At 39.7% G+C, this 72,089-nt stretch overlaps 3 protein-coding genes across 4 annotated transcripts; all 3 read left to right on the top strand.

The window, feature by feature from the left end:
* The first annotated feature begins 11,400 nt into the window (after positions 1 to 11,400).
* Positions 11,401 to 19,562, top strand: muc3a (mucin 3A, cell surface associated). Its single transcript, XM_037759344.1, has 12 exons — positions 11,401 to 12,114; positions 12,227 to 12,342; positions 12,894 to 12,958; positions 13,101 to 13,146; positions 13,250 to 13,305; positions 14,184 to 14,305; positions 14,428 to 14,490; positions 14,936 to 15,107; positions 16,149 to 16,310; positions 17,365 to 17,453; positions 18,651 to 18,889; positions 19,147 to 19,562. Exons 1-12 carry the CDS (start codon positions 11,607 to 11,609, stop codon positions 19,195 to 19,197), a joined length of 1,689 nt encoding a protein of 562 aa, XP_037615272.1. The 5' UTR covers positions 11,401 to 11,606; the 3' UTR covers positions 19,198 to 19,562.
* Positions 19,563 to 29,268: 9,706 nt separating this feature from the next.
* ache (acetylcholinesterase) lies at positions 29,269 to 56,064 on the top strand. Its single transcript, XM_037759374.1, has 9 exons — positions 29,269 to 29,489; positions 48,751 to 49,277; positions 51,180 to 51,403; positions 51,492 to 51,752; positions 52,421 to 52,643; positions 52,804 to 53,037; positions 54,234 to 54,426; positions 54,574 to 54,752; positions 55,609 to 56,064. Exons 2-9 carry the CDS (start codon positions 48,845 to 48,847, stop codon positions 55,728 to 55,730), a joined length of 1,869 nt encoding a protein of 622 aa, XP_037615302.1. The 5' UTR covers positions 29,269 to 29,489; positions 48,751 to 48,844; the 3' UTR covers positions 55,731 to 56,064.
* Positions 56,065 to 67,930: 11,866 nt separating this feature from the next.
* On the top strand, positions 67,931 to 71,708 carry zgc:92664 (uncharacterized protein LOC436695 homolog). 2 transcript variants are annotated; one of them, XM_037759674.1, is made up of 5 exons: positions 67,931 to 68,067; positions 69,334 to 69,428; positions 69,557 to 69,786; positions 69,892 to 69,999; positions 71,012 to 71,708. In XM_037759674.1, exons 1-5 carry the CDS (start codon positions 68,047 to 68,049, stop codon positions 71,074 to 71,076), a joined length of 519 nt encoding a protein of 172 aa, XP_037615602.1. In that variant the 5' UTR covers positions 67,931 to 68,046; the 3' UTR covers positions 71,077 to 71,708. The 2 variants fall into 2 exon arrangements, with proteins under 2 accessions (XP_037615602.1, XP_037615601.1); XM_037759673.1 differs by having other exon boundaries at positions 69,539 to 69,786.
* Positions 71,709 to 72,089: the final 381 nt, after the last annotated feature.

The raw sequence follows: 72,089 nt of genomic DNA, 5'->3' as shown, positions 1-72,089 counted from the left end.
ATAACAACTGATCAAACTAGTGGCACACCCACAACTGATCAATCTGGAACAACTGAGGTCACAACTGAGTTCACAACTGGGCCAACTGAAAGCACCTCAACGACTGATCAGACTGGTATAACTGCAGTTACAACTGGGCAAACTGGTGGCACGTCCACAACTGATCAATCTGAAACAACTGACGTCTCAACTGGGCCAACTGAAGGCACCCCCACAACTGATCAATCTGGAACAACTGACGTCACAACTGGGCCAACTGAAGGCACTCCCACAACTGATCAATCAGATAAAACTGATGTAACAACTGAGCAAACTAGTGGCACGTCAACCACTGATCAATCTGGAACAACTGAGGCCACAACTGAGTTCACAACTGGGCCAACCGGAAGCACCTCAACGACTGATCAGACTGGTATAACTGCAGTTACAACTGGGCAAACTGGTGGCACGTCCACAACTGATCAATCTGGAACCACTGACGTCTCAACTGGGCCAACTGAAGGCACCCCCACAACTGATCAATCAGATAAAACTGATATAACAACTGAGCAAACTAGTGGCACACCCACAACTGATCAATCTGGAACAACTGAGGTCACAACTGAGTTCACAACTGGGACAATTGAAAGCACATCCACGACTGATCAGACTGGTATAACTGAAGTAACAACTGGGCAAACTGGTGGCACGTCCACAACTGATCAATCTGGAACAACTGACGTCACAACTGGACCAACTGAAGGCACCCCCACAACTGATCAATCAGATAAAACTGATGTAACAACTGATCAATCTGGAACAACTGAGGTCACAACTGAGTTCACAACTGGGCCAACTGAAGGCACTCCCACAACTGATCAATCTGGAACAACTGAGGTCACAACGGAGTTCACAACCGGGCCAACCGAAAGCACATCAACGACTGATCAGACTGGTATAACTGCAGTTACAACTGGGCAAACTGGTGGCACGTCCACAATTGATCAATCTGGAACAACTGACGTCACAACTGGGCCGACTGAAGGCACCCCCACAACTGATCAATCAGATAAAACTGATATAACAACTGAGCAAACTAGTAGCACATCCACAACTGATCAATCTGGAACAACTGAGGTCACAACTGAGTTCACAACTGGGACAATTGAAAGCACATCCACGACTGATCAGACTGGTATAACTGAAGTAACAACTGGGCAAACTGGTGGCACATCTACAACTGATCAATCTGGAACAACTGAAGTCACAACTGGGCCAACTGAAAGCACCTCAACAGCTGATCAGACTGGTATAACAGACGTAACAACTGGGCAAACTGGTGGCCCATCCACAACTGATCAATCTGGAACAACTGACGTCACCACTGGGCCAACTGAAGGCACTCCCACAACTGATCAATCAGATAAAACTGATGTAACAACTGAGCAAACTAGTGGCACACCCACAACTGATCAATCTGGAACAACTGAGGTCACAACTGAGTTCACAACCGGGCCAACCGAAAGCACATCAATGACTGATCAGACTGGTATAACTGCAGTTACAACTGGGCAAACTGGTGGCACATCCACAACTGATCAATCTGGAACAACTGACGTCTCAACTGGGCCAACTGAAGACACCCCCACAACTGATCAATCAGATAAAACTGATAAAACAACTGAGCAAACTAGTGGCACACCCACAACTGATCAATCTGAACAACTGAGGTCACAACTGAGTACACAACTGGGACAATTGAAAGCACATCCACGACTGATCAGACTGGTATAACTGAAGTAACAACTGGGCAAACTGGTGGCACGTCCACAACTGATCAATCTGGAACAACTGACGTCACAACTGGACCAACTGAAGGCACTCCCACAACTGATCAATCAGATAAAACTGATGTAACAACTGAGCAAACTAGTGGCACATCCACAACTGATCAATCTGGAACAACTGAGGTCACAACTGAGTTCACAACTGGGCCAACTGAAGGCACCCCCACAACTGATCAATCTGGAACAACTGAGGTCACAACTGAGTTCACAACCGGGCCAACCGAAAGCACATCAACGACTGATCAGACTGGTATAACTGCAGTTACAACTGGGCAAACTGGTGGCACGTCCACAACTGATCAATCTGGAACAACTGACGTCACAACTGGGCCGACTGAAGGCACCCCCACAACTGATCAATCAGATAAAACTGATATAACAACTGAGCAAACTAGTGGCACACCCACAACTGATCAATCTGGAACAACTGAGGTCACAACTGAGTTCACAACTGGGCCAACTGAAAGCACCTCAACGACTGATCAGACTGGTATAACTGCAGTTACAACTGGGCAAACTGGTGGCACGTCCACAACTGATCAATCTGAAACAACTGACTTCTCAACTGGGCCAACTGAAGGCACCCCCACAACTGATCAATCTGGAACAACTGAGGTCACAACGGAGTTCACAACCGGGCCAACCGAAAGCACATCAACGACTGATCAGACTGGTATAACTGCAGTTACAACTGGGCAAACTGGTGGCACGTCCACAATTGATCAATCTGGAACAACTGACGTCACAACTGGGCCGACTGAAGGCACCCCCACAACTGATCAATCAGATAAAACTGATATAACAACTGAGCAAACTAGTAGCACATCCACAACTGATCAATCTGGAACAACTGAGGTCACAACTGAGTTCACAACTGGGACAATTGAAAGCACATCCACGACTGATCAGACTGGTATAACTGAAGTAACAACTGGGCAAACTAGTGGCACATCTACAACTGATCAATCTGGAACAACTGAAGTCACAACTGGGCCAACTGAAAGCACCTCAACAGCTGATCAGACTGGTATAACTGACGTAACAACTGGGCAAACTGGTGGCCCATCCACAACTGATCAATCTGGAACAACTGACGTCACCACTGGGCCAACTGAAGGCACTCCCACAACTGATCAATCAGATAAAACTGATGTAACAACTGAGCAAACTAGTGGCACGTCCACAACTGATCAATCAGGAACAACTGAGGTCACAACTGAGTTCACAACTGGGACAATTGAAAGCACATCCACGACTGATCAGACTGGTATAACTGAAGTAACAACTGGGCAAACTGGTGGCACGTCCACAACTGATCAATCTGGAACAACTGACGTTACAACTGGACCAACTGAAGGCACTCCCACAACTGATCAATCAGATAAAACTGATGTAACAACTGAGCAAACTAGTGGCACATCCACAACTGATCAATCTGGAACAACTGAGGTCACAACTGAGTTCACAACTGGGCCAACTGAAGGCACCCCCACAACTGATCAATCTGGAACAACTGAGGTCACAACTGAGTTCACAACTGGGACAATTGAAACCACATCCACGACTGATCAGACTGGTATAACTGAAGTAACAACTGGGCAAACTGGTGGTACGTCCACAACTGATCAATCTGGAACAACTGACGTCACAACAAGGCCAACTGAAGGCACCTACACAACTGACCAATCTTATACAACACATGAATCATTCACAACTGAGTCAACTGATGCCTCTTTAACAACCGACCAAACTTATGCAACCGCTGCAATATTGACGACTGAGTCCACTGATCCCACAGCAACTTCTGACCAAACTGGCACGACCGAAATCGTATCAACTGAGTACACTGATGCATCTTCTTCCACTGACTACATCACCGCCACTGAATCAACTGTAACAAGTGAACCCACTGTTGGCACGTCCACAACTGATCAATCTGGAACAACTGACGTCACAACTGGGCCAACTGAAGGCACCCCCACAACTGATCAATCAGATAAAACTGATGTAACAACTGAGCAAACTAGTGGCACATCCACAACTGATCAATCTGGAACAACTGAGGTCACAACTGAGTTCACAACTGGGCCAACTGAAGGCACCCCCACAACTGATCAATCTGGAACAACTGAGGTCACAACTGAGTTCACAACCGGGCCAATCGAAAGCACATCAACGACTGATCAGACTGGTATAACTGCAGTTACAACTGGGCAAACTGGTGGCACGTCCACAACTGATCAATCTGGAACAACTGACGTCACAACTGGGCCGACTGAAGGCACCCCCACAACTGATCAATCAGATAAAACTGATGTAACAACTGAGCAAACTAGTAGCACACCCACAACTGATCAATCTGGAACAACTGAGGTCACAACTGAGTTCACAACTGGGACAATTGAAAGCACATCCACGCCTGATCAGACTGGTATAACTGAAGTAACAACTGGGCAAACTGGTGGCACGTCTACAACTGATCAATCTGGAACAACTGAAGTCACAACTGGGCCAACTGAAAGCACCTCAACAGCTAATCAGACTGGTATAACTGACGTAACAACTGGGCAAACTGGTGGCCCATCCACAACTGATCAATCTGGAACAACTGACGTCACCACTGGGCCAACTGAAGGCACTCCCACAACTGATCAATCAGATAAAACTGATGTAACAACTGAGCAAACTAGTGGCACGTCCACAACTGATCAATCAGGAACAACTGAGGTCACAACTGAGTTCACAACTGGGACAATTGAAAGCACATCCACGACTGATCAGACTGGTATAACTGAAGTAACAACTGGGCAAACTGGTGGCACGTCCACAACTGATCAATCTGGAACAACTGACGTTACAACTGGACCAACTGAAGGCACTCCCACAACTGATCAATCAGATAAAACTGATGTAACAACTGAGCAAACTAGTGGCACATCCACAACTGATCAATCTGGAACAACTGAGGTCACAACTGAGTTCACAACTGGGCCAACTGAAGGCACCCCCACAACTGATCAATCTGGAACAACTGACGTCACAACTGGACCAACTGAAGGCACCCCCACAACTGATCAATCAGATAAAACTGATGTAACAACTGATCAATCTGGAACAACTGAGGTCACAACTGAGTTCACAACTGGGCCAACTGAAGGCACTCCCACAACTGATCAATCTGGAACAACTGAGGTCACAACGGAGTTCACAACCGGGCCAACCGAAAGCACATCAACGACTGATCAGACTGGTATAACTGCAGTTACAACTGGGCAAACTGGTGGCACGTCCACAATTGATCAATCTGGAACAACTGACGTCACAACTGGGCCGACTGAAGGCACCCCCACAACTGATCAATCAGATAAAACTGATATAACAACTGAGCAAACTAGTAGCACATCCACAACTGATCAATCTGGAACAACTGAGGTCACAACTGAGTTCACAACTGGGACAATTGAAAGCACATCCACGACTGATCAGACTGGTATAACTGAAGTAACAACTGGGCAAACTAGTGGCACATCTACAACTGATCAATCTGGAACAACTGAAGTCACAACTGGGCCAACTGAAAGCACCTCAACAGCTGATCAGACTGGTATAACTGACGTAACAACTGGGCAAACTGGTGGCCCATCCACAACTGATCAATCTGGAACAACTGACGTCACCACTGGGCCAACTGAAGGCACTCCCACAACTGATCAATCAGATAAAACTGATGTAACAACTGAGCAAACTAGTGGCACACCCACAACTGATCAATCTGGAACAACTGAGGTCACAACTGAGTTCACAACCGGGCCAACCGAAAGCACATCAACGACTGATCAGACTGGTATAACTGCAGTTACAACTGGGCAAACTGGTGGCACATCCACAACTGATCAATCTGGAACAACTGACGTCTCAACTGGGCCAACTGAAGGCACCCCCACAACTGATAAATCAGATAAAACTGATAAAACAACTGAGCAAACTAGTGGCACACCCACAACTGATCAATCTGAAACAACTGAGGTCACAACTGAGTACACAACTGGGACAATTGAAAGCACATCCACGACTGATCAGACTGGTATAACTGAAGTAACAACTGGGCAAACTGGTGGCACGTCCACAACTGATCAATCTGGAACAACTGACGTCACAACTGGACCAACTGAAGGCACTCCCACAACTGATCAATCAGATAAAACTGATGTAACAACTGAGCAAACTAGTGGCACATCCACAACTGATCAATCTGGAACAACTGAGGTCACAACTGAGTTCACAACTGGGCCAACTGAAGGCACCCCCACAACTGATCAATCTGGAACAACTGAGGTCACAACTGAGTTCACAACCGGGCCAACCGAAAGCACATCAACGACTGATCAGACTGGTATAACTGCAGTTACAACTGGGCAAACTGGTGGCACGTCCACAACTGATCAATCTGGAACAACTGACGTCACAACTGGGCCGACTGAAGGCACCCCCACAACTGATCAATCAGATAAAACTGATATAACAACTGAGCAAACTAGTGGCACACCCACAACTGATCAATCTGGAACAACTGAGGTCACAACTGAGTTCACAACTGGGCCAACTGAAAGCACCTCAACGACTGATCAGACTGGTATAACTGCAGTTACAACTGGGCAAACTGGTGGCACGTCCACAACTGATCAATCTGAAACAACTGACGTCTCAACTGGGCCAACTGAAGGCACCCCCACAACTGATCAATCTGGAACAACTGAGGTCACAACGGAGTTCACAACCGGGCCAACCGAAAGCACATCAACGACTGATCAGACTGGTATAACTGCAGTTACAACTGGGCAAACTGGTGGCACGTCCACAATTGATCAATCTGGAACAACTGACGTCACAACTGGGCCGACTGAAGGCACCCCCACAACTGATCAATCAGATAAAACTGATATAACAACTGAGCAAACTAGTAGCACATCCACAACTGATCAATCTGGAACAACTGAGGTCACAACTGAGTTCACAACTGGGACAATTGAAAGCACATCCACGACTGATCAGACTGGTATAACTGAAGTAACAACTGGGCAAACTAGTGGCACATCTACAACTGATCAATCTGGAACAACTGAAGTCACAACTGGGCCAACTGAAAGCACCTCAACAGCTGATCAGACTGGTATAACTGACGTAACAACTGGGCAAACTGGTGGCCCATCCACAACTGATCAATCTGGAACAACTGACGTCACCACTGGGCCAACTGAAGGCACTCCCACAACTGATCAATCAGATAAAACTGATGTAACAACTGAGCAAACTAGTGGCACGTCCACAACTGATCAATCTGGAACAACTGAGGTCACAACTGAGTTCACAACTGGGACAATTGAAAGCACATCCACGACTGATCAGACTGGTATAACTGAAGTAACAACACGGCAAACTGGTGGCACGTCCACAACTGATCAATCTGGAACAACTGACGTTACAACTGGACCAACTGAAGGCACTCCCACAACTGATCAATCAGATAAAACTGATGTAACAACTGAGCAAACTAGTGGCACATCCACAACTGATCAATCTGGAACAACTGAGGTCACAACTGAGTTCACAACTGGGCCAACTGAAGGCACCCCCACAACTGATCAATCTGGAACAACTGAGGTCACAACTGAGTTCACAACTGGGACAATTGAAACCACATCCACGACTGATCAGACTGGTATAACTGAAGTAACAACTGGGCAAACTGGTGGTACGTCCACAACTGATCAATCTGGAACAACTGACGTCACAACAAGGCCAACTGAAGGCACCTACACAACTGACCAATCTTATACAACACATGAATCATTCACAACTGAGTCAACTGCTGCCTCTTTAACAACCGACCAAACTTATCCAACCGCTGCAATATTGACGACTGAGTCCACTGATCCCACAGCAACTTCTGACCAAACTGGCACGACCGAAATCGTATCAACTGAGTACACTGATGCATCTTCTTCCACTGACTACATCACCGCCACTGAATCAACTGTAACAAGTGAACCCACTGTTGGCACGTCCACAACTGATCAATCTGGAACAACTGACGTCACAACTGGGCCAACTGAAGGCACCCCCACAACTGATCAATCAGATAAAACTGATGTAACAACTGAGCAAACTAGTGGCACATCCACAACTGATCAATCTGGAACAACTGAGGTCACAACTGAGTTCACAACTGGGCCAACTGAAGGCACCCCCACAACTGATCAATCTGGAACAACTGAGGTCACAACTGAGTTCACAACCGGGCCAATCGAAAGCACATCAACGACTGATCAGACTGGTATAACTGCAGTTACAACTGGGCAAACTGGTGGCACGTCCACAACTGATCAATCTGGAACAACTGACGTCACAACTGGGCCGACTGAAGGCACCCCCACAACTGATCAATCAGATAAAACTGATGTAACAACTGAGCAAACTAGTAGCACACCCACAACTGATCAATCTGGAACAACTGAGGTCACAACTGAGTTCACAACTGGGACAATTGAAAGCACATCCACGCCTGATCAGACTGGTATAACTGAAGTAACAACTGGGCAAACTGGTGGCACGTCTACAACTGATCAATCTGGAACAACTGAAGTCACAACTGGGCCAACTGAAAGCACCTCAACAGCTAATCAGACTGGTATAACTGACGTAACAACTGGGCAAACTGGTGGCCCATCCACAACTGATCAATCTGGAACAACTGACGTCACCACTGGGCCAACTGAAGGCACTCCCACAACTGATCAATCAGATAAAACTGATGTAACAACTGAGCAAACTAGTGGCACGTCCACAACTGATCAATCAGGAACAACTGAGGTCACAACTGAGTTCACAACTGGGACAATTGAAAGCACATCCACGACTGATCAGACTGGTATAACTGAAGTAACAACTGGGCAAACTGGTGGCACGTCCACAACTGATCAATCTGGAACAACTGACGTTACAACTGGACCAACTGAAGGCACTCCCACAACTGATCAATCAGATAAAACTGATGTAACAACTGAGCAAACTAGTGGCACATCCACAACTGATCAATCTGGAACAACTGAGGTCACAACTGAGTTCACAACTGGGCCAACTGAAGGCACCCCCACAACTGATCAATCTGGAACAACTGAGGTCACAACTGAGTTCACAACTGGGACAATTGAAACCACATCCACGACTGATCAGACTGGTATAACTGAAGTAACAACTGGGCAAACTGGTGGTACGTCCACAACTGATCAATCTGGAACAACTGACGTCACAACAGGGCCAACTGAAGGCACCTACACAACTGACCAATCTTATACAACACATGAATCATTCACAACTGAGTCAACTGCTGCCTCTTTAACAACCGACCAAACTTATCCAACCGCTGCAATATTGACGACTGAGTCCACTGATCCCACAGCAACTTCTGACCAAACTGGCACGACCGAAATCGTATCAACTGAGTACACTGATGCATCTTCTTCCACTGACTACATCACCGCCACTGAATCAACTGTAACAAGTGAACCCACTGTTGGCACGTCCACAACTGATCAATCTGGAACAACTGACGTCACAACTGGGCCAACTGAAGGCACCCCCACAACTGATCAATCAGATAAAACTGATGTAACAACTGAGCAAACTAGTGGCACATCCACAACTGATCAATCTGGAACAACTGAGGTCACAACTGAGTTCACAACTGGGCCAACTGAAGGCACCCCCACAACTGATCAATCTGGAACAACTGAGGTCACAACTGAGTTCACAACCGGGCCAATCGAAAGCACATCAACGACTGATCAGACTGGTATAACTGCAGTTACAACTGGGCAAACTGGTGGCACGTCCACAACTGATCAATCTGGAACAACTGACGTCACAACTGGGCCGACTGAAGGCACCCCCACAACTGATCAATCAGATAAAACTGATGTAACAACTGAGCAAACTAGTAGCACACCCACAACTGATCAATCTGGAACAACTGAGGTCACAACTGAGTTCACAACTGGGACAATTGAAAGCACATCCACGCCTGATCAGACTGGTATAACTGAAGTAACAACTGGGCAAACTGGTGGCACGTCTACAACTGATCAATCTGGAACAACTGAAGTCACAACTGGGCCAACTGAAAGCACCTCAACAGCTAATCAGACTGGTATAACTGACGTAACAACTGGGCAAACTGGTGGCCCATCCACAACTGATCAATCTGGAACAACTGACGTCACCATTGGGCCAACTGAAGGCACTTCCACAACTGATCAATCAGATAAAACTGATGTAACAACTGAGCAAACTAGTGGCACATCCACAACTGATCAATCTGGAACAACTGAGGTCACAACTGATTTCACAACCGGGCCAACCGAAAGCACATCAACGACTGATCAGACTGGTATAACTGCAGTTACAACTGGGCAAACTGGTGGCACATCCACAACTGATCAATCTGGAACAACTGACGTCACAACTGGGCCAACTGAAGGCACCCCCACAACTGATCAATCAGATAAAACTGATGTAACAACTGAGCAAACTAGTGGCACGTCCACAACTGATCAATCAGATAAAACTGAAGTAACAACTGAGCAAACTAGTGGCACGTCCACAACTGATCAATCAGATAAAACTGATGTAACAACTGAGCAAACTAGTGGCACATCCACAACTGATCAATCTGGAACAACTGAGGTCACAACTGAGTTCACAACCGGGCCAACCGAAAGCACATCAACGACTGATCAGACTGGTATAACTGCAGTTACAACTGGGCAAACTGGTGGCACATCCACAACTGATCAATCTGGAACAACTGACGTCACAACTGGGCCAACTGAAGGCACCCCCACAACTGATCAATCAGATAAAACTGATGTAACAACTGAGCAAACTAGTGGCACGTCCACAACTGATCAATCAGATAAAACTGAAGTAACAACTGAGCAAACTAGTGGCACGTCCACAACTGATCAATCAGATAAAACTGATGTAACAACTGAGCAAACTAGTGGCACGTCCACAACTGATCAATCAGATAAAACTGAAGTAACAACTAGGCAAACTGGTGGCACGTCCACAACTGATCAATCTGGAACAACTGACGTCACAACAGGGCCAACTGAAGGCCCCTACACAACTGACCAATCTTATACAACACATGAATCGTCTCCAACTGAGTCCACTGATGCCTCTTTAACAACCGTCCAAACTTATCCAACCGCTGCAATATTGACGACTGAGTCCACTGATCCCACAGCACCTTCTGACCAAACTGGCACGACCGAAATCGTATCAACTGAGTACACTGATGCATCTTCTTCCACTGACTACATCACAGCCACTGAATCAACTGTAACAAGTGAGCCCACTGATGGCACGTACACAACTGATCTATCTGATACAACTGAGGTCACAACTGGGCCAACTGAAAGGACCTCAACAGCTGATCAGACTGGTATAACTGACGTAACAACTGGGCAAACTGGTGGCACGTCCACATCTGATCAATCTGGAACAACTGAGGTCACAACTGAATTCACAACTGGGCCAACTGAAATCCCATCAACAACTGATCAGACTGGTATAACTAAAGTAACAACTGGGCAGACTGGCGGCACGTCCACAACTGATCAATCTGGAACAACTGAGTTCACAACTGGGCCAATTGACAGCACATCAACAACTGATCAGATTGGTATAACTGAAGTAACGACTGGGCAAACTGGTGGCATGTCCACAACTGATCATTCTGGAACAACTGAGTTCACAACTGGGCCAACTGAAAGCACCTCAACGACTGATCAAACTGGTATAACTGAAGTAACAACTGGGCAAACTGGTGGTACGTCCACAACTGATCAATCTGGAACAACTGAGGTCACAACTGAGTTCACAACTGGGCCAACTGAAAACACATCAACGACTGATCAGACTGGTATAACTGACGTAACAACTGGGCAAACTGGTGGCACGTCCACAACTGATCAATCTGATAAAACTGAGGTAACAACTGTGCAACCAACCACACTATCCACTAACCCACCCACTCAGTCACCAACTACAGCCCCAACTAAACCATCTACAAATCCAACTACTCGGTCAACCACTGAACCAGCATTTACCACACCAGAGCCATTACAATGTCAGAATGGAGGAACCTTCAATGGATACAACTGTTCATGTCTTAGTGGACTTAATGGAACTCTTTGCGAGTTGGTTGAAATTGATGTTGAACCAGGTAAATCAGATTGTTAACAAATCTAATCTTTGGTATTTTTAAAGTGTGTTTTAAACATCTCAAAAATGTTTTGCTCTTTCAATTTCAATTAAACATGTGTTTCTCTTTACAGTTACATTCAACAGAACGGTTTTGGTTAATTTGGTGATCAACAAGCTATATAATGTAAAATATGAGGATGAAACATCACTTGAATACAAAGAATTTGTTGGAAACTTCACCAACCAGGTGAGATACATGGATACAGCATGCTTTTTAAAGTAATGTGAACAGTGGAAGCTGTGTATTGTAAGTTTTTCTGAAAATAATATCTTCTCTCCAGCAAGCCTTTACTCAAAGTCCAAACTGAATTTTCAAGAAACATTGACCTCTCCCAATCCAGTGCACTGAGGTTATAGTTGATAGTGGTAGTTAATTTAATACCATGGTATAGATCAGGGGTCAGCAACATGCAGCTCTTTAGCTCCTCTCCAGTGGCTCCCTTTGGGATTTTAAAAATGGAAATGAATAACTGTTTTTTGTTTCCATTTTCTTTTTTTTTTATCATTGTTCTAGGTCTATGGTACGACGGTACGACGGAGTATTAGGGCCACATTGAGGAAAAAAAATAAATCTGAGATTTCGAGAATAAAGTTGTAATATTACGAGAATAAAGTCATAATATTATAAAGTAGTAATTTTAAGTGTTATTTTTTTTTTTTATATTATCACTTTTTTCTCGTAAAGTTATGACTTTATTCTCGTTACATTGTGTACTTTATTTTGCCATTTTTTTTCAGATGGAGAAATATTACCAGGCAAAGAAGATAGCAAACTTAAAAGAAGTGGTTGTAATTAATGTCAGGTAATGTACTTAGTATTTTTGGAAACCAAATATTTAACATTGAAGTCATCTCAAAGACATATATTTGACTTTGTTTGTACATGCATTTAACATAATGCTGGTTTAAGTTCTTTTTCTGAAGAAAGTTGTTCTTTTCTCTTAGCCGTGGAGGCCCTTTGGTCAGATCCTCAAATAACACTGTGGATGAGGTAAAGCAATTCAAACACGTTTCCAGTAGGGCATAGAGTCATATATAAGAGATAACAACTGGTCGTTAATTTCTTTATCTTTATTTCTTTATCTTTATTTTAGGTGCGATTATGGGATAAAGCCATGGCTATCTTCAGTACCACACCGAGGGCAGACAGGTAATTATAGAAGAGTGAACATTACAAATTTTTCTTTTGCAACATAAAATAATTTAAAATATATCCAATGAATACCAGTTAGGTGCATTAAAGCTGCACCGGACAGCTGTATCATGGCAGAAACACATATATGTGTCGAAAATTAGGTCCTGAATACCCAGTTAAGTAACTTTTCACTTGCACCCTGACTTTTAAAGGGACTGTTTGTAAGAATCAGAAATTGCTTGTTAACAGCGACACCTGTTGCCGTCAAGTCAACAAAAGTCAGCGTCCTGTTGGTCGCGCTTGTGCTCGCTCTACATAGACATGAACAAGCATCGCTCAAAACAGTGAGGCGACACACGTCAGCTAAAAGCACAATATCACTCTATATTTCAGCTGCTTGGCAGTAATGTTAGCTGACCAGACGAAGGTCTCTCCATGAATCAATGCTGATCCTAGTGTTGGCTTTTCCTGCCTCAGCCTCCCGACCGCGGCCGGAGGGAACAGGGGAGACAAGACAAGACACAAGACACAAGACACGGGAAACCTCTGTTGGTCTGGAGGAGCTGCAGCATTTATTTCTCCACAAACGTCCACTGTACATTCACTAGATATACTCAGAGCTAAACTAACTCTTCTGCAGTGTGTCGTGTGTGCACATGCAAGTGAGAGTGGAGCGAAAGAGCGAGAGCGAGCGCACATGGGACACCGACCCGGATTGATACGTGTAAGAAGTTACAAACAGTCCCTTTAAAGGAGTAATTTAACCCAAGAAGTTTAACAATCTCCCCAAAATATAATCTTTTGAATTGGGAAATCTTTACAATTTTCAGAACTGCTCTTGAGAGCGTCTTACTGAAACTGACATGTTGTGTATGAAATTCTTTCTGCCTCAGTGTTAACGTCACACATGATGTAGTTCTGGTGATTCCAAATAACGCTAGTGCCGAACAACTATATAACGAAGATGTCGGACAAATTAAGGAAGCTGTTGACGGCCTTGTTGGCTGCACGGGAGGTAAGACGGAAAACCCATAATCATATATATACACAGTTAGCAAAACATAAAATGTTGACAGCACATAGCATACTGTGTACCATATAATTGCAAAGTCATTTTTTCTCTTCTTGAATTTTCAGAATGTCCTAATTTCAACGCCACCGCTCCGCCCATCGTGACTACAACGGAGGCTGATTTGGGATGTCAGTATTACCACGACACGTGTGTGTGTGTGTGTGTGTGTATTGATGTGTGTTTAAAGTATGCAATTAGTATACATTTTGGCAAAAAGCATAACATTTACATTTTTTAAAGGCGCATTTTGTTTGTTCAGGATTTCATAGAGAGCCTAAGTCCCGCAACTTCCGGTGGACCCCATGGAACTCATGGGGTCCACCGGAAGGGGCGGGACTTAGGCTCTCTATTTATGTTTAGGTTTTTGTTTATATTTAGCTTCATCGTGTGTCATAAAATTCATATTGCGTTACATTATTCTGAGATGCTACTTGGCTGACCAGTTTTTTAATAACGACCTTTTGAGATGTACCACTGAGTGTATGTTTATGAATGTCAAAACTGGAATTAACTGTATACTTCTTTAACTCTTCATGTCTTTGTTTGTCTTCCTTTTCTCCCATCATGCACCAGCGGTCTGTGAACAGTTTGTTAAGGATCCAGATGTTTATAAATACTACGAGCTGGTGCATATTGATGGAACGATGACATGTGTGACTGTATGCCACAGTCGACATTCAGATCATAAAAGATGCTACAACAGGGGAATCTGCAGAGTGTACAAAGCCTCTGGACCTCTTTGCATGTAAGTTGACTATATGCTTGTCCTACTGCAGTGCTTCTGGTGAACATAGTTTCTGGTTGATATTCTTGCTAAAATCTCTGTGACGCTTTAGATAACCGCCCGCAACATAATAAATGTAGCCATTAATTTATTACATACAGAATACAGAAATAAATAATTTTGGGGAAATAATTAAGGGGTGAAAAACAAAGGGAAAAATCATACAGAAACAAATTAATAAATAAATACATAAATATATAAATAAATACAAACATTTAGAAATAAATAAATAAAAACATGTATGCAAAAATAAATAAATACATTTAAAAATTAATAAAAATAAATACATGAATAAATAAATAAAAGGGAAAACTAAACAGAAGAGTAAATAAATAAGGGAATTAATTCAAAGATAAAAATAAAATAAATATAAAATAAATAAAAAACTAATACGAAAATAAATAATTTTTTTAATAAATTTAAAAAATACAAATAAATACATGCATAAATAAAAGGGAGAATTAAACAGAACAGTAAATAAATAAATAAGGTAATTAATACAAAGATAAATAAATAAAAAAACAAATTAAAACAGAAATATCAATTTATGTAGCATTTTATCAATAATTAATGGCTACATTTGTTTTTTAATATTATTTTTACTACATTTAATAACATATTTATTTATTTAGAGAGTCATTTATTTATTTATTCATTTATTTTGGCTGGTTCCGTCCTCCATAACAGCATAATTCTTCCTAATTTAAAGTGCAAACAAAAGCACGCGAGAGCAAAAGACAAACATCAGAGTTGCTGTAACATTATACACTTGAAGTTTAAATTAGCCTCACAACTGAAATGTTGCCTTTTTTTGCCTATTTAGCCTGTTCTACATCATTAATTCCTGATTTATTTGTCATAAGATCCAGCTTAATTTCAGTGCCGTGTTCTATGGATCCATGAGAGGTTTAAGTGTAATGATAGTTATTTAAAGAACTGCTGCTTCTTCTTGCCAACTCATAGTTTAACTGTAGTTTAACTTTGTTCTTCCTCCTGTTGCAGGTGTCACAACAAGGATACGACGTGGTACTTGAACGATGACTGTAGCTTCCCTATACACAGGATAGCTTTCTATGCAGGGTTGAGTGGGACGCTGGCTTGTCTGTTGGTGACAGTGGGAGTCTTGATTGCATTCATACTGAGGAACAAACAAAGGCAAAAGAGGTAAGCTGTATGCTGATATTGCTGGCTGTTAGTTAAACTGAACTTTAGTTAAAGGTCCCATATCGTGCTCATTTTCAGGTTCATACTTGTATTTTGTGTTTCTACTAGAACATGTTTACATGCTGTAATGTTAAAAAAAAACTGTATTTTCCTCATACTGTCTGCTTGAATATACCTGTATTCATGCTCTGTCTGAAACGCTCCGTTTTAGTGCATTTCAACGGAATTGCAACGGAATTGCAACGGAATTGCAACGGAATTGCAACAGAATTGCGTTGCTAGGCAACAGCTGGGGTCCATGTTTACTTAATGTCAGCTGATGTTATTCACATACACTGCAACAGGAAATAAACTGGGACACATTTAGAATGTTTATGTTTAAAACCGCGTAATGGTCTAAATATTGTATATTTGTGACATCACAAATGGACAGAAATCCTAACGGCTTGTTTCAAACGCACAATTTCTGAATACGGGCTGTGTGTATTTCTCCGTATATTGAGCGTTTTGATAGTTTAACAGTATTTATATAGCACTTAAACCTGCTTTATAATATAAAAGACATGAAAAAATCTCACTTTTTACAATATGGGACCTTTAAAGATAAAGCCAATTTTTAAAAAGCATTTTAAATACACAATTGTTTATGTTTATTGATCATCACTAGACAAGAATGTGATAATGGACAATTTTGCTAAATCAATGCCAAGTTTAGGGAAAGATTATGGTTGTGGCAAAATATTTAATATTTTTTAATACTGACTGTCATAAGATAACTTGAGACTTTTGTTCATTTAGAATTACATCAAGCTTACTAATAAAACACTTTTTGAAGGTATATCTACTTAGGTTTTCTATTCTATCTTCATACTCTATATCATGAATTTATTTTGATCATTATTTCATCATGATATATATCATATACTGTATATATATAATATCATGAGCCGAGCAAGGTTTATCATGTTTGGAATAAATTAAACTTTGCCTTCTAACGCCACAAGATAAATGTTATTAAAGCTGATATGATAAGCCTGCTCTGCTGTGTCTGCAGGAGTTGGGACATTAAAGACCAGCAGTGGACCCAGTGGCTGGATGAGGACTTTGAGTGGCCCAGATCCGACACTGACGTTGACAACGATGGTAAAATATTTATTACACACACACACACACATGCACACACACACCAGTTTCTTCTTGTGTTCTGGGTGCAGCAGTGTCACAATTGTGTATTTCTTTCCTGATGTGAAGCCTACAGTCTTTGTGATTTAGTTATAGCATATACTGTCCAAGTAAAGCAATGTTTCATAATTAGCAAACTCAAAAATACGACCCTTTCAAGCCCCCTAAGACCGAGCTCAAGATTTGAATATAGTTCATGCTCCAGTGCATGCTCCACATCACATATCATCTTTAACAGTTTATTTACAATATATATTCTCATAAAGTTATGACTTTATTCTCCTTATATAGCAACTTTTTTTCTCATTAACTTAGGACTTTGTTATCGTAATATTACAACTTTTTTTCCTCGTAAAATTATGAAATTATTCACGTAATGTTACGACTTTTTTTCTCGTTAATTTATGACTTTATTCTCGTAATATTACGACTTTTTATCTCGTAAAGTTATGACTTTATTCTCGTAATATAGCAACTTTTTTTCTCGTTAAGTTATGAAATTATTCACGTATGTTACGACTTTTTTTCTCATGAAGTTGTGATTTTATTCTCGTAATATTACGACTTTTTTTCTCGTTAAGTTATGACTTTATTCTCGTAATATTACAATTTTTTTTTCTCGTAAAATGATGAAATTATTCACGTAATGTTACGACTTTTTTTCTCATAAAGTTGTGACTTTATTCTTGTAATATTACGACTTTTTTTCTCGTTAAGTTATGACTTTATTCTCGTAATATAGCAACTTTTTTTTCTCGTTAAGTTATGAAATTATTCACGTATGTTACGACTTTTTTTCTCATGAAGTTGTGACTTTATTCTCGTAATATTACGACTTTTTTTTCTCGTTAACTTATGACTTTATTCTCGTAATATTACGACTTTTTTTCTCGTAAAGTTATGACTTTATTCTCATAATATTATGACTTTATTCTAGTAATCTCAGATGGTTGTTTTGCGGCTCCACACAGATTTTTTTATTTTTTTCATTTGCCTAAAATGTCTCTTTTGATAGTAAAGTTTGCTGACCCCTGGGCTAGGGCATAGGAGGTTAATCTGCTTTATACATCTGTGTGATGGCCAATCATATAGGCGTAAAATGACATTTAGTTTTTTATGTGATTGTCCAATAACGTCTTACTGTTGTGCTTCCTTTAGGAGATATCAACAACCCGGTTTTCACATACGAAGAATCAGCCACCTACGGTGTAAGCGAATACAGACGACCTGTATCTGGAACGTCTTCGGATACTGACGACGGACGGTCGAGCTCATCAGACACACCGTACAGGCATACTACTCTGACTACTAATACTCTCTCGTTTTCTAATGTCGGACAGCCACAATCTGCCAGCCCATCTCAACCTCAGAGAGACTTGTCATCATCCACCCAACCGGTCAGTGCACATCTACAGAAAATCAAAAGATAGTCTTATTCCTTTATGGATGTAACTTTACTCTCATTTATTGACTTAGTAGTATCTGTAGTAGTATCTGTAGTAGTAGTATCTGTTGTAGTAGTATCTGTAGTAGTAGTATCTGTAGTAGTATCTGTTGTAGTAGTATCTGTAGTAGTATCTGTTGTATTAGTATCTGTAGTAGTAGTATCTGTAGTAGTATCTGTAGTAGTATATTTCTCTCTGTCTGTCCACAGATGACGACCAGCAGGCCTGAGATCAAGATAACCTGGCACTCATCATGTTAACCTCATTAAGGACTAAGAAGTCTCAACTCTCCTGCTGACGTTGCCTCTCACTCTGGCATCTTTTTGCTGCTGTCTGTAATATAATATAAAAGTATTTACTGTATACCTGCTTTATATATTTATATGTTTTGTAAAATGGCAACAGGGTAAGTGTTAGCAATCAAAATGCAATACATATATTTATTACTCCGTGATTATAGTTGTTGTTTTAATGTCAGGCTAATGCTCAGACTGGCAGTAGTAACAGGAAGAATAGTACTGTCATATATCATATGAAACTAGAAAACCTAACGAATTCATCGGTACCAACCATGTCATACTAGCTTGTCGAGAAGAGGGTTAAATAACGCTCCAAATCTACGCTAAATTTTGTCGAGGAAAAACTTGACCTCTGACCTCCAGATATGTTTTAATTGATTGACAGCCCTAATAAAAACACTGGGACGCTGCACTACTATCTACTGAACGAGGGCTTAGTTTTATTTAGGATATGATTTTTTGCACTATCAATATTGTTTTGTCCTTTCATGCATTATGTTAATAAAAAGTTCCTGGACTGAAAAGGTAATTTGTTCTTGCCTGGTTAAAGGAACCATGTGTTACATTTTTGGGGATCTATTAGCAGAAATGGAATATAATAATAAGGTCAAGAGGTCTTAAACATTAAAGACTATCTCAGGGGTCAGCGACATGTGTCTCTTTAGCTCCTCTCCAGTGGCTCCTTGTAGAACTGTTTTTCGTTTACATTTTCATTTTTATTTATCATAGTTGTAGGTCTATGGAACGACGGTACGACGGTGTATTAGGGCCACATTGAGGAAAAAAAATAAATCTGAGATTTCGAGAATAAAGTCTAACTTTATTCTCGAAACATTACAACTTTTTTTCTCATAAAGTTGTGACTTTATTCTTGTATATTACGACTTTTTTCTGGTTGAGTTATGACTTTATTCTCGCAATATTAAGATTTTTTTTCTCATAAAGTTATGACTTTATTCCCGTAATATTACGACTTTTTTCTCCTCAAGTTATAACTTTATTCTCATAATGTTAAGACTTTTTTTCTTGTAATATTACGACTTTATTCTGTAAATCTCAGATGTTTTTTCCCTCAATGTGGCCCTAATACTCCGTCGTAGATTTGCTCTTTATCCCTCACTGTATTAGACTTATATACTATATACTTTGACTATAAACTGTGTTACCTTCATCACAATGATCAAATGTTTTGTGGCTCCAGACAGATTTTTTTATTTAGGTTGCTGACCCCCGGACTATCTGAACAGTGAGAGATGAGAACATATATAGTGTGTACTGTCAGTGTGACGCCACTGAGGGTCACTGTAGTCTTGTTTCAATAGACAGACTCAATAAATAAATAAATAAATAAATAAATAGATAGATAGATAGATAGATAGATAAATAGATAAATAAATAATACACATAAATAAATGTGGAAAAGTACCGACAGTAAATGTTGTGTTACGTCCAGCCTCACACAGTGCCTCAGTATAAAGGTATTGAGGATGTTTCCATTGTGAATTGTTGTAAAGATGCACTCAGTGAGCCTTGCAGCCACAGATGCTGTTCGTCCACATGGCTGAAGAACGATAATAAAGAGACTCTGAAACACTTTGAATGAAGAGGGGAGAAAAAAAGCAGCACATTTTCTCTATGGTGGTTTCAATGGGTGCTAAAAAATGCAACATTTATTTTAATACCACCATATATACTCAAGATATGCAAATGAAAATGGGTTCTATGGATACCGACAAATCTCCCTTTACAGACATGCAGTATAAATGTGTTGTTTTCTCCTGTTCTAAAATGATGTATTTGAATATTTCTGCATACTGGGGTCCCTAAACAGTATTTGAATTATATAAATTGGGTATCACTGTAAAGATGAGACTCTTGTGGATCCAATGAGCCCAACTGTATTCATGTGTGATGATGTTAGTCCTCATAGGAGACATTTCATTGTAGTGAGACCATTTTTTTTTTTTTTTAAATTTGACCTCACTGTATAAAATGACCTGTGGTGACCTCTAGGATAATCACAGCCTCATGAAACTTTACAGCCACAAACTAGAGACCTAGAGCATTCAGAGGATGGATGGCTTTCCTAGCTATAGATTGACAATAAGGGGGTTTCTGAGCAGTTTACACAACAGAAGTGCTCGCCATCCAATCACCGAAAAATGCAATTCTTGCAGAAATCTTAAAAAATGTCAAACGTTTTTTAAACCAAACCACATCATGTCTTTTTCTATGGTGTTCCTCAAGGTCTTGGTGTCTTAATGTGGTATTTTGGAGGGATTATTGATCATTTTTATTAATTCTCAAATGGTAAAAAAAAATGTTAAATTTAGCTCCAAATCTGTGTAACAAATGATATCAACCCAAAAACTGCTGCAACAACTTATGAGACATAATAGAGCATGAGGATGACCATCATATACTTCTATCATAATGTTCTAAACACTTTCACAATTATGACTAGAACAACTTGACACACAGTGCTGATCTCAAATTAATCTTCAGGTTCCCAGCTTTCAGATGATGTACACCACTTCTATGTGACATCTACTGTTGACCTGCTATCTCTCCCTAAACAAAAACTGGTATATTATATAATAAATGTAAATTACAGTGTTATTAAAGTGCTAGACCGGTCTCTCTTTGTGTGCATCAAGCAGGAGAGCAAAGATGAAAATGTTGTTTTTGAAAGGCTAAACGGCAACAAATACGGATTGTAGCAGAAAATGTTGTTATTCTGAAAATATTGACACGTAAAATATAAAATAAATAAGAAAACAGTGACAAATGATGATGAGCACAAAGCCCATATTGTGTGTACAGAGAGTCTTAGTAAGCAGTGAGTGATGGACAGAGAAAAAAACGAATTACACAGCAGATATGGGAGGGAGGGAGGGAAGGAGGGAGGGAGAAAGGGAGGAGGGAGAGATTGATGTGTTATGCCCAGTCAGTGTTGCTGCAGTAGCAATTAGATAATAGGTTTGGATCAGCAGCACACAGTCTGCTTAACGCCATTAGAGATTAGCCTGAGAAAGCTGTTTCACTGCCTGCTGGATGTGGACCTGTTCTGTCTTTATGGATCTCATCGGTGCTCCTGTCTAAACCTGTAGACCTTAAATAAATAACACATTTCACTGTTTAGACCACTGGATAAAAACCTCTCCGTTTATTTCTTTACATTCTTATACGCACTGATCCATCTATTCTATTGACCTGTTTATCTACTCTGGGTTATTTACTCTACTCTTGATATATTTATTCGTGTACACAGAAACTAAGTAGTTTGTTGCCTAAATAACCAAGTTGATCTTTTCTTAAACTTAACTACGTAATTTTGTTGCCTAAATAACCAAGTTGATCTTTTCCTTAACCTAACTAAGTAGTTTTGTTGCCTAATCCTAACCAAGTTGATCTCTTCCTAAACCTAACTAAGTAGTTTTGTTGCCTAAATAACCAAGTTGATCTTTTCCTAAACCTAACTAAGTAGTTTTGTTGCATAAATAACCAAGTCGATCTTTTCCTAAACCTAACTAAGTAGTTTTGTTGCCTAAATAACCAAGTTGATCTTTTCCTAAACCTAACTAAGTAGTTTTGTTGCGTAAATAACCAAGTCGATCTTTTCCTAAACCTAACTAAGTAGTTTTGTTGCCTAATCCTAACCAGGTCGATCTTTTCCTAAACCTAACTAAGTAGTTTTATTATGAAAAGACTGGAGTAGAAACTGACACATGCGTCGCGTGTTGTTGGACATTCGTAGGAAAACGCACAAAACATACGCTGTTGAAAATCGTGCTGAGCGTCACAAAAAAAAATCAAATAGATTAAATTTCGTGAGACTGTTTTGGAGTTACGTACGAATTGATTACGCAGATTATATATACGAATCACAGTGCATTACTTTTCATAGGTATAGCTACGAACAGTGTATGAGAACAGCCTGAATAAATTAAACTAATAAATATGATGATATCTCATGAAAGTCTGAGCATTACAGCATTAGATACTTTGCCAACAACGACCCTGCATTAGTGAAGCAAACCTGCTTTAATGTCACGGTAATGTTGCCAAAGGGACATAAAGTTATGGGACACTAAGGCGCACACTGTCCTTGGTATTTTTGTGGTCAAAGATACATAACACAGCTGGTAATAGGGTGGTATTAGGGGGATATATTAACAGTGGGGGCTGATATAAATCATGGGCAATAAAATTAAATGTTCTCGTTGCCTTTAAAAGCAGTGCACTCTGGACCGTGATGCGCTATCAAGACATAACTAATGCTCTTGTGTAGGAAGGTCCACGTACACAGCATGTTTCTAGAGAGTCCGGTCACTAAGGTTGCTATGATTTTGATGATGCTGAGAATAATTAAGTGTATTTACTCATGAGAATCGGCACATGAATCATGAGATTCATTCAGTCTCTAATCAATCCTGTTTCCAGCAGCAGCTAAACTGTTTTCAGCAGAAAAGCTCCACTACATGTGTAACTAAAGAGACTTTCTGAGTTGGTGGAGACAAAAAATGGCGTGAGGTGCTACTGAGGTGTAGGCCGCAACAGGATCATAAAGACGTGTCAAGGACCGCGTGTCAGTTTCCGCTCGTTATATGCATACGGTGTCTTTTCAAAAAAAAATTAAAACGTAGATTTACTTCGTTTTAAGACTTACTTCCGCAACAAAAGTACTTGGTTAGGCTCAGGAAAAGATCGTGGTTTGTAAATAAGTATACGTATAAGTACGCTTCTTACATAACAAGTTAAGTAGTTAAGTATGTAAGTTCCATACGCTTGTAACGTAACTTATGTACGTGGCGTTTGTTAAGTACGTAAGTTACATACCCTTGTTACGTAACTCACGTACGTGGCGTTAGTTTTGTATGGAAGTTATGTACGCTTGTTACGTAACTTATGTATGTGGCGTTAGTTAAGTATATAAGTTACGTACCCTTGTTACATAAGTTACGTAAATTACGTACGTGGCATTAGTTAAGTGTGTAAGTTATGTACGCTTGTTATGTAACTTATGTACGTAGTGTTAGTTACATAAGTTACGTTAGTTGAGTACATAAGTAAGTATGTAAGTTACGTACCTTTGTTACGTAAGTTACGTAAGTTACGTAAGTTACGTATGTGGCGTTAGTTAAGTACGTAAGTTATGGACGCTTGTTACATAACTTATGTAGATGGCATTAGTTACATTTGTAAGTTACGTACGCTTGTTACGTAACTTACGTACATTGATTTATTTTTCCATAGTTTTCTTTTCATAACTTACGTAGCTAACTAACGGCACGTATAGAAGTTACGTAACCAGTGTCGGCGTTGGGGGCAGGCCCGTCCAAAAAGGTCACCGTGCCCCCTCAGCTGAATTCTCTCCTGACAAACAAACTAAACTGAAATACTTTTACAGCTGTAAGTAAAATTAAGTCATAAATGGTTCAGTAATGGAAGGACTTAAAACTGCAATTTTGCATTAAGGAGACAATTACGACATGTACTTGATTACATTGTTTTCTATCGGAGTGTCCTAACTGGCTGCGAGCGACACGGCGCCACGTTTTGAACTGAGCTTTTAGTCTGGTGTTGAGCTGGTTTTGTTTCATATTTGATATTCCAGCGTGACACTGCCAGTGTCTTTTAACAGTAATCAAAAGCAAAGGAATAAAATAGATAGATCTGGTTTCTACTCTCACAATAAACAGCTAGATAAATGTTTGGTTAAGGCCATTTAGCAGACGGATGGATCGTTGTGTTGCAGCGGTGTGGATGAACAGTGTCTGCAGTTTTAGGGCAGACCATATTGATTATGTAATATACAACCAGTGGCGCTGCAATGACTCCTTTCTTAATTCTCTGAGAGCTGTTTTGCCATTATGCTGAGACAGACGCTGTAACGGAGAGAGAGAGAGAGAGAGAGAGAGAGAGGGATGGGGATGAAGAGGGAGAAGAAGAGAAATGAGATTAATTCGACAGGGGAGGAGGAACCGGCTGCAAATTCATGTGTGTGTGTATCAAAACCTTCCTACTGTTGGTTGTTAATCAGACGGGAGCAGCTCGGTGAAATCACTGGATGCATGTGTGCAGTTGGTTTTTGATGCATTTCGATGCATACAGATGCATTCTTGTCGTTGGTAACTTCCCAGATTTGATTGTATGTGGCAGCAATGCATTGAGTCAAGAGTATTAAAGCTTCAGTAGGCAACAATTTTTTGGCATCATTTGGCAAAAATTCCATAATAACCTTTCAGCATATTGTAATTCAAGTGTTCTGAGAGACTTCTGCTCCTCCTCATGGCTGTTTTCATGCTTTAGAAAATCTAGCCCGTGACGGGAGACTTTGACCAATCACAGGTCATTTCAGAGAGAGAGAGCGTTTCTTATTGGCTGTGCTCCGGCTGGTGGGCGGTGCTTGGTATTTCCTCAACTTGATCTCAAACATGGTTGCCAGGTCACAAACTTTCTCATTTTACAGCTAAAAAGTACACTACGAGATGTTTCTGAAAACATCTGAGAGAAATAGGCATTATAGTAACAGAATATTGATTCATATTTGATCAGTGCTGCCTAGTTTGACCGTTTGATTGGAGTTCACGACAAGTGATTGACAGCTGCTCATATAGGGCGCTTCGCGTCGGGGTGCGGCATCGTCCCTGTCGGGGTTTTCTCTCACAACAATGACCGGCTCGCTGTACATTATCCTTTACTTGCTCCATTTCTACCCACTGCAGCTTTAACTCCGGCATTAGCAGATGTCATGTCCGAATCACTGGACTGCAGGTAGTCACACTGCAATTTTAAATATTTTAACACTTAAACGCAACTTGCGACTTTTAGGTTGTAGCGAGCTCAGTTTTAAAGCTAGAGAGAAGATACTGGTATCATATGAAACTAGAAAACCTAATGAACCATCGGTACCAACTATGTCATACTAGCTTGTCGTAAAGGAGGCTTAATGTGTGACTCTTCTACAACTGCATGACAGCACAAGGTGTGTGTGTGTGTGTGTGTGTGTGTGTGTTTTAATGGACCCTGAGGAGAGGAGTGAGGTGGGACGGGTCAGATTCAAGGCACTTAAACTGATTAAAATCTCTGCTCTCTGCTGCAGTACCTCCTCCTCTCCTCCGTGTATTATCTCCCTTCTTCTTCTCCTCATCTACCCTTTCCTCTCCTCTTCTCCTTCCCTCTCCTTTTCATAGAATGCTGCAATACACCAATCCTGTTAACCGAAAGGCAAGAGGAGAATAACCAGACTCCTTCAAGCTCTATATTTTATTTTTATGTTGGAGACAGTAACCGCTCGAGTTTCCTCTTTATGATAATCACATGCTGTTTTTTGTAATTGTCACCTATACTAAAATGGTGTGTTTGAATATTTCTGCATACTGGGGTCCCTAAACAGTCTTTGAATCACATAAATTGGGTATCACTGTGAAGCTGAGACTCTTGTGGATCCAATGAGCCCAACTGTATTCATGTGTGATGATGTTAATCCCCATAGGAGCCATTTCATTGTAGTGAGACCATTTTTTTAAAGTTGACATCACTGTATAAAATGACCTGTGGTGACCTCTAGTATAATCACAGCCTCATAAAACTTTACAGCCACAAACTACAGACCTAGATCATTCAGAGGATGGATGGCTTAGATTGACAATAAGGGGGTTTCTGAGCAGTTTACACAACAGAAGTGCTCGCCATCCAATCGCTGAAAAAATGCGCACACAAAACATTCCCCAGTTCTGAGCGTGACCTCCATCGTATAAAGCCTGCAGGACGGTTTTGCAGAACAGTTGTCGTCTGCAGTGCCAATAAAAGCCCAACAGTTGTCCCTTTACAAGCCTGGAGCGGGCAGGGACCATGTGTGTTTGAGTGTGTGTTACTTATCTGAAACACTATTTTGTGTTAAACACTTTTTCCACAAATGACATACAGCCTCACCTCAAGGTGCATTTAGTAGCTGTTTTTGAAGCTTTCAATCATATAAGCAGCTGCTAACCCCTGGGGTTCATATGTTTTGTCAACTGTTGTTTCCAAGGTCAACAGTTAACTGTGAACCTTAACCTTTAACATGGACAAGAGAGGTCTTTGAAAATGGCCATGCCAGTTTTTCCTCGCCAAAATTTAGCATAAGTTTGGAGCGTTATTTAACCTCCTTCGAGGTGACGATGATGGTTGGTGGATTCTTTAGGTTTTCTAGTTTCATATGATAACTGAGCCCGCTACAACCAAAAAATCAGAAGTTGCGTTAATGCGTTTAAGAAATGAGTGGTGTTAAAACAAATTTGCGTTAATGCGTTAACTTTGACAGCCTTATTTATAACGTTATTTATTCTTTTTAACCTTATTTATTTATTAAGAATTATTGTTTTTAAAACAAGAAACTCAAATATCTAAACAATTAATTTGTTGTTCACAACAGATTTGAATTTCTCATTCATTTAAGCAAATTGCACGTGTTTTGGCAGAAGAGTCAGTACAATAACCATTTGCTCATGTCTCTCTGATCCAAACTGATGAGTTGATTCTCAGTGAAATTGTCAAATTATTCACAAATTTTAAACTTTCTTTCATCGTTTGAGCCGTCACCTGCAAAATTATCCATTCAATTATCAAAATCTGTCACAAATACATGCATATTCCATAAATATCTATGACGAGGAGGTACAATTTGTTGTTTTTGAACTGAACTACGGCAGGTTTTTTCATTGTTGCATATCCTTTTTCTGTGTAACTATTAAAGTATTGTTGAGTATTTGACCTACTGTTGAAATGGAAATCTAAACAGCTCTGTGCACATAAACAGCAGCAGTCAGCTAAAGGTAAAACTGACATGCTTGTATAGTACAGTAAGAAGTTTTGCAGACATGCTATAGAGTTGTGATGTCCCATCAAACAGTTGTGATAATTGCACTTACAATTTTAAAGTTTAAAAAATTGAGCAAAAGCGATTGAGAAGAACTCTAACGGGAAAAGTCAATACTGTAGCCTACAACACCGTGTACACAGACACAGAATATGCACATTTGTGTTTACACTAGTAGTACCACTAAGTGTCCACGAGTCTCCCCTTTACAGACATGCCCACTTTATGATAATCACATGCAGTTTTTTTCATGCAGTATAAATGTGTTATTTTCTCCTATTCTAAAATGGTGTGTTTGAATATTTCTGCATACTGGGGTCCCTAAACAGTCTTGAATTACATATATTGGGTATCACTGCTGAGACTCTTGTGGATCCAATGAGCCCAACTGTATTCATGTGTGATGATGATTTTAATTTGACCTCCTTGTATAAAATGACCTGTGGTGACCTCTAGGATAATCACAGCCTCACGAAACGTTACAGCCACAAACAAGAGACCTAGAGCATTTAGAGGATGGATGGCTTTCCTAGCTACATTGATCAATAAGGGGGTTTCTGAGCAGTTTACACAACGGAAGTGTTCGCCATCCAATCGTAGAAAAATGCAATTCTTGCAGAAATCTTAAAAAATGTCAAAAGTTTTTGATCCCAAATCACAGCATGGCTTTTTCTATGGTGTTCCTCAAGGTCTTGGTGTCTTAATGTGGTATTTTGGAGGGATTATTGATCATTTTTATCAATTAAATGGTTCAAAAAAATGGTTACGTTTAGCACCAAATCTGAGTAACAACCCTAAAAATTGCTGCAACAACTTATGAGACATAATACAGCACGAGAATAAACATCATATACTTCTATCATAATATTCTAAACCCTTATACACCTTATTTTAACTAATTAATTCATGTTTATGTCTGATTTATGCCTAGAACAAATTGACACACAGTGCTGAAAATGATCTCAAATTAATCTCCAGGTTCCTAGCTTTCAGATGATGTACACTACTTCTATGTGACATCTAGTGTTGACCTGCTATCTCCCCCTAAAGACACCCTGCTGTACCTCCATCTCTCTCTTGTATTAGCCAATCTGACACGAGAGTTGAGCAGTTCTCGCGAGAGTTCGCAGCGCGCTCTGTGTTTACTAGCAGTATTTAGTAGCAGCAGTCTCGCTCTAGCCGTCACACTGCTTTACGGTCCACCGGCCAGAGCCAGAGCTCACTGAGCGCTCTGCTGCTGCTGCTGGGAGGAGGCTTTTTACCCAGATTTTGGTGTTTGACAGCCGGCTGTCATTCAGGGAACATCTACACGGTTACTAACTACAATTCGGCTTCGTTGTTTCCTGTCCAAACGGACCGGGAGATAGCAAGTTCGGCTCGGTTCGCTCAGGTAAGACCGGTCCATTTGAATCAGTGTGTGTGCGTGCGGTCATCCAGGAGCCGCGCGCCACGCCAGACTCCATTAAAAAAACAGCCAATTTAAGGTTAACTCGCTTATTAGCAAATATACGTTGCACATATGATATTATTAAATATCAAATCTGAATTGTATTGAGTAGTGTGTCTATTCGGCATATAGATGGACTCTGAAAATTAATTAGTTCGGGTGAAATCTGGTTGCTACTGCCTGCAATCTTGCAGGACTAGCTTGCAAAAAAATGCATATGTTTTTCCACATTAAATTAGGATAATTTATTGTATTGTGCGACATGCATAAATCTGTGATTTGCTGGAGGAGGCTGGTCGATGTGTGGACGCGCCTCAATGGCGAGACGCATGTGTCTGCTGCTGCTGCTCTGTTTTTGGTGTCTTCTTTCCCTTCACTTTGTCTCTCTCACACACAGACACAGTATCAGATGTGTTTGGGTTTGCAGAGGAATCAGATTGAACCTTTACTGTAAAATATGCATGCTTTAACCTGCAGCTGTTTGCATGCACTGAGGCCTTTCTGAAGCATTTTCTAACAATATTTTGCATTTAAATGATTCATATTGTCTAACTCAACATGCAAATAAATCATATAATCATATATATTAAATGCTGGTGCATTCAGATATATGTTTTACACATATATTGAAAGTTATATGTGTAAACATGCAGCAAACATATCATATAAGGTGACATTTGTGTGCATATACTATTTATTTTTCCACATATATGGAGAATTTTAAGTGTGAATATGTAGCAAACATATTTGTTTTTCACATATATAATGTAATGCATGTAAACATACATGCATTTTAGATAATAAGATGTGCAATATATAGTCAATTATTAGTATATATAAAAAAATATACAGATTTGTTTATATCTTTATTGTATATATCAATAATGGTAAGACACTTTTTTATTTTTTATTTTATCCAAGTAATATATTTGCATCCCTAATATGAGTGTATATCATATATAACTGAATCATATATAAACATTTATGCAATACACATATTTATTATATATGTGTATATCTTGAAAAATATATGACACATATACGAAAGTGGCAATTTTTGCTGTATTTTAAAATAAATCTGACATATATGGTGACTTCTATATACATCACATCTATACGCATATATAGACATATATATGTAGTTTACATATTTTGTCATATATCAGATTTATGTCTGGATTTAGTGTTTTGATTTGCTCAGATTTAACCTTTCCTGCAAAGTCTGCCTGCTTTAGGCCTTTCTCATACATTTCTAACAATATTTTGTATTTTTAAATTATTCATATTGTCTTAACTCAACATCATCACTCAGTATTAAATGTCTATAGTTAAATAATATTTGACCTAGTGGCAATATTGTTGCTTGATAACGTTATTGGGTGTTTCTGCAACTCTCCCAAATAAAAAATAGAAAAAATCAACCTCTATGAATTATTTTTTTTATGGTTTTCATCATCTTACTAACTGTCCTTATTGCAACATTACAATAACATTCATTTTATAAATTTTTTCTTTTTTAATTTTTATAATATTTTTATTATTTTAATTCATTTTTATCAAGCTTTGTGCATCATTGTAAATATTGATATAAAAACATTTTATTTTTTTTAATTTGGGGATTTCATGATTTTATCTACACCCTGAAACATGTAGACCGTATCCAATGTCAGTCTTCATGTACAAAAAATATAATATGTTGTTTTTTATGACAGATATTGCAATTCTAATGTCTATAATGTCTTTACCAGGATGTGTTGCGGAAATATTGCAGATAAATGGCAGCTATTGAGGTCTGCTACGTTAACTTTGACTCTGAGCATCTAATATACATGATTTCAACAATAATATTAAGTTATTTGTTAAATATAGTTCGTCACTACCACATTGCATTGTGGGATATATTTATGCCGGCGTAGTGTCCAGCGTTGCTATACTGTAATAACTAAATTATCTCACATAGATTGCGTCCGAAATTCACACACTAACATGCTATTTAGTACGTTAAAACAGTATGTGAGAAACCTTAGTATGAAACCAATAGTATGCAAATTGCATACTCTTTGCGGTGAAATATTACAGTATGCAGTATACGGCGGCATAAATATCCCACAATGCAACGCAGTGGTGACGACAACATTCATAACGTTGACGGACAGCTCTGTAACGTCAATAACGCTTCAATTTAACTGTATAAGATTTCACTTTACTATATAGGCGGAATACATATTTTGTTTAATTAATTCAGACTTTGATTCTCACAAAACCGTCGTTTTGGTCACATGAGGTTGTCACGGGTTACCATGGTTACACGTCTCCAACCGGCAAGGAGGCTGTCAGGAAGTGACGACGTAAATTACCGCTCAGTGCGTCCGAAAAGATCTATAATATCATACTATACTACTGTTTATTCACACAAAAGTATGTTGAACAATAGTAAACTGATTGAGTATGTGATTTCAGTGTTTTAGCGTACTACTACGTTAGTAATGAATTTTCGGACGCAACCCTGGTGTTTCGATCCAAAAAAGATGCTTCACACATTTTGTGAAATCACATAATTCAGTAATATTTTTTTATGACAGGATGGGTTATAACACTGTGTCTATATTCATCAAGGATTGCACTGCAAATTTTAACCTTAACACCCTTATTATTTATTGCCAGAGGCATTTGTGTGTACGGTCAGCCTGTAGTAGGATACTGTACATCGTGACAACAGTTATCTCATTACAGAAGCTGCTGTTCTCTGTCTGCGGTGGCAGATCACATCTCCACCTGTGTTGCATATTGCATAACATAGTCGGGGCTTTCAGGGATGCTGCATGTTGGCTGAAGTCGGTGGATAGATAAGCTGAAGAGAAGCTAAGTTGGTGATGTGTCAGTGTGGTTAAAACAAAGTGGTCCTCTCCTCCTCCCTCTCTGCTGCTGCTGCTGCTGCAGTAGTTCACCGTAGCCTGGATTTATTGCTCCTGTAAGTCATAACAGTTAATGCAGTCTTGGCAGCTGGCAGTGCACATTCCCTATCTGCATTCTCCGTGCCAAAGTGTAATCAATGCTGCAGGTTTTTACTCATTTATTAAAAGTTGTATCTGCGTGCAATTTTCAGTACAAGGGGGATAATATCAGTGAGTGAATTCTGACTCTGCATTTTTGCTCTCTGGGGAGTAGTTCGACTCTGGTTGTGTGTGTCGTGCTGCTTTTGCTGGCTTGACAAGCAGATGATTAAAGGATAAGACTGGTGGGATTGTATATATTTCTTACTTTCAACAAATCCCATAAAAAGACCAAAATAAACAGTGTGTTAGTCGGTCTGTGACACTCAGACCCAAGTCCTTTGGTTCCCTACTGAAGATGTAAATCTGTGTAGGATTTAGTAACATCTAGTGGTAGTAGGGGTGGGAGGTATACCGGTTTCATCACCCGGTGTCATGTTCGGCCACGACATGGATTTTGTAATACCGTCATCACCGTGATAAACACACACACATAAAACGGAGATGCAACACCTGATAAACTACGTCACACCCACACAGGATGTCTACGGTTACCTACAGGCTACCGTTGTTCCGTTTCGTCACTGAGCGTTTCACTTTTCATTTAGGCAACAGGTTGGAGCAGCCACTTGACAGCATTGCTGCTGCGGAGCTGCCAGCCCTCAACAGATCGTTTTCACGGTCTATTTTGGCCGAGAACTGCGCGCATCACTCGGGGAAAAAATAGGCGACGCACGGCCGCTAGCTGCAGTCGGGCCTCGCTGCTCACGGCCCAGGTGTCCTCTGTACAGTACCGGTCCAACAGCGTGACTCTACGTTGGATATTTCCAATCTCTTTCTTCATGTGGGTTAAGATGTAAAAAGTTATGTCAGCTTTCAGGTTTCTTCAAAGATGTAAATTCAGTTAAATGTAATGTAATTCACAGTTTGTGAAAAAACATGGAAATAATAATAAAACAGTAAATATGTAAAAAAAACAACATTTTTTTTTCCAAATGTTCTTTATTGCTGAGATCCAGGTTGCTCGACAGTCAGCTACAGTTCACTCACAACTGAAAACAACAGCGTGGCTATTTTTATTTACTCTGAATGAATCACAATACATTTACATTATGGGGCAGGCTACTCCTCCTAAAACACAGTGGGGAAAGACGAGGCTTTCTGCTGCAGGCTGTGAAAGAATATGGTCTCATGGAAGGAGTGGCGACCCGAGGAGAAGCAGCGAGAGACAGAAAGTCATTTTGACGTAAGCGATGTTGCAATGTTTGGCGGTACGTACGTCAGAGTTTAGTGTTGCCAGGCAGTCTACTTTACTTTACGGTCCCACTCGTTGAGTTCTTGTTTATCCACAGAATATATTGTTTCCATCTATCTATCATCTAGGCCCGTGCTACGGTGTCTCGCGCGAGCATAAACAAAGCTTAACTCATTTTCAATTTGGAGCCAATAAACACATCTGTTATAAAAAGAATATGTTTTTCTTTATTAAGATATGTCCCCATACAGTGCCCAAAGAAAAAAAAGAGGTAGAATCGTGTTTTGAGTGGAGTATCCCTTTAAATTATATAATACCGTCACTGCAAAAAACAAAAGAAATACCGTGATTGGTCGTATCGCCCGCTCCTACTACCTATTTTACACAGTGGGCGAGTGACATACATGAACAAGATGTCAGATTTAAATTGCTATTTAATCAATATTTAGCTCATTGTTCAGTATATGCATGATGCATTTTAAATAATAAGATGTGCAATATATTGTAAATTATTTTATAAAAAATATAAAAAAGTTTCCAGAGGTTGTTTATATATTAAAAAAAAATACAGATTTAATTAGGTCTTTATTGTATATATCAATAATGGTAAGACACTTTTTTATTTTGTCCAAATCATATTTTTTTATATGACTTTATATCATATAAAACTGAATCATATATTAACATTTATGCAATACACATATTTATTATATATCTGTATATCTGGTAGCTCACTATTCAGTATATGCATGATTTTTTATATAATTGCGTTATTGAGCATAGAGACTGGGCTCATCATTATAACAATAGTCTTGCAGACCCAAGCTGATACCATGTAAAACATAACTTGGCATTAGCGTTTAGTTTCCACACTACACTGTTCTCTGCTGCAGAGGCTGTGTTTGATGAGCAGCTTGACTTGTAACCTGCACAGCCTGTGGGTGGGTTAAGTGTCAGGACAGAAAGCAGCCAACAGTTTCATGTTGGAGTGGGCAGAAAAACACAAGACTCTTGTTTATACTGTATAGCTGCTGTACGGGGCTGATTCTCCACAGTAACATTCTGCCATCATCTGGAGCCAGATGGCCTGTAAGACATTATAGGATGGTAGATTTGACGTGTCTGTGATGATGTTAGATAGGGAGTTTTAGTTTTATATTTTAGTTTGTCTTCTCATTCACCATCTAGTAAATATCTGTAAATAATGTCTAGTGTTCAAAAGACATCATATTCTGGGTTATTAAATAATGAATTCACAATCAGAGTATCAATATCTACAGACGCTCATAATGAATAAATAATATAAAGGCATCATGCCAGTAGAAATGGTTCCTGAGCCTCTAAGCAGGACTCGGTGTAAATACAGACTACCAGGATGTTATTCATGTGCAGGTGTTTGTTAAAGGCAAGGCAGCTTTATTTGTAGAGCACATTTCAGCATCAGTGCTTTACTCAAACATTCAAGAACATTGCGACAAAGTGCAAAAGAACATTGAAGGTCCCATATCATGCTCATTTTCAGGTTCGTACTTGTATTTTGTGTTTCTACTAGAACATACTTTAATGTTCAAAAAAACACTTTATTCTCCTCATACTGTCTGCTTGAATATACCTGTATTCACCCTCTATCTGAAACGCTCCGTTTTAGTGCATTTCAACGGAATTGCAAAAGGAATTGCGTTGCTAGGCAACAGTTTGGGTCCATGTTTACTTCCTGTCAGCTGATGTCATTCACATACACTGCAACAGGAAATAAACTGGGACACATTTAGAATGTTTATGTTTAAAACCGTGTAATGGTTTATATATTGTATATTTTTTGACATCACAAATGGACAGAAATCCAAACGGCTTGTTTCAAACGCGCAATTTCTGAATACGGGCTGTGTGTGTTTCTCCGTATATTGAGCGTTTTGATAGTTTAACAGTATTTATATAGTACTTAGACTGGCTTTATAATATAAAAGACATACAAATCTCACTTTTTACAAAATGGGACCTTTAAGACATAATTAGTCATAAAAACATAAAAAAAACGTTAAAGGTTAGAAAATAAAAACAAGCTAAAATAGAGTATAACACACAAGAGTAAAAGTTATAGAGCAGTATAAGATAAACGGGTAACGGACTGCAGAGAGGAAACACTGCTGCTCTGCCAGTGATAATAACTGTGTGTCTTTATTAGTACAGTTCAGACACAAACTACAGCTACAGCCGTTAAGGCCGACATCAGAAACGGACGTCGCTTCACGTGAAGCTTCAGAGGAAACGACGTCTCATGTCGATTAAAAACACCTTTCCTCGTTTCCTCTCCACTTGCATGGTTTCCTTGCTTCTCCATGCACAAAAAGACGCAATTAAGAAATCTGGGATGCATCCACAGTCGGGCTGAGAATGACCTAGACTAGAATAGACCATGTGGGGAACATTGTCAGAGACCGAAACCTTCAATCCTGAACTGAACCGAAACTTTATGCCCATAAATGGTCCTTCAGAGGATTAATCCTTCTCTTCTGAACGTCAAGTGACAGTACCCTTAATGTTTCCACATCATCTGTTAAATTACAATTTACAGACATCTTGAATTTTGTCTTGAGATCCCCTAAATGTCTAGTAGGTTCAGATAATATATGAATCTAGAAAACCTAATGAATCTATCGGTACCAGTCATGTCATGCTAGATTGTTGGGAAGGAGGTTAAATAACGCTCCAAAGTCGGGCTACATTTTAGCGAGAAAAAACTGTCATGGTCATCTTCAGAGGGGTCCCTTGACCTCTGACCTCAAGATATGTGAATGAAAATGGGTTCTATGGGTACCCACGAGTCTCCCCTTTACAGACATGCCCATTTTATGATAATCACATGCAGTATAAATGTGTTATTTTCACCTATTCTAAAATGTTGTATCTGCATATTGATAAGCACAACTGTATTCATGTGTGATGATGTTTTTAAAAACTTGACCTCACTGTATAAAATGACCTGTGGTGACCTCTAGGATAATCACAGCGTCATGAAACTTTACAGCCACAAACTAGAGACCTAGAGCATTCAGAGGATGGATGGCTTTCCTAGCTAGATTGACAATAAGGGGATTTCTGAGCAGTTTATACAACAGAAGTGCTCGCCATCCAATCGTAGAAAAATGCAGAATTCTTCCAGAAATCTAAAAAAATGTCAAAAGTTTTTGATCCCAAATCACAGCCTGGCTTTTTCTATGGTGTTCCTCAAGGTCTTGGTGTCTTAATGTGGTATTTTGGAGGGATTATTGATCATATTTATTAATTCTCAAGTTGTAAAAAATGGTTAAATTTAGCACCAAAATCTGTGTAACAAATGGTATCAACCCAAAAATTGCTGCAACAACTTATGAGACATGGAACAAGAGAAGCATCTCAAATTAATCTCCAGGTTCCAGCTTTCAGATGATGTACACCACTTCTATGTGACATCTACTGCTGACCTGCTATCTCCCCCTAAAGAACCCCTGTACGCCCCTAAAAAAGACAACTATTGTGGGTTTCAGAGGGTTAAAGAGTTTATAGAACGGTTCTCCTTCATCATCCAGTCTGTCTTCTATCTCTCTATCTCTGTACTGAACAGCCTTTTAACTCTCCCATCGTGTCGTTGGAGCTTCTTTTATCATTTTCCATGTGATTTAAAATGTTGTTTCTATATATAGATATTATTTGACCACATGCACTTTCTTCAGTGGATCTCTAGAATGAAGCTACGCCTGGCTGATCAAAGATGTGTGCTGCGTGTCTTTACATTAAACTAAACAACACCTGATTCATTGATAAGCTGTCTCCATACGCTGATATTGACTTCTCTGTCCGGTGTGTTTTATCCTGAGAGACACACGTGACTCGAACCCGCCCCCCCCAGTGAAACCAATCCTCCTGTGAACTTCATACACAAATTCCTCGGTCTAATTTGAGAAGTGACACAGTTTCTCCCACCCAGTCCCAGACCCCTCCTCTCTTATTTCCTCACCCCTCTTCCCACCTCCGCTCGCTGTCTGTTTTCTATGAATTTATTCCCTCCTCTTTTCCTCAGGGATCACCTTCAGAAGTTACCACGAGTTAAAGTAGGGCTGGTGCATTTATAGGAATAGTGTTTTGGGGATATACCCTTACCCTTAAGAAAGTTACCGCTTTTATTGTTTTAGTCTGAGTAACGTGACGTCATATCCGTTCCGGTTCCGTATCCGTCAACCAAAACAAACCGTAGCGAGCCGAAATGAAAATGCAGAAAACATCGGAGGGTCCACGTGGATACGACCTGCACCCTCACATGTTAAATCCATCGTGGTAAACACTATATATCCAGTAAAGTATGGAAACACTTTGGGTTTCACACATTCCAGGAAAAAGCAGAGCTAGACGCACGCTAACTTCTAAAAAAGGCCGAAATATGTTAGAAAATTAGTCCGAACAAAGGCTGAAAAAAGGCAGAAAAAATACCAAAGTATGTCCGAAATATGGCCCAAAAAATTTCCGAGAAAGGCAGAAATTTGCTCAAACAACAGTCCGAAATATGACGGAAAAAAGGCAAAAAAATGTCTAAAATATTTTCGAAAAAAAAACGTCAGAAAAATGTCTACAAAATATCCGAAAAAGTGAAAAGTTAGTAGGAAACGTTATCGTAGTCGAGCCGGCCGTCGCTCTCGTCACCCTGGTCAAATGGGCCGACGCTACACCTGTAGAGCACCCATATACTGACATTTATGTTAAATGCACTCAAACGGCCCCGATGGAGCTGACCATGGATGTATAAAGAGAACGGAGCTGACGGGAGAGCTAGAGACGGATTTGGAGAAGTTAGAGGAAGTAGACATGTGGGACTACGTCCGGTTTTCAAAATAAGGTGTTAACAAAGGGAACTGTATATACAAAATACATATATGGAAATAAGCTTGATTGGATTATATTCACCAGAAGTATAAAAACATTACATGTCTCTTATAATTTAAAAAGAAAATACCACTACATGGTGAGGGAAATGTCTTTATTCTTTGATTTTTTTTTTGGGTTCCTGGATAATAAATAATTCCTGACGATGACTGATATATTTGACTTCAGGACATCTCTGACTACATACATGCTGAAAATCAAACATTTTAACATTAATTTATATACTTTCCAAAGTAAAAGTCCCTAGAAGTGTATGCTTCAACTTTTTCTCATGGTCTTGTCTTAAAAAAGTTGACAAAAGTCGCAATAAACTGTAATATTCAGTTTTTCTTTCCTGAGAATTAAAAGTAAAATTAAAAGTTTAACATAAAAATGCTGTTGCAGTATACTTATATTATTTATATAAGTCACCAGAATGCAGGAAACAAAGTCTCTGAAACTCTTAACTCTTTTTTTAAGGTCTCACGGCAGGCAAGTATGACTCAAGCTTGTTATCGTAGGTATTCCAGGAACTGCTCACTGTTAGATGTCAAACATCTGTATCTTACCACCTTTAAACCTTCTCACTATTTGGCATAAATTACCTTCTCACTTCAAACAAACCACCCTGGACATCTGTCAAACTGAGATGTAGCATGAAGGTGCTCTAAACACCAGTTCCATCCTCTCCTCTCCTCTCTTCTCCTTTTCCAGCATCCTTACTCTCTACTTCCCAGCAGCCTCCCACCTCTCATTTACCTCCTCCCCGTTGTTCCCGCCACGCAGCTGTCACTGCTATAAATAATTGCGATGCGTACGTCTCCCCCCCCCTCCCATAAAAACATCTTTCCTTCTTCCATTCCCTCCTTCCTTCCCCTTCTCTTACAGGAGGGCCTCCCTTGATTTTCAGTAACGTGAACCCAGTATCTGTGATGTCACCCATTGGCTTTAACAGATCATATTTAGGGCCCGAGCACCGACAACGTCAGTCATTTTTGAAGGCTTAAAGGTGCTTAAAAAGTTGTTAAACTTTGCACAATTATCAGACACGGTGAAAGATGTTATATTTTAAGGGTCTCGGGCTTGGATGTTGCAGAATTACTCACTAGCGCCACCTAGAAAGTTGGAAAAATTGAGCCCCTCGCTCCTGTTTCACCTACATGTATGAAATTTGGCAGACAGATATAACATGTGGAGACGCACAAAAAAGCCTCTTGGAGGTATGCCCAAAACTCAACAGGAAGTCAGCCATTTTGAATTGAATGTGCGATTTTCGCCCATTTTTAGCATTTTATAGGCCGTGTTCTTTAACAAACTTCTCCTACAGATTTAGTCAGATCAACATGACATTTGGTCAGGACCATCTAAAGACCTTAAGAATGAAAAGTTATTTAAATGGTGAGTTTTAACTGAACGACCCGACCGTGGCGGCCATTTTGAGCCATTCGCCATGAAACGGGAAGTTGTAACTTCAGCGTAAAAAAATTAATTTTTCAGGATCTGAATCATCTGAATCATCTGTTAAGACATTTTTATCACACATGAGAAATTTGGTGCAGATTGGAAAATGTACATCGAAGTTACAACTTTTTTTTTTTTGGCGAATGGTGCTTTTTCGCCGCCACGCCACGGCAACATAGTTCGATTAAAAAAAACTGAAGCTTTGAACAACTTTTCATCACAAAGATCTTAAGATAGTACTTACCAAATTTGAGGTTGATCAGGTTAAAGTCTTTAGTCCTTTTGCTACGTTTCATTTGTGCTTTCGCTCCTCCTGTTTTCCAGCAGTGTGGTGGTGGTGGCTGATTTCAGACAGCTTGTTTCTGACAGGAAATTATACTGTTTTCAAAGTGGGACATGCAGAGGTGTTGGATGGAAATACACAGCAAGCGGGATTATAAATACAGCGCCAGAAATATGCCACCAAGGGTGATGCCAACTGGAAGTCAGGACTTCAGCGTAAAAGCCCTCCTGGTGATTTTAATGTGAAACAGCAGCAGTTATAGTTCATAAAGAGAAAGGACAACACATGAGACAACATTAGGACAGGAACATGGGATTGAAACAAAACCCCGAACCACAAATTGTGACCACAGTTGTGCTACGGGCAGGCCCGTAACACTGCTGTAGTGAAATACATACGATGACAGTCCTCCATGTTGCTGGACTGAGCCAGTAGAAAAGTTCATCTGAGTCCACATTCCCAGACCTCAAAGTTCGTCCACTACTACAGCAGACGTGTCTCCTCTACCAGTGTTTACAGTACAGGGTGGATCTGCAGCTGTATGGGTACATAGTATAGTACAGTATAGTATCTTATGGTACAGTACAGCATAGTATAGTATACAATAGTACAGTACAGTATAGTGTAGTACAGTATAGTATCTTATGGTACAGTATGGTATAGTATAGTACAGTAAAGTACAACATAGTATAGTACAGCATAGTATGGTATAGTATAGTACAGTACAGCATGGTATGGTATAGCATAGTATAGTACAGCATAGTATAATATAGTATAGTATAGTACCATGCAGTATAGTACCATATGGTATAGTACAGTATAGTATATTACAGCATATTATAGTACAGCATAGTATAGTATAGTACCGTGTAGTATAGTACAGTACAGCATAGTGTGGTATAGTATAATATAGTATAGTATAGTACCATGCAATATAGTACCATATGGTATAGTATAGTACAGCATATTATAGTACCATGCAGTATAGTACCATATAGTATAGTACAGCATATTATAGTACAGCATAGTATAGTATAGTACCGTGTAGTATAGTACAGTACAGCATAGTATGGTATAGTATAATATAGTATAGTATAGTACCATGCAGTATAGTACCATATGGTATAGTATAGTACAGCATATTATAGTACAGCATATTATAGTACCATGCAGTATAGTACCATATAGTATAGTACAGCATATTATAGTACAGCATAGTATAGTATAGTACAGTATAGTTTAGCACAGTATACCTAGCTATAGAGTTTCTGGACAATATTTGTCATTGTTTTGTGTTAATTGATTTACAATAATAAATATATACATACATTTACATAAAGCAGCATATTTGTCCACTCCCATGTTGATAAGAGTATTAAATACTTGAATTTAAATTTAAATCTTCCTTTAAGGTACAATTTGAACAGATACAAAATGTGTGATTAATTGCGATTAACTAAATAAATCGATTGACAGCCCAAGTTAGTACAGAGGTAAAAAAATAATTTTTTACATGTGTGTAGTTACTCAGAGTTGTAAAGTGTAAGAATTGTGATTCTTATGTGAATCATTTTTTTCCTCCACCCATACAGATGTGATGTTTTCATCTGCTGCAATGTTTAGCCTCGCCACTCAGTTGCGTTTTGTTTTTATTGACACAGCAATATTTTATTTGTCCGTAGGGACCTTTCCATAATGTTATCGTACACTTATAATAACAATCTGAGCCTGTCAGCGGCAAAAACAAGCACTTTGTACATTGATTGTGAAGAATTGCCCGATTACATTACAGCCCGTTTAGCAGCTGCTGTCTGCAGCGCTCTCGCTCAGTACTGGAGCAATTTCAAAAATTGTCCCCATTAGTCACTTAGACACAAAATATGGCAGAATAGATTAAAAGCAATGCTGAAGTTGCCCTTTAAGATAATTTAATGTGTGTGAGGTCATGTCTCAGGGTTAGCTGTACATTTGATGGTCTACATTAGCTCTCATGTGTTTGAATCTGTCCACCACCTTCCTGCTATGAACTCCCTCATTTTGTGTTATAAATGCACAACAATGCCCGGAGCCAGTTGTCTCCCACCTGTCAGGTTGGAGGCTCCTGTTTATGTTTTGCGATGTATGGTTGTCATAGTGACGGGATTAGCTTGGAGGTGCTGTAAGGGATAGGGGGCAGCTGTGTGTGTGTTTTTGTATCGATACTATTTCTGAACGCACTCCCTCTCAGTTGTATAGAGAATCTATTTTGGTGATGTCACCTTTCTCTGTCCCTCTCACACACACACACACACACACACTCACACACACACACACACACACATTCAAACAAACAGGGAGGTAATATTGTCAATGGACTCGCAACATGTTTTCCATCAGTGCGAGTAAAGCGAAAGAGGAGATTCATTCTCTTTCTCCTCGTCTTTGCTGAGTTACACATGTAAAAAAAATCAGGCCCGGACACTTCATCATCTTACTTAAACAAACGTCTGACAATATTAACATTACATCACAGTACGCCAACAGCAAACATTACCCAGCTGATATATTCACTCCAGCATCAAACTATGTGTCTGTGTGGTCAGCTTGCATAGAGTTTACTAAAGATCAGTACTGATATTTGTTTGCATGGCTTATGTTGATATTTAGGGATGCACCGATCCAACTTTTTCACTCCCGATTAGGGATGTTAATAATTAACCGTTTAACTGTTAACCGACATTAAGCATTTTAACCGATTATCGCTATCTGTTAACACAGTTAAAATAAATATTAATAATTAATTAAAAAGCGGAGCGGCTCAGAGGAGCGGCTCGTCACTTTAAGGAGAAAAGCTGGTCCACCTTAACAGCCCACCTTAAGAACGGGAGCCGGAGTTGCAGGATACAGGAAGTCGGCGCCGGTCTCTCCGGCTCACTTGAGCGGAGCGGAGGAGTTGTAGTTTCGTAGCATTTATTCACCGACAAATAAACTGTACATACACTGCTACACCTACGTTCACAGTTATAACGCCACCAACAACCTCACACTCACCGCCGACACACACACACACACACACACACACACACACACACACACACACACACACACACACACACACACACACACACACACACACACACACACACACACACACACACACAAGGTCTGTTAAACACTCACTAAAGTTACGTAGACTACGCGTGTGGCGGCGGCGAGCACAAAGCTTCCGGCAATGCTAGAGCTGCTAGTGTAGCACAAATACACACACTGTTTGTTGGACACTCGCTAAAGTTATGCCGGACAGAAAAAGGATCGTTACGCCACCAGGGGGCGATCAGGATGTTTTGGCTTCACTTTTGGGGAGCTGTCATTTCTGCAGCGCCTGTAAAAAAAAAAAAAAAAACATTGCTCAAATGTTGTGGCTGCAGTCCCGAGTAGAAGACTATTATACTGTATATTTTACGGGCAAAATGAAAATGCAATGAACTCAGGCGACAAAGAACCTTATTTTAAGTCTTATTTTGATGGAAATATTTGGTGATTAGCAGGGATGTAGCACAACGTGAAAGTGAAAGCAATGCTCTATTGATTTTAATTTTTTAGGTAAAAAAAAGTTTTTGGTGTCATTTTGGTTTTAGGAGATGAACTGTGAAGAAGGACAAGTCTTATTTTGATGCAGATATTTTTATTAGAAGGGATGTAACAGTGAAAGCTGTTTGTGCTGTGTTTATTTAAATGTGAAAAATATATGTATAATGCTATTTAGCTAATATTAAAATAATAAATCGTACAACAGCATCTTAAACATAATGTAAAAAATCTTCAAAATACACAGGAATTACAATCCCTACTGATATTAAATTGGTACAACAAACAAACTGCAGATGGTTGTTATAGCTCAAAGATTACTGACCCCATAGATGAAGTTTATGGGGGTAAGGCCGTATCAATTACAGCCATTTCCAGACCACCAACAATAACCGCTGCAGTATCCCTCAACTGTTTTTTATAAGCCGGGGATTAGTCACAAATGTCAAGTCCAAGTCCACGTCTCTTGAAGTCAAATCTGGCTCAAATAATGGTTCAGACTTAGCAACAATGCGGCTATTTGTAGAAATGTCACTGCAGATGAATTGCATCCTCGTGAGTAATTAATGAGGGCATATAGAAACCTCATAGTTGAAAGCATAATACTCGACAGCATAGATGTCGGTCCGTAGTTGAGCCCGGGAGGAAACCGGAGCCCACGGCTGTTTCTTTAATTACTTTTTATTAGGTGCAAGGACAGCAGAGTACTGCAGTTTCCTCCTGGGTGCAACAACCCACGGATTGACATCTACATTGATTTGACCTTCCATCTGTCATCATATGTATCAGCTATCATTGTAAACTGAATATCCTTATTCATTTATTGGTATATAACTGGAGAAAAGAACAATGTTTTCTTTTTGTTTTAAGTTTAACTTTGTCTTTTTTTGCACATTCTATTCGAAACTCTCACCCAATGTGAGTCACTGTTATAACATGTTTTTCCGACTAAATATTCCCGAGGTGTTCATTATCAGGATTTATTACACGGCTTTGTTCAATACTTGATTCTGATTGGTCAATCGCAGCATTATACAATCTGTTATTTCTTTAAAGCAGACCGTTGCTATGTATAACAGACCGTTGCTATGTATAACAGACCGTTGCTATGTATAGCAGACCGTTGCTATGTATAACAGACCGCTGCTATGTATAACAGACCGTTGCTATGTATAGCAGACCGTTGCTATGTATAACAGACCATTGCTATGTATAACAGACCGTTGCTATGTATAACAGACCGTTGCCATGTATAACAGCCCGTTGCTATGTATAACAGACTGTTGCTATGGACACAGTACAGATGTTATACTCTGGCAGACTGTTTTTGTGTCAAATCATTGATTTCTTAAGTAAGTAGCTGTGTAATAAGTGGGATAATGTACAGCTAGCTGGTATAAGATAAAAATAGAAATAAAAAAGTTGGTGACAAAAATAAATATCCCTTCTCCCAGCACGCCCAAACTATAACTTTCATACAGTCTCTTAGAGTTATTACATTTCTTACTATGAGGAGATATTTACAGTATCTGGTAAGTGGAACATTAATCCATCAAACAGCGTGGCATTTACTAGGGTTTTACTCTGATGCCTTTTTATAGTCCCCCTCATGACCACACACCTGTCTCAGCCTTTGTTGTTGAGCACTGAGGGGCTTTTAACACGTCGGCCCGCTGAAAGAAAATAACTCTCCCCTCCTTCACAGTGGAAACTTGGTAATTGAGATTTCAGCTATTGCAGTCGGGTTTCATCACTACGATACCGTACAGTAAGTGTTCCTCCGAAAGTGGAACACAAAACTGTTCCAGCAAATACAGTTACAAATACTTAACCTTCACCTTGGAAGGTTGCAGATGAAAAAGGTATTTGTACTAGTGGTGCAACAACATAGCATATAGTGAATGTTTTTGAAATACACACTATGTGAAATGGAGATGAAATTACATCACGATATCAAGTAATCCGATCAGCCTGAGCAGAGCAACATGGAGAATCTATCTGAGTCTCAACACTGGCGTTCTCGATTACTCCGAGGTATAGCTCTCCGTTCCACTGAGCAACAACTGCATTCAGACACAAGATTAAAGGTCCCATATCAAGCTCATTTTCAGGTTCTTACTTGTATTTTGTGTTTCTACTAGAACATGTTAACATGCTGTAATGTTAAAAAAAAAAACTTTATTTTCCTCATACTGTCTGCCTGAATATACCTGTATTCACCCTCTGTCTGAAACGCTCCGTTTTAATGCATTTTTACGGAATTGCGTTGCTAGGCAACAGTTTGGGTCCATGTTTACTTCCTGTCAGCTGATGTTATTTACATAATAAACAGGAAATAAACAGGGACACATTCAGAATGTTTACGTTTAAAACCATGTAATGATCTATATATATTGTATATTTGTGACATCACAAATGGACAGAAATCCTAACGGCTTGTTTCAAACGCACAATTTCTGATTACAGGCTGTGTGTATTTCTCCATATATTGAGCGTTTTGATAGTTTAACAGTATTTATAAAGCACTTAAACCTGCTTTATAATATGAAAGACATGAGAATCTCACTTTTTACAATATGGGACCTTTAAGAGGTTTTGACTCAAAGTAGGGCTGCACAACTAATCGAATGTTAATCGCTATCACGATTTGGGCTTCCCGCAATTAAATGAAACATGATCGACTCCATATTGACGTTTAAAATGCTCTGCAAAAACTGTAGAAAACTGTTGCATAAATCAAGCCGATTGAACCCTCATATATAAGTCTCGTATATCCAATTTTCTTGCCGGTTCCATAGAGTTACATTATAGTGTGTTGAAGCTCTGCTCAGTAGAAAATGACTATTGGGCGTTGGTAAATTATAACGCTCTCATGATGCGTTCAAATGTAATCTTGTAAAATGTAGTTTTTGGTGAGAAACTTGAATAAATCCAGTTGTTTGAAGGAGATGTTTTCACAGCAATATAAGATAGATGTAAGAGAGGAAATTAAGACTTGTTTAACTTAGTAACACTCACTCTAAGCAGGTTATAATATATAATTAGAGCTAATAATGAGACACAATGGTGAGATTTGTACCTGATCAGAAGTGTCTTCTATTAGTTTCCTCAAGCCTAAGGGCCCTATTTTAAACATTATATGCCCTTTTAGCATATCATGTTTATAATAAAGTAATTTCCGATACATTTTGAGGTAATTATTGCTATTTGTCACCTAATTACCGTGAAATTTGCGGACCTGTAACATGAAGTTGTTACCGAATCTTTTTATAGAACTGACTTGAACATAAACAGAAGCAGTTTGATTCTACACCGACGTGGTTCGTCTGTGCTGTGGAGCAGCAGACTGCTGTTGTCTTGGTGTTGTGTTGAATATTTAATAAGTCTTTTCTGGGAAGCCACAGCCCGCCTACACGGCTACATTCAGTCTGATAACGTGCATCAGGGTGTGTAGACATCCTAAAGAAGCCATCACATCTGTTTAACTGGCTGCCTAAATCCAAGACATGGAGAATGCTGTTCAATCCAGCCTTTAGATATTAATTTAATGATCATATTGTGTTATAAGCATCATTACTTTTTGATTATTTTATACATGATTTTGCGTATTGATTACTCAGACCTATAGGGACACACCTCTTTTTGATTTTCACATTTGATCCAACTGTATCTTATGTATAGAAATTATTTGTGATATGCACCCGAAGAGATTTGTGGCCACTTGAAAAATATTTTTCTTGATAAGTAATTTGTTCTTTTTAAAAGTAATTTAGTCTTGATCAAAACACATACATTTTTTTGTGTTATCATATTAGTTTAAATTAGGGATGTTAAAGTTAACGTGTTATAACACAAAAGCGCCACTGATTTCTTTAACGCAACTTGCGATTTTTAGGTTGTAGCGGGGTCAGATTTAAAGCTAGAGTGTAGAAACTGGTATCATATGAAACTAGAAAACCTGATGAATCCATTAATACCAACCATGTCATACTAGCTTGTCGTGAAGGAGGATAAATAACGCTCCAAACTTGCGCTAAATTTAGGGAAAAACTGTCTTGTCCATTTTCAAAGGGCTCCCTTGACCTCTGACCTCCAGATATGTGAATATAAATGGGTTCTATGGGTACCCACGAGTCTCCCCTTTACAGACATGCCCACTTTATGATAATCACATGCAGTTTGGGGCAAGTCATAGTCAAGTCAGCACACTGACACACTGACAGCTGTTGTTGCCTGTTGGGCTGCAGTTTGCCATGTTATGATATGAGCATATTGTTTTATGCTAAATGCAGTACCTGTGAGGGTTTCTGGACAATATCTGTCATTGATTTGTGTTGTTAATTGATTTACAATAATATATATATACATACATTTGCATAAAGCAGCATATTTGTCCACTCCCATGTTGATAAGAGTATTAAATACTTGACAAATCTCCCTTTAAGGTACATTTTGAACAGATAAAATCATCAGAATCATACATATACAAACGAAGCATTTGAACAGTGATTTTTAGGTCGATTGTCATGGCAACGGTCGAAGCTTCGAAGGATTACGCGTGAAAACTAATCATTTGGATTTGAGTCGTCTGCCTGTCTGAACAAATTTTTGGATCTACCTTGATGACACTTCCTACTTCCTCTGTCCTGTCATCTCTTTCCTCATCTTATTTCTCTCTCCCTCTGTTCTACATCACTCTCCTTTACCGTAATCACATTACTCTCTCTCTCTCTCTCTGTGTGTCTGTAGAGCTGAGGGGAAGCAGAACAGACCCAGCCCTCCCTGATCGGAGAGGGAATCACGACCACAGCTCCAGCCGCAAAGACTCGTCTTCGCCTCCATCATGCAGACCTCCGTCCTTCTCCTCCTCTCCCCGATCCTCCTCCTGTCTCTCCTCATCCCCACCTGCTCCTCCCAGAGCGAGGCGGACCTCATCGTTCAGACGCGTGCCGGTCGAGTCCGAGGCATCCGCATGCCGATGCCGGACCGAAGCCAGGTCACCGCCTTCCTGGGCATCCCCTTCGGCGAGGCACCGGTAGGGAAGCGGCGTTTCCGTCGCGCCGAGGCCAAGCGCCCGTGGACGGGGGTGTTCGAGGCCAACGATTATCCCAACGCCTGCTACCAGTTCGTGGACACGTCGTACCCGGGCTTCCAAGGCAGCGAGATGTGGAACCCCAACAGAGACATGAGCGAGGACTGCCTGTACCTCAATGTCTGGGTGCCCTCCTCGCCCAGACCGCACAACCTCACCGTCATGGTGTGGATCTACGGCGGAGGTACTCGGTCACGACTTTTTCAGAATGAGAAATCTAAATTGGTTATAGACGTGACTCATTTGGTCAGCAGTGCACCAGGTCGTGCCTCCTGCTCCGGCAGGGAGCATTACAAGATTGGCAATTATTTTTTCAATCTTAAACATCTGTGTCCTCCTCCTCCTCCTCCTCCTCCTCCTCCGTCCTCCGTCCTCCTCCTCCTCCGCTCTGTGTAAGAAGACGATCTGAAAGTAGGGCTGGGCGATACGGTCAAAACCTTCTATCACGATATAGGTCATTTCGGTAACACTTCATGGTAATTGGGTGATAATTAGCAAGTAACCTTTTTGAAATTTCTTTGGAATTGCTGCCAAATTACCCCAATATTTACCTCGAAAATGACTTTATTACAAACATGATTTAATAATTATATTCCGCTATAGCTGGTAATTTATTTAATACATTTCCAGGAAAAGAATACAAAGTTAATTAATATGCTTTATTTCCGTGTCTGCTGATAAATAGATAATAATAATACTAATACTACAACTACTACTAATAGTAATAATAATAATAATAATAATAAAATAAAATTTAAAAAATAATAATAATAAAAATTAAATAATAATAATAATAAAATTAAATAATAATAAAAATTAAATAATAATAATAAATAATAATAATAATTTAAAAAATAATTATAATAATAAGCAAATAACTTCTTTGAAATTTCTTTAAAAACCTCCCTGAATCATGACATCAGCTACCAGGTTATATTTGTGTCGACAATAAGTCACACAATGGTGAGATTTGTACCTGATCAGAAGTGTCTTTTATAAGTTTTCCACCTCCGATGAAGTGCCGCTTCTCAAGCCTAAGGGCCCTATTTTAACCATTATATGCTATTTTAGAATATAATTATTAAATAATGATTATAATGAAGTCATTTTGAGGTAAATATTGGGGTAATTTGGCAGTAATTCCACAGAAATTTCTAATAGGTTACTTGCTAATTATCACCTAATTACCATGAAATCTTTGGACCTGTAAAATGAAATGTTTCCGACATTTAATATCTTGAATATGATATATATCACGATATAGCATCATTTCTGGTAATTCAATAAATAGATAGTATAAATACTATATGCAATAACCAGATGGTAAAGCCTCTTTCTGTATACTCCTGTGTGAATTCAATACTTGACAAAAGAGTATTTTCTCATTTTAAGAACTTGAATAGAAAAATATATAGGATGGATATTTTTATTGGGTTTTGATGATATATATCGTCATATAGCCCAGCCCAATCTGGAAGTAGTAATGTTCACTCCACACAGAGAAGACATTGGATTGAGTGGACGGTACAGTCGGACTTCATCGCCGCTAGTTCTTTGATGTCGGCTTGTTGCGTCTGTGTCTTTAAGGCCTTTACACACCGGGGGCGTGACGAGTAGACAACATGAAAACGCTAAATGCTTGCCTGTGAATATTCTGCATCAGAACTATTCATAGCGATGCAAATTTGCGACGAGTTGCAACACTAAATAACGCTCAAATAGCTTTGCATAGATTTGCACAGGCAGAGGACCAACTAGTCTGAGGTAAATGGTTGTATAGCCTGAAGCTAGTGTAAGCTGTGATTCCTCTTAGTAAAATACTCTTGAGTAAATTTGAGTCCCCTCTGGTAAACAGTGACACAGCGTATATGTCTAGGGCTTTTATTGTGAAAGGTAAGAAAGGAAGGAGTGGATCTGGTATGCGCTGAAAGAAGTGACATTAAACATTAAACAAGAACTGTGCCCTTGAATTCTAATCACCTGGTGTTGTGGACATTTAAATCTACAGCAAAGCTTCTGTCTGCTTGTGGGAGATTGTGATCCAACGGGTTACTATACGATAAACTATACGATGTGATGTTTCCAGGGTTCTACAGTGGTTCCTCTTCTCTGGACGTGTATGATGGCCGTTACCTCGCTCACAGCGAGACGGTCATCGTGGTCTCCATGAACTACCGGATCGGTGCCTTCGGCTTCCTCGCTCTGCACGGCTCCTCCGAGGCTCCCGGCAACGTGGGTCTGCTGGACCAGAGGATGGCGCTGCAGTGGGTTCAAGACAACATCCATTTCTTCGGTGGAAACCCCAAACAGGTTAGTAGTTTCTCACTGTTTTTATTTCGCCTGTGATTGAAGTAGTGATCTCATTTTGATTCCTGATCCTCTCCATTTGCTCTCTCAGGTGACTATCTTTGGTGAGAGCGCTGGCGGTGCTTCGGTAGGATTCCACCTGTTGTCTCCAGACAGCCGGCCTACCTTCACCAGGGCCATCCTGCAGAGCGGCGTCCCCAACTGTCCCTGGGCCTCGGTCAGCCCCGCTGAGGCCCGCAGACGGGCCACGCTGCTGGGTAAACTGGTCGGCTGCAACGGAGGCAACGACACCGAGCTGGTGGACTGTCTGCGCGGTAAAACCGCACAGGAGCTCATCGACCAGGAGTGGCAGGTAATGCAGATCCTTGACCTCTGACCTCCAGATGTGTGAATGTAAATGGGTTCTATGGTTACCCACGAGTCTCCCCTTTACAGACTTTACCCACTTTATGATAATCACATGCAGTTTGGGTCAAGTCATAGTCAAGTCAGCACACTGACACACTGACAGCTGTTGTTGCCTGTTGGGCTGCAGTTTGCCATGTTAGGATGTGAGCATATTCTTTATGCTAAATGCAGTACCTGTGAGGGTTTCTGGACAATATCTGTCATTGTTTTGTGTTAATTGATTTCCAATAATAGATATATACATACATTTGCATAAAGCAGCATATTTGTCCACTCCCATGTTGATAAGAGTATTAAATAGAATACTTCAAATCTCCCTTTAAGGTACATTTTGAACAAAAGAAAAACATGCATTTCATCGAGCTGTATTCACTGTCTCTAGCAAGTCAAACGTCGGCTGAATTAAGCTTGTTCACTACAGAGTTTGCTATTATCTAATTGCAATAAACGTATGAAAAGGATGCCGAATTAACTACGTCACGTCACCATTTGTAAAAATGTCTGAATTCATGCTTTGTCAGGTCTGTCCGCAAGACGACCTGCGATTCAGGAGTCTTTTGGGTGTTATTTCAGTCACTCACTGACTCTGTGGTACATTTGTCATCCTGGCAGGTCCTGCCGTGGTCAGCCCTCTTCCGGTTCTCATTCGTCCCCGTCGTGGATGGCGAGGTTCTGCCCGACACTCCCGAGGCCATGCTCAGCTCGGGCAACTTTAAAGACACTCAGATCCTGCTCGGGGTCAACCAGGACGAGGGCTCCTACTTCCTGCTGTACGGAGCTCCGGGCTTCAGCAAGGACAACGACAGCCTCATCTCCAGAGAGGACTTCCTGGAAGGTGAAGCTCACTCCTGCTAGGATAGAGAGACACACAGAATACCGTATAAACTCTTCACCTAACTGTTTATGTGATTGCAGAATTTGCCAGTTCTTTCCATAATCATTTTGTTAATGTGACTAATCAGAGAGAATAAAAGCTTTAAACTTCACTGTGGCAGGCGTCAAGCTGGGCGTACCGCACGCTAACGATATCGGCCTGGAGGCGGTGGTGCTGCAGTACACCGACTGGATGGATGAGAACAACGGAGCGAAGAACCGCGACGCCATGGACGACATCGTGGGCGACCATAACGTCATCTGCCCGCTGGCCCACTTTGCTCGCTCCTACGCCCAACACAACGCCCTCAAGGCTAACATGGGAGGGATGATGAACAGCGGAGGGAACTCACAAGGTAAAGAGATATGTGAGTGTGCTCCATTTCACAGAGCGGTCACCAGTAGAGGAGCACTTTGTTTCCTCACAAAGCCAGACGGCATCTAGTAGACTGTAGTTTTATGAGGGAAACCCAATGTTTGACATTCGTCCTTCATGCCTGAGATCTGGGGACAACTCTGACACCACACAAGCCAATAATGGTAATGCATTAACGTGATTTACTATTCTAGGTTGTAGAAAACCTAATAAATCCATCAGTACCAATCATGTCATACTAGCTTGTCGTGAAGGAGGTTAAATAACGCTCCAAAGTTACACTAAATCTTTGCGAGGAAAAACTGTCATTGTCCATTTTCAAAGGGCTCCCTTGACCTCTGACCTCCAGATATGTGAATATAAATGGGTTCTATGGGTACCCACGAGTCTCCTCTTTACAGACATGCCCACTTTATGATAATCACATGCAGTTTTGGGGCAAGTCATAGTCAAGTCAGCACACTGACACACTGACAGCTGTTGTTACCTGTTGGGCTGCAGTTTGCCATGTTATGATTTGAGCATATTGTTTTATGCTAAATGCAGTACCTGTGAGGGTTTCTGGACAATATCTGTCATTGTTTTGTGTTGTTAATTGATTTCCAATAATAGATATATACATACATTTGCATAAAACAGCCTATTTGCCCACTCCCATGTTGATAAGAGTATTAAATACTTGACAAATCTCCCTCTAAGGTACATTTTGAACAGATAAAATGTGTTTTTTTTTTTATATTCTCAAAATCTAAATAATGAAAGAAGTAATAAATATCTATCTTTGCGGATAGAGTAACAAACGCTTTGCATAGCATGTATTAACGCGGGGAATCAGATGATTGATTGCCGAATGTTTTATTTTTTGGGGGGATTTTTTGTTTTTTTGCTGTGGCAGCAAAGGTTTTGCCGCGGCGTTGCCAGCTGAAAAACTGCCTCGCCTATTCATTTTGAAAGAGCAACGGCCAATAGAGAAACTCCAACACTCGACCACTCACTCATTCACTCAGCCAGGGACAGACGTCTGTGTTTTAGAGTGTTTAGATGTCTTGTGCATCATTTCAGTCCCCTAAAGTTCAGTCTGAAACTGGTGGAAGGCCCGTGGATGGTAGATAACATACTGTATGTGTCCCAATAGAAATGTGATACGTGACTGTCTCTCCTCCTTCTTTCCTCCAGGAGGAGTCTACCTCTACCTGTTCGACCACCGAGCGTCCAACCTGGCCTGGCCGGAGTGGATGGGTGTGATCCACGGCTACGAGATCGAGTTCGTCTTCGGCCTGCCGCTGGTGAAGAGACTCAACTACACCTCAGAGGAGGAGAAACTGAGCCAACGCATGATGAAATACTGGGCCAACTTTGCACGAACTGGGTGAGGCGTCACAGATATTAACTATAATGTGCAGCGGAGAGAGACGAGTACACCGTACTCCATCTTGAGATGACCAGAAGTTAGAGTTAGGGTTTCCATTTTATCTATTGTTAATCACTTGTGTCTCTCGTACCTCCTCCCTGTCAGAAATCCCAATGTGAACCATGACGGGCTGGTAGACACCAAGAAGCGCTGGCCTCTGTTCACAGTCAGCGAGCAGAAACACGTCGGACTCAACACGGAACAACTGAAGGTCCACAAAGGTCTGAGGAACCAGATGTGCGCTTTCTGGAACCGCTTCCTGCCACGCCTCCTCAACATCACTGGTAAACACTGCTTTCTAAACACAACACATGACATCTGTAGCGACGACAGGTCTTCACTGGTCCTTATCCTCCCAGTAACTGTAACCCCTCACCACTCTGGGACCGGGGACGTTCAGGGGGAGATAAAAGGTCAACAGTAGATGTCACTGAGAAGTGGTGTACATCATCTGAAAGCTGGGAACCTTTAGGTTAATTTGAGATTCAGCGTAAAGTTATGACTTTATTCTCGAAATATTACGATTTTCTTTTCTCGTAAAGTTATTATTTATTCTCGTAATATTTAGACTATTTTTCCCATAGTTATGACTTTATTTTCGTAATATTACGACTTTTTTTCTCATAAACTTATTATTTATTCTCGTAATATTTAGACTATTTTTCCCAAAAAGTTATGACTTTATTCTCGTAAAATTCCGACTTTATTCTTGTAAAGTTATGACTTTTTTCTCGTAATGTTACGGCTTTTTTTCTCATAAAGTTATGACTTTATTCTCGTATTATTACGACTTTTTTCTCGTAAAGTTATGACTTTATTCTTGTAATATTACAATTTTTTTTTCACGTAAAGTTATGACTTTATTCTCGTAATATTACGATTTTCTTTTCTCATAAACTTATTATTTATTCTCGTATTATTACAACTTTTTTTCTTGAAATAGTTTGATTTTATTCTCATTAAATTACGACTTTTTTCTCGTATTATTACAACGTTATTCATGAAATCTCAGATTTTCTTCTTCCCTCAACGTGGCCCTCAGACTCCGTCGACATCCTCTCCCAGAGCCCTACAACGACTCCAACATGGCGTCAACTGCTAACCCGTCTCTCCGCTGTGTCTCTGTCTCTTTTCTCTCAGACAACATAGACGAGGCAGAGCGTCAGTGGAAGGTGGAGTTCCACCGCTGGTCCTCCTACATGATGCACTGGAAGAGCCAGTTTGACCACTACAGCAAGCAGGAGCGCTGCACTGACCTCTAAGAGCCTCAGCAGAGAGATGAGAGAATGACGGGGGAGGGTTTGGGGAAGGCAGAGAGAACAAGCTGTGGCCATTTCCCTCCATAGCCCCTCAGTGAAGTCTAACTTCATTAAAACTTTCTTCTTTTTTTTCTCTCTTGTTTCACTCCACACACAAACACAGGCACTGTTGATCTTTATTTGTATTATTTATACTATTTATTTATGTGTTTTTTTTCTGGATTTGTGTGTGAAACTAAAGGGCTATGGAGGGAAGTCGTCATCAATACGGAGGAATATTAGAAAATGTCAAAGATGTGTCATTACCTCGGGTGTGTGTTTGTGTGCGTGCATATATGTGTGTGTGTGTGTTTAACTCAGATCTCAACAGGCCCATGACACTGCACCCCTGCTGGTTTACTGTTGACTCACTTTGTCTTTCGCTTTGTCCACACAGGGAACGTCAGCAGTGCGGCGGCGGCTGCGTGTTTCACGGCGTCCACACCAGCTGCTGCTACCAGCCCTTTCTTTCTACATAGAATTTGCCTTTCATAATGGCCATTTAATTTCATTATTAATGTAATTTATATTTATTTTAGACAAAGAAAGGTTAAAAAGCGTTTGGTTATTTGTAAATAATAGTAATAATCCACCATTAAAACCCCCGTACTTCAATCATTCATGTAGCTGTGCAAGTCACTGCATGTTCTACAACACTGTCCTGCAAATATTTCAGAATGAAAGCGAAAAATGAAGGAATTCTGTCCACAGAATTTTATTTTTAAAATGAAAGCAGGAAGTGTTGATTTAAAAATAAATCTTTATTCATGTCCGTGACATATTTTATAGACATTGAAACTGTAGTAATGTACCATACGCGGCTCGTGGAAAAAAATAGCCAAGACCTCGTGTGGCTGCTCTAACCTGTTAACACGGACGCCGAAATTAATAAACGACCGGTTCCGCCGCCACCACGCGCTCCCGACATTCCCCTGTGTGGACACGCCGTTTTATGTTGATCTCATAAACTCATCTTTTGTTTTTCTGACGATTCCTTCTTTCCAACATATCAGGGTTTTGTTTGTTTTTTGGACTCAACAACACTGTTTTATTTCTGTCAAGGCCTTTTTTTTAGTCTTGTTCATTGCTACTGTTATGACCACTATTACCGATTACCTGTCGTGCTCCGCTTCACTTGTGTATTTCTCATGTGGTAAAGCCATAAGCTTGGTTATATCCGAGTGTTTTTGTGTGTGGGAAAAGGCCGCTTTAGACTCCCTACATTTCCCCTCTGTAAAACCACTTTATGCTAGTTTGATGTGACATGTAGGTTTGTAAGTTATTATCCTTCTATCCGTATACTGTTAGATGGTGTTTGACATTCAGCCCAACTGAATGGTGCCTAATTTACATTTCAAAAAGTTCACCTAACATTCAAGTCATGTTAATGTTTATGGTCCTCCTCAGCTTCGCCTCTGTCAGCAGTTTCGTGCCATACCTGTCACTGTCTTTTATTTGCATATCATGAGCAGAGGAACTGAAAAATGTCTACTGATAATGTTTAACAAAAAGAAATTAACTTATTTGTCAAAAAAAAATGGCAAACAGTTTGACTAATCAACTTGAAATGACTCAACTAGGTATGAAATATCATAGAAATGCCAAAATACACTGGAGGGTGGGGGGCTTTAACTCAGTAAGGGTGTGTTTTACTGCTTATACATTTCTTATTTGTAAGAAAAAGATTATGTTTATTTATTTATTTTCCAAAAGTTAGTCTCACTGTAAAGCCACTATATGTAGGATTTTAAAATACTCTTACCTTGGCGCAATTTGGGTGTTAGCGTTCAGAACGACACTGGCAGAGAGATGATATAATAAAACCGTTATATCACTCTCAACCCAACCGGTCGAAGGCAGACGCCCTCATGAATCCTCCTTTACTTGACCTTGTGACGTTTTCCATCAAGGTTGAGGAAACGTGGTTATTAAAAGACGTGAATTTTTTTACTTTTCTCGACCGCTATATATGAAAAGAGATAACTTCTGTTATGATTTGACGCTATATAAAAAATAAATTGAATTCCTCCATAATGTAAAAATAATACTATTCCCTTTGTTACATGATCAGTAAGTAAATGATTCCAGGTTTAGTATATATTTATACCACAGTGAGAGTTGCTAGTAGTGAAGTTGAATTCTAGCTTCAGACTCATTCAAAACGCTAAAAGTTAACCCTTTAAATATACCGTATAATGTGTATGTTTGTGCGTTTTTCAATCCGATCCTTCTTTGGTGAGAAGCGGGGTCGTAGCTATGAGGTCACGTCGTCGTCGGTATTCGGTCCGTGACGTCAGTCCTTCTAAAATGTGGCTACAGCCCCGTTCAGGAACCGTTACTCTACTGAACTGCACTGAATTATGTGTGAGTGTGAGTGTGTGTGTCGTCCACTCAGTGTCATGTACAGCTGTGATGTATTTCATTATCTCCCTCTCTGTCCTTTCACTTCTTTTCCTCCCTTTTTTATTCCACCTCACATCTCCCACTCTTCCTCTTCCTCTTCCTTCCCCATCCTCCATCTGTTCCTCGCCCTCCATCACCGCCCCGTTGCCCTGCTTTCCGCCTCTCCGCCCGTTTCATCTTCATCTCTAATCAACCTCCTCTCCTGTCTTTCTCACTCTTCCTCTTCATCGTTCACTCCCTTCGCTCGCTCTCGTGTCAGACCTCCCATCCTTTTCTTTATACCCCCCTCTTCTTCGTATCGTTCTCCTTCCACCTCATCTAACTTCTCTTCATCATCTCTCTTTCCTTCCGTCCTTCATCCATCTCTCAGTGAGCATCACTCTTCCCCTTTTCCTCCTTGTGCTCTCTTTCTCTCTCTCTCCGTCCCCCGGCCCCTCCCCCCCATCTCTCTCTCTCTCTCTCTCTCCGTCATCCTGCTTTCTCGTTAGTCTAATGGAGGCCGAGTAATTCACTCAGCGGCAGGATAATGTGACAGAGCGCTTGCTCAGCCCCCTGGCCTGCCAGCCAACAGGACACAATGGATGGGTGGATGGAAAATGGAGGTGGAAAGGTACAGAGACGAGGCAAGGAGAAAAGGACAGAGGAGGAGGAGAGCGAGGGAGAGGGCAGAAGGAGAGGTGGAGATGTGATGGAAAGATGAGAAGACAGAGAAATGCATCATTACATAATCCTTAGAAAGAACTGTGAGTTTCAGCTTACACACATGTGGCACCGATAATGAATTATTCAGATCTAATTAAAAGTTGAAAACCTCACGATGACACAGATTTGGGTTTCAGGGCCTTTGTCCCAACATGTAGCTGCACATCATTTGATTATAAGTGATTTCAGAAAGCTTTACTGAACACAATTATATTTTTTACCCAAAACAATTGGCTGCATATTTCCAGCCGATTAGACATGTTATCAGGCTATTAAATAGGCGTTATCAGTCACTATAAGTCCCATAGATGTGGGGCCTATTACACCCACTAGTAGGTTTTATCACCTATTCACATGGTAGATCACCGAAAGAAGGAATAAAAGAACACGACAGCGACAAAACACAGGGTTTTCACCCAGGAGATCAGGTTCCGCATCCTGTGTGAAACCAACAATGTGTACTTGTCTTTGTGTTCGTAGTTATTTTAACCCAAAACACGATGTTTTTCGCTAAACTTAAAGATTTTTTTTTTGCTAAACCTAAAGAAGTTGTAGTTTTGTCGCCTAAACCTAAAGAAGCCTTTTTGTTTGTGTTCAAAACATGACGGTTTCATTCAGTTTTACATGTTAGAACGTGTAGCTTTTAAGTTTCACTTTCACTTTTACAACATAGTAGGTGTAGTAGGCTCCTATTGATGCACATCTATGGTGCTTATAGCGACTGATAACGCCTATTTAATGGCCTGATAACAGTGTAATCGGATGATATTTTACACATAAAGACAGGATTATGTATTATTTCTATTGTGACAATTTACAGTAGAAGCTTTTATTTAAGAGCATTCAAATCTGTAAAAAGAAAACTCGAAAAAAAATGGTTTATTTGGATTAAAGAGTCCTGAAACATGATATTTTATGTGCATTAGTCAACAAATTTATCATTTGCTGAATGGGCTGCCTTCTCACTCCATCCGAGTGTGTCGTCGTGCATCTACCACCCTTAATATCACTGTGCGTGTGTGTGTGTCTGTGTGTGTCTGTAATGTCCTCACTGTACCTGTCCGTCAACCTCTTTGCCATTTTTATTTATTAACACTGGGAGGGAACTGAATCAGCGCTCTGATTGGCTGACTAACGGCTGTTCCGGCGAAGTGTCTCTTGTTGGCATGTAAAGCTCCTATTTATGGATCGGAGTCGAGTAGTGTAGCTTCAAACAGAACTAAATATGAATAAAGGATTGTACCTGATGTCTAAAATACCAGTGAAGAATGCATGTGTGACTGGCTGTGTGAGTGACAGCTCCTCTCATCCAATGGGAGACCCGCTTACGACCCTCCTATCAGATCCTTGTGCATGTCCTGAAGTCGACTCGTCCCCAGTATATATCCTTCCAAACATGGACTGTTATTTTCTGTAAAAATTTGTACTTTTGAACAAAACTATTATCAAAGTAACTAATATATATCTAATGTTAGGTACGTTTAATGTTAGCAATAACGTCAGTAAAGGAATATATTTGATATTTAAAATGCAGTGAAAATATTAACGTGATGAAACAACAATGATGACGGATAGAGGTTGTGTTTTTAAAAGCAATATTATTCTGAGTATATAAACTAAAAATGAGTGCCATAAATCTTTTTTCTTCTGTTTTTGTTTTGACTTCTGTTTCAGTCCTCTGCCTCATCGTTGTTCGTTCCGATCACTAGTACTGTAAGTGTTGAAGGCTTCTGTAGCTTCCCAGTATGTCTCTGTGTATCATGAATGCTGACTTGGTTAAGCTATAGCAACAGAAATAAAGACACCCTGCTGCTTCTGTCCACATTATGCTGTTATTGAGTCTCAGCATGCACCTTCAGCTGTTAGAGCCATGCCGAGTCGAGTCTGACTTCACATTACACTGATTCCTACCTCCATCACTTCCAGACAGAAAAAGACAAGATACTAATTGGTAATTATGATACTTGCCATAACTATTTTTTATTTTTGGCATAGATACTTGAGACGTTTTGTATACCCCAAGGGAAATGCATAAAAATAGGAAAATCAGAAAGTAATATAAGACGTGCCATCCAATACTCCCTGATAGTGGTTTCATGCTGCCACCTAGTGTGCTTTCTTTGTACCTTTAGAGCAACTGAAGATCATTATACTCAATGTATTTGAATTGTACAGTTTTTCTCAATCACTTTGGCTCATTATTCGAAACAATCTTAACTTTCTCTACACTGTAAAACTTAAAATTGCTGGTCTTAAAAATACTTTTTGGTAAACTGAACAAAAAATATTGAATTATGTTGGAAATTATATAAAAGTATTCATCTCAACTACCTTTAGCTGGGCTGTTAAGCATAATAATTGTGCATTTTGCGATAAAAGCAACAAATTTGGCGCAGATGTAGGTTTATATGTTATGAAAAGATATAGATATTCGGAATATTTCAGTTTAGCTGCCCCACTACTTTTTTTTTTTTATAATATTTTATTTCAAAAGTTCAATACAGATGCTTCATTACAGTTCTGCAAAAATATCTTACACTATAAAAATAATAAAAAAATAAATTATAAAATATACAACAAATACACTGTAAGGAAAGGAAAAGATGAATAAAAACAAAACAAAATAAAAAAACAAACAAAATAAAAACATTCAGGGTCTGCTAAACAATTGAAATAAATTTGAAATGTCTAAACAATTTAATAGTTTTGGTCAACAGATACTACTACAGATACTGCACAGTTACTACTACAGATACTACTACAGATACTGCACAGTTACTACTACAGATACTGCACAGTTACTACTACAGATACTGCATAGTTACTACTACAGATACTACTACAGATACTGTACAGTTACTACAACAGATACTACTACAGATACTGCACAGTTACTACTACTGATACTACTACAGATTACAGTTATTACAGTTACTACTACAGATACTGAACAGTTACTACTATAAACATGTCAACTGAACTGGTTTTGTTTTTCTGTATGAAAGAGAATTAGTTGGCACGACTTCTTGTTTGAAATTTTTTAGTATGTGGAACTCAAAACTTGAAAGTTATATTACATATGAATAAGTTATCTCAACAAAAAAATAATTAGTTGGCTTAAATAAAGTTCTCAAAACTAAAAAATGTAGTACTATACTATGACTTTTTATTCTTTTTTTTCGACATGACTCTCAGGCGCTTAGCGACCACTTAAAGAATCCAGTCATTGCTCAGAAGATTCAGAAACTGATTGATGTCGGACTGATAGCCATTCGTTGATGAAAACCAAGAGACTTCAAGACAACAATGGAAATCCCTCCAAAATATTACATCCTCCTTTCTTGCCTTCAAATTCAAAATTATACTGTCATTAGTCTCACTGTGTATGTAATGGGTTTTTTTTAAATCAGTTTCGCAATTTGCCTATGACTTTTTTGTTTGTTTTACTGACAATAAACCCTAACCCTAACCCTGTGTTTGTTTTACTGAAAATAAACCTGTATAATATATAACCCTAACCTGTATAATACATAAACCTAAGCCTAACCCTAACCTATATAATACATAACCCTAACCTGTATAATATGTAACCCTAACCCTAACCTGTATAATACGTAACCCTAACCCTAACCTGTATAATATGTAACCCTAACCCTAACCTGTATAATACGTAACCCTAACCCTAACCTGTATGATACCTAACCCTAACCCTAACCCTAACCTGTATAATACGTAACCCTAACCCTAACCTGTATAATATGTAACCCTAACCCTAACCCTAACCTGTATAATACGTAACCCTAACCCTAACCTGTATAATATGTAACCCTAACCCTAACCCTAACCTGTATAATATGTAACCTTAACCCTAACCCTAACCTGTATGATACGTAACCCTAACCTGTATGATACGTAACCCTAATCCTAACCTGTATAATACTTAACCCTAACCCTAACTTGTATGATACGTAACCCTAACCCTAACCTGTATAATACGTAACCCTAACCCTAACCTGTATAATACGTAACCCTAACCCTAACCCTAACCTGTATAATACGTAACCCTAACCCTAACCTGTATGATACCTAACCCTAACCCTAACCCTAACCTGTATAATACGTAACCCTAACCCTAACCTGTATAATACATATTATATATATATATTATATATGTATACCCTAACCCTAACCCTAACCTGTATGATACGTAACCCTAACCCTAACCTGTATAATACGTAACCCTAACCCTAACCTGTATAATATGTAACCTTAACCCTAACCCTAACCTGTATGATACGTAACCCTAACCCTAACCTGTATGATACGTAACCCTAACCTGTATGATACGTAACCCTAACCCTAACCTGTATAATACTTAACCCTAACCCTAACTTGTATGATACGTAACCCTAACCCTAACCTGTATAATACGTAACCCTAACCCTAACCTGTATAATACGTAACCCTAACCCTAACCTGTATAATACGTAACCCTAACCCTAACCCTAACCTGTATAATACGTAACCCTAACCCTAACCTGTATAATACATATTATATATATATATATATTATATATGTATACCCTAACCCTAACCCTAACCTGTATGATACGTAACCCTAACCCTAACCCTAACCTGTATAATACTTAACCCTAACCCTAACTTGTATAATACGTAACCCTAACCCTAACCTGTATGATACGTAACCCTAACCTGTATAATACGTAACCCTAACCCTAACCCTAACCTGTATGATACGTAACCCTAACCCTAACCCTAACCTGTATAATACTTAACCCTAACCCTAACTTGTATAATACGTAACCCTAACCCTAACCTGTATGATACGTAACCCTAACCCTAACCTGTATGATACGTAACCCTAACCTGTATAATACGTAACCCTAACCCTAACCCTAACCTGTATAATACGTAACCCTAACCCTAACCTGTATGATACCTAACCCTAACCCTAACCCTAACCTGTATAATACGTAACCCTAACCCTAACCTGTATAATACATATTATATATATATATATTATATATGTATACCCTAACCCTAACCCTAACCTGTATGATACGTAACCCTAACCCTAACCCTAACCTGTATAATACGTAACCCTAACCCTAACCTGTATGATACCTAACCCTAACCCTAACCCTAACCTGTATAATACGTAACCCTAACCCTAACCTGTATAATACATATTATATATATATATTATATATGTATACCCTAACCCTAACCTGTATGATACGTAACCCTAACCCTAACCTGTATAATACATAACCCTAACCCTAACCTGTATAATACGTAACCCTAACCCTAACCCTAACCTGTATAATACTTAACCCTAACCCTAACTTGTATAATACGTAACCCTAACCCTAACCTGTATAATACATATTATATATATATATATTATATATGTATACTCTAACCCTAACCTGTATGATACGTAACCCTAACCCTAACCCTAACCTGTATAATACTTAACCCTAACCCTAACTTGTATAATACGTAACCCTAACCCTAACCTGTATGATACGTAACCCTAACCCTAACCTGTATGATACGTAACCCTAACCTGTATAATACGTAACCCTAACCCTAACCTGTATAATACGTAACCCTAACCCTAACCCTAACCTGTATAATACGTAACCCTAACCCTAACCTGTATGATACCTAACCCTAACCCTAACCCTAACCTGTATAATACGTAACCCTAACCCTAACCTGTATAATACATATTATATATATATATATTATATATGTATACCCTAACCCTAACCCTAACCTGTATGATACGTAACCCTAACCCTAACCCTAACCTGTATAATACGTAACCCTAACCCTAACCCTAACCTGTATAATATGTAACCTTAACCCTAACCCTAACCTGTATAATACTTAACCCTAACCCTAACTTGTATGATACGTAACCCTAACCCTAACCTGTATAATACGTAACCCTAACCCTAACCTGTATAATACGTAACCCTAACCCTAACCTGTATGATACCTAACCCTAACCCTAACCCTAACCTGTATAATACGTAACCCTAACCCTAACCTGTATAATACATATTATATATATATATTATATATGTATACCCTAACCCTAACCTGTATGATACGTAACCCTAACCCTAACCCTAACCTGTATAATACGTAACCCTAACCCTAACCTGTATGATACCTAACCCTAACCCTAACCCTAACCTGTATAATACGTAACCCTAACCCTAACCCTAACCTGTATAATACGTAACCCTAACCCTAACCTGTATAATACATATTATATATATATATTATATATGTATACCCTAACCCTAACCCTAACCTGTATGATACCTAACCCTAACCCTAACCTGTATAATACGTAACCCTAACCCTAACCTGTATAATACATATTATATATATATATTATATATGTATACCCTAACCCTAACCCTAACCTGTATAATATGTAACCCTAACCCTTTATTTATTTTCTCTTCAACATCTCACCAGCCCTAAGGCCTCGGCCGATGGACGTTACCGCTGGCGCCACCACCAGGTGTTCAAGGCAGTTGCGGAAACAGTCACCACAGCCATTCAGTCAATCAATCACCACCTCAGGGTTAGATATAATATTTATTTTGTAACACTTCAGTATAATTTGCATAACCCTCCAGTCGTATCACTCCGAAACCCTGGGAGGAGACGATCGTCTCACTCCACTGTCGGGCACCGGGCATCGATGTGAGGGTGGGGATCGAACCCTGCTCTGCCGCAGCCAGAACCGAGAACTAAGCAGCCAAGCCACCAATGCCACACGCACTGAGGACTGTTCTCTTCGTATATTTGACTTCGTCATTAGAAGTTAGACCTGAAAACAGTCTGTACCACATAAGGATCGAACCCACAACCTCCAGTATTCTAACCAGATATTTATCCCACTGAGCTATCTGGCCAGATACACTGATATTGTGTTTGTTTTTGCATTTCACTTCTTCATATGAAGTTAGTCCTCAAAACTCAGTGTGTCACATAAGGATTGAACCCACAACCTCCAGTATTCCAAACAGACATCTACCACCGTGAGCTATTTCACAAGTCATTATATAACATGTCAACAAAAGAGTACAAAAAGTCATAGTATAGTATGTCGAAAAAAGGAAAACATACTATATGATGTTTTTTCATGAAATTTTTCAACATACTATGACGTTTTTTTTCATAAACATTTTTGACATTCCATACTATGACGTTTAAAAAAAAAAAAAAAAATCAACATACTATACTACGACTTTTTTTTCATAAAAGTTTTCGACATACTATACTATGACATTCAACTTTAGCACATCGACTTTATTGTTTGATGTACAGACTTTGACATTATACAAGTCTGAGGGTTATCATATAATGCAACCGTTTTTACAAATATTTCTATACAACTGTACAAAGAAAAACAACAAAGAAACATATCAAAAATAAGATTATTATAAGAAGGAGAATAAAATGAAGGAGAGGTTTTTGCTCTGATACGTTGCCCGGGAAAGGGAGACGGTCAAGGTCAAAAGTCTTTGTCTTATCCAAGAAAGGAAAGGGATTTTCTCTGATCCGATGCCTGGGACGGTGTCAAGACTAAATGTCAATGCAGGGCAGATTGCTGGTGTCAGACGGTCTACATAACTGCTGCTATGTTGGTCAGTCGTCCAGCCACACAAGGTCCAGTGCTTCACCCCGGTAAGTCTTCCTGTTCGTACCATGGTCGAAAAGGATCTCTTCACTGACGGCAATGTCTTTAGTCGCCTTGAACACGAAAAAATACACATATTTTTCAGTGGATGCAGTAACATGGGGGTTAAACAATGTCCTAAGTGCACCGGAGTCATCAGATGGGTCATCTCTGAAGCCGCTGACAGAGGATTATATGATACAGAAACACGTTTATCAATTTCACTAACATACCAACCCGATATCACACCAAAGCGTGTGATGGACCCGCCTGTCCACCAGAGGATAGCGTGTCATTGTCACATTTTGCCTCGCAGAGACGTGAATATTACACGTATGTCGAAAGATTTCATGAAAAAAACGTCATTACTTACAATATTATTGTATTATTATATTCTGTGAATGTGTAGCTAAAGAAAAAAATCCCAAAATGGTGACAATATTGTATTGTAGGTGAATATAACAGACTAAAATGACAACACAGTCTCAGATTGGGATTGAAACAACCAGATGTCACTGTGCTGTGTGCTGAGTTCAATGTCCCTGACTAATTGTTCAATCTTTTAAACTCTTAAACTTTACATTTTTCTTATCAATTTAACTTAAAGTAGTAGAACATTTTATTTAATTTTATACCAATTTTTAGCTTGTAACTTTATATTGTTCTTGTCAACTAAACTTAAAGTAATAGAACAATTTATTTATTTTTTAGCTAATAACTTTACATTTTTCTTGTCAACTAAATTTAAAGTAGTAGAATATTTTATTTAATTTTTGTATACATTTTTAGCTTATAACTTTACATTTTTCTTGTCAACTAAACTTAAAGTAGTAGAATATAACAGACTAAAATGACAACAGTCTCAGATTGGGATTGAAACCACCAGATGTCACTGTGCTGCGTGGTGCGTTCCATGTCCCTAAATAAAAGTCCGATTGTTTACATTCTTAAAAAGAAAGTCCCAAAGCCTTATAAAAACCTATAAACTTATCAATTTAAACTAATTAAATATACTTCTAACTATCAATTTATTCGAAAGATATCCGCCACCAACTATTTATTGCACTATATGGTAACGTAAACGTGAATCTCTCAAACCAGTGCATCACTGAATCTGTAAATTCCGAGGAGACATTGAAGGCAGCACTAGCCTTGTGGTTGTATTCAGTGTTTAGTGACTCCTTTGTTTCTAGTGTTAATATAAATAAACTAACTCACCACAGATACTCACTTTAATGCAGCAGTGTGTTCAGATGTTGGACTTCATCATGCCTCGACCTTAAAAGCTGCAGAAGAGCTGCTTTATCTACATCAGGAAGAGCACCAAGTGAGCTAACACTGTTAGCCTCTCTGCAGCTGCTTCCCTCCACTTGAACGCATCATTGAGTCTTATTACAGACTATACAGACTATCCACTCAGTCCATGGTACCACAGAGACCTGCAACATGACCTCAGCTTCCACTAAAGTAAGTCTGCATGCTGGATGCATTCAGGAACATCACATACTTTGATACATTTTGCAACTTTCTAATTGGTCATGTCTTTAAAGCTTCAGTAGGCAGCACGTTTGTGGCATTAATTTTGCAACAATTGCATAATAACCTTTCAGCATGTTGTAATTTAAGTGTTCTGTGAGAGAAAACTAGACTTCTGCACCTCCTCATGGTAAATGGTGCTGCAAGATCTCGCGAGATAAACAAACAGGCAGCCACTTGCTCACTTCCTTTATAGCCTATGTATTCATTTATTTATATTTTATTGCACACATTTTTAGCCTATAACTTTATATTGTTCTTGTCAACTATACTTAAAGAAGTTGAATGTTTCATGTCATTTTGCATCAATTTTTTGCTTGTAACTTTGCATTTTTCTTGTCAATTTAACTAAAAGTAATAGAACATTTTATTTTATGTTTAGCTTTTAAAGGGACTGTTTGTGACTTCTTACGCGTATAAATCAATCCAGATCGGTGTCCCATGCACGTGACTACGCTGTTCAGACTCAGACTCCAACACAAACTACACGGAAGCACCAAAACTGCAAAGTTGTATCTAGTGAAGCCCGTCTGTTAAACAGTGTTGGCCGCGGTCGGAGGACGCGGGGGAGACCGTAGCTTTGGTCTCCAGGGCCGGAGTCTCTGCTCCTCTGCCTGCCTTCACTCACAGCTTGCTCAACTCTCACGTGCATACGCGCTCACTACACACTGCAGAAGAGTTGGTTTAGCTCTGAGAATATCTAGTGAATGTACAGTGGACGTTTGTGCAGAAATAACTGCTGCAGCTCCTCCAGACCAACAGAGGTTTCCCGTGTCTTGTGAAGTGACGGGGCTCCGCAGAGAGAAACGTTATCGTCTCCGACCAAAACTCCGGTGTCTCCCCTGTTCCCTCCGACCGCGGTCGGGAGGCTGAGGCAGGAAAAGCCAACACTAGGCTCAGCATTGATTCATGGAGAGACCTTCGTCTGGTCAGCTAACATTACTGCCAAGCAGCTGAAATATAGAGTGATATTGTGCTTTTAGCCGACGTGTGTCGCCTCACTGTGTTGACGGATGCTCGCTCACATTCAGCTAGCACGTGCACACGGGCAAGCGCGAGCAACAGGACACTGACTTTCGTTGACTTAACGGCCACAGGTGTCGCTGTTACCACCAATTTCTGATTCTTACAGTCAGTCCCTTTAATTTAACATTTTTCTTGTCAACTAAACTTAAACAAGTTGTGTGTGATCTGCAGGTTGGGGAGATATTCTCTGCAGCTGGAGCTGCCTTCACCAAATTAGGAGAGCTCACCATGCAGCTTCACCCAGTGGCCGACTCCAGTCCTGCAGGGTAAACGCACGCACACACACACACACAAATGCTGCAGATTTTATGGCACATTCACAAAGAATCCTAACCCGTGTGAATGCTGAATGGTGTAAATACTAAAGTCAGTTCAGCTCCCATCCTCCCTCCAGCGGTCAGACCAAGAGCACGGTGAAGAGGAAGCTGTATGAAGACGGAGCTCCAACCGCCGTCTCCTCCGATGGGCCCAAGAAGGTCGTCAAGAAAACCATCGCTGCTGTTGCCGTGGCAACACAGGGCACTCCGACCATCATCACCGTGCCCGCGGCTCAGGTCGTCGTAGCGGCGGGACTACAGGGTTCCCCCTCCAGGCAGCCCGCCCTGAAGAAACAGAAGACTGCGGGTGAGTCGGAAATGAAAATGAAATGAGTCGGAAATGAAATGTTATACAATGTCCACAAACCAGACTATAATGTTTCATCTTTCTGGTGTGTGTGTGTGTGTGTAGATGTGACCCTCAGTGCTCTCAACGACTCAGATGTCAACAGTGACCTGGTGGACATCGAGGGACTGGGTGAAGGATCCAACTCCAAAAAACTCAACAACTTTGATCAAGGTGAAGTTGATGAAAAAGCTACTGAAACACACAGACTGGGTTGATTTAGGAGGAAGGAGGAGTCGGGCTCGATATAGAACATCAGTACTGTTTTTGTACCAACTGACGTAGTTTAATTCTAATGGTGTGTGCATGTTAACGTGAGTCTCACTTATTACATTATATTCTGAATGGTCACCTGCTGCCTGGATTTAGTGTTTTCCTTAACATAAATAAAAACATTTTTCTAGCGCCGACACTGTTCAACTGAGGAGGAGAGCTGCTGCGCGTCTTTGTGTGTTTAACAAACAAAGAAAAAAATATCAGAAAAATATCCGAAGAAAGTCAGAAAAATAGTCAAAAAAAAAATTCAGAAAAAGGTGGAAGAAAGGCAGAAGAAAAGTCAAAAAAATTCAGAAAGAGTAAAAAAAAAGTCTGGAAAATAGTCAGAAAAATATCCGAAAAATAGTTCAAAAAAGGTGGAAGAAAGGCAGAAGAAAAGTCAAAAAAGAAATGTCAGAAAAAGAATAAAAATAAGTTTGAAAATTGTCCGAACAAAGTCAGAAAAATTGTCAAAAAAATGTCTGAAAAAAGTCTGAAAAGGGTGGAAGAAAGGCAGAAGAAAAGTCAGAAAAACAAGTCCGAAAAATGTCTAGTGTACGCGTGTTGTGAACCTGCGTATGTAGACGCATCTAACTATCTGAATAATGAGCCCTATAAAATAGCAGGAAAATATTGGGCCAACAATGCGCCTGACCACACCTCAATGTAAGATCAGCCCTTCTGTGCCCATGGGTGCACATAATGTCTCAAGTACATTTTCTACTTGGGCGTGAAAATGACAACTGCGTTGGTCTGAAACTAGCAGTGTCCAGCTGTTTTAGTACATTATTAAGCCTTTTTTATTTTTTAAATGAAACTATATATCTGTGAGGGAAGTTATGAAACTAGTTGACAATAATAAAAACGTACAATAACTCCAGACTTCTGTCCCGTAATGGAGACGTTAAAATGTTGTTTTGTGTCTCCACAGATAACCTGAACCTGGACTCGAGCCTCATCATGAATCCCGGTGACCTTCCTCTACTCTCCCGTTGACCGTTCACTTCCTGCGGACTTGAAATGGACAAATAAGACCCGCGTTGTGATAAACTGCACTCACCCTTTGAGCCAGAAGATGCTGACCACCCACATTAGAGCAAATATAGTTGTATTGGATATTGTCTCATCCCCGTCGTTAACTTTTGCTTTGTAGGAAAATCCTAAAAGACAGACTTTATTGCAGCGAGGAAGCTGTTCTAACATTCATCACTTCCTGTGTTTCTTTAATGAGAAGCAAGGAAAACAAACACAATGCAGCAGAGAAACCTCGTCTGCATCAACAAGATCCAACACTCCCCCGTCCAGATGCACCGGCGCTGCTAAAGGGCAGCGGTTGGTACGCAGATATTGGTCTGAACAATGTCAACAAGAACATTTTATTGTTTCAATTCAGTCGTGCTATAATTTGGTAATGATCGTATTAGCAGGAGTTAACACAAGCCTCAGTTTAACATATTTAGAGTATTTAGAACAACTCATGTCTGAGTAATTGGTTCTAGTGTATTTTCTATGTATTGTGTGAACTTTCTTCCTTCCTCTGAACTTGCCAGTAAAAGTGTGTTAGACCACAGACATACACACAAACTTGCATATAAAACTTAATTATTGAAGTTGAAATACCATAACAAGTGTTTTGTTCGTTTCTTGTTTTTCTTCCGAAAAAAGTATTTAAAATGTCAGAAAAAGGTGGAAGAATGTTAGAAGAAAAGTCTGAAAAATGTCCAAAAAATAGTCAGAAAAAAAGAAAAGCTAAAAGGTCTTAAAAGGTTATCAACATTACTACTACTGTTGGTTTCTGTACTTCAGAAATAACCCATGTTACCAGCCGATAACTATAATGTTCATTAATACATCTTGGAATTACTCACCGATTTCATCATATCAATCCATCCTTCTGGTGATCGCTCTGGTTCTTATCCAACTCTATTCCCATAGCAACAGCAATAATACCAAAACACATATTTATACCAGACTTGCATATAAAACTTAGTGTTTTGTTTGTTTCTTCT

This window comes from Sebastes umbrosus, chromosome 22, assembly GCF_015220745.1.
Source record: "Sebastes umbrosus isolate fSebUmb1 chromosome 22, fSebUmb1.pri, whole genome shotgun sequence".
In the NCBI taxonomy this organism is placed as follows: Eukaryota; Metazoa; Chordata; class Actinopteri; order Perciformes; family Sebastidae; genus Sebastes; species Sebastes umbrosus.
Note: the sequence above shows the minus strand (reverse complement) of the source record. Positions and strands in the feature narration are given on the sequence as shown.

Bases quoted from the DNA above. Each gene is read 5' to 3' on its own strand.
- muc3a (XM_037759344.1), top strand. From the start codon at position 11,607: ATGTCCACAACTGATCATTCTGGAACAACTGAGTTCACAACTGGGCCA. The intron at 12,959-13,100 runs GTAATGTACTTA...CTTTTCTCTTAG, and splicing joins GTGGTTGTAATTAATGTCAG to CCGTGGAGGCCCTTTGGTCA. The intron at 17,454-18,650 runs GTAAAATATTTA...TGCTTCCTTTAG, and splicing joins CACTGACGTTGACAACGATG to GAGATATCAACAACCCGGTT.
- ache (XM_037759374.1), top strand. From the start codon at position 48,845: ATGCAGACCTCCGTCCTTCTCCTCCTCTCCCCGATCCTCCTCCTGTCT. The intron at 49,278-51,179 runs GTACTCGGTCAC...TGATGTTTCCAG, and splicing joins GGTGTGGATCTACGGCGGAG to GGTTCTACAGTGGTTCCTCT. The intron at 51,404-51,491 runs GTTAGTAGTTTC...TTGCTCTCTCAG, and splicing joins TCGGTGGAAACCCCAAACAG to GTGACTATCTTTGGTGAGAG.
- zgc:92664 (XM_037759673.1), top strand. From the start codon at position 68,047: ATGACCTCAGCTTCCACTAAA. The intron at 69,429-69,538 runs GTAAACGCACGC...AAGTCAGTTCAG, and splicing joins GCCGACTCCAGTCCTGCAGG to CTCCCATCCTCCCTCCAGCG. The intron at 70,000-71,011 runs GTGAAGTTGATG...GTGTCTCCACAG, and splicing joins ACTCAACAACTTTGATCAAG to ATAACCTGAACCTGGACTCG.